We start from the raw sequence: 58,166 nt of genomic DNA, 5'->3' as shown, positions 1-58,166 counted from the left end.
GCAGCAGCTGATGCGGTTTGGGCCCCATTGGCTTTTAGATCCCTGTAATTATGAGGCGCTTGAGACTTGTTACCTCACGTATGATCACCCAAGCCTTCTGTTGGCCAAGCTCACAAGGCCAGTAGTAGATGTGTGACAAAGTAAAATTACACTGCTTAATAATTGATGGGGTTGAAAACGAAATTGTGTGTGTGCTAGAAAGAGAAAGACGCTCTGCTTGGCTCCTCCTTGCAAAGTAATGAGTACTGTCACTCTGTAATTGATCCGCTGTATGAACCACCCTTTTCTGTGTTTGATCTTCTACTACTCAACTCTACAGCTGTATTTTCACAGTGCATGAAGAGACCTATACTCTGTATCACACTGGTTAAACAACAGGATTAACAGTCTCTCCATCAGCGCTCATTCAGGCAAGAGAAACGTAACTGTTTACTTATAAATGACAGCAAAGCTTCTGTAGAAAAACACTAGGCTACACTTAAAGGGATAGTTCACCCAAAAAAATAAAATTCTGTCCTCATTAACTCACCCCCAAGTTGTTCCAAACCTGTATGAGTTTCTTTGTTCTGCTGAACAAAAAAGAAGATATTTTGAAGAATGTTTGTAACCAAGCAGATGTAACCAAGTATTTTTTTCCCTACTATGGTAGTCAATGGTTGCTTGGATCTGTTTGGTTACAAACTTTCTTCAAAATATCTTCTTTTGTGTGGAGCAAAACAAAGAAACTCATACAGGTTTGAAACAACTTGGTGGTGAGTAAATAATGACAGAATTTTCATTTTTGGGGGAACTATCCCTTTAAAATGGTATATTGTGTGAAACATTCAATTTATGTTAGCATTATCATATACTAGAAGGGTTTAAGTCTTATTAAGTCTCCCTTATTCAGAGTGACTTACAAAAACTAGTATGCACAACCTAAGTCAACACCAAGTGTTGCAAGTGTTCTTAAAAGAATTTCATCTTTGCTTAGCTCAAAACTCATATAGAATTTTAATTTTGTCTGATGTGGAAACATACACTATATTTCCAAAAGTTTTAAGACGTCTGCCTTTACATGTACATGACATCCCATTCTTAATCCGTAGGGCTTATTATGGAGTTGGCCCACCCTTTGCAGCTATAACAGCTCTTCTGGGAAGGCTTTCCACAAGGTTTAGGAGTGTGTTTATTGGAATTTTTGACCATTCTTCTAGAAGCGCATTTGTGAGGTCAGGCACTGATGTTGGACGAGAAGGCCTGGCTCACAGTATCCGCTCTAATTCATCCCAAAGGGGTTCTATCGGGTTGAGGTCAGGACTTTGTGCAGGCCAGTCAAGTTCCTCCACACCAAACTTGCTCATCCATGTCTTTATGGACCTGGCTTTGTGCACTGTGCAGTCATATTAAAAGAGGAAGGGGCCATTCCCAAACTGTTCCCACAAAGTTGGGAGCATGAAATTGTCCATAATGTCTTGGTATGCTGAAGCATTAAGAGTTCCTTTTACTGGAACTAAGGGGCCAAGCCCAACCCCTGAAAAACAACCCCACACCATAATCCCCCCTCCACCCACACCATAATACACCCTCCAATTAACTTTACACTTGGCACAATGCAGTCAGGCAAGTACCGTTCTCCTGGCAACCCAGACTCGTCCATCGGATTGCCAGACAGAGAAGCGTGATTCGTCACTCCAGAGAACACGTGCAGAAGTTGCCAACAGAAAGTTGGCAACTTCTGCACACTGTGCGCCTCAGCATGCGCTGATACCACTCTGTGATGTTACGTGGATTTTAGTTGCTGTTGTTCCCAATTGCTTCCACTTTGTTATAATACCACTAACAGTTGACTGTGGATTATTTAGTAGTGAGGAAATTTCACGAATGGACTTATTGCACAGGTGGTAACCTATCATGGTACCACTCTTGAATTCACTGAGCTCCTGAGAGCGACCCAATCTTTCCCAAATGTTTGTAGAAGCTTTGTCTGCATGCCTAGGTGCTTGATTTTATCCACATGTGGCCATGGAAGTGATTGGAACACCTGAATTCAATGATTTGGCAATTTAGTGTAACAAGACTGACTGTATCAAAAATGTAATCAATAAGTAGAATCATAAAAATAGCTATTATCATACTTCTACACTACCTCAAACACCAGTCATTGATATAATTTAATATTATTCTCACTGCCTTATAAAACATACATTGGATCAGTTTAAATGACATAACCTGATGAAAAGTTCAGGGTGTTCTAACGCCTCTAATTAATGTCTTTGTAGATTATTTTCTTTTCATTCTTTTCAGTCTTTACCAAATAGACAGCAGAACTGTCAGATAGACCAGAGTCTTATTCATGCATGGTAGTTTGTTTTTCTGGCTGATCCTGGAGCAACTTTGAGCAGAAATAAAAATAAGCAGAGCTTTAGGACCCTCTTGACTTTCTCTGACACTTTCAGCAACATGAGAGCCAAAAGAAAGATCAAGTATTTGGGAGAAATGTGATTTACCTTAATTATGAAAGCTCCCCATGGCCAGTTGTGTGGTACTGATGCTCCTTCACACTAAATGAACATAAATCTATAATCAGCTGGTCTACACTGCCTGGTGGCCATTTTGTGGTGGGAAACTTGTCACTTCCACACCGTGGACACTTTATTCACCAGAGCAAATTTAGTGACTACAGAAATCCCATGAGAGGAATGGAGGGTTTTCATACATGCCACCTGAGCTGCTCTCTGCTTCTCAAGTTACGCTATTAAATGCTGGAGGGTTGCTCAAATAAGAGCATCGTGTTCAAACCCAAGACATTTGTTTTGTAAAGTTCATAAAAGTGCACAAACTGCCTATAAATTATTACCCAGTGATCCTTGCCCAATTGTCGTTCCAAACAAAAGAAGATATTTTGAAGAACATTGGGATTAAAACAACTTTGACTTAATCTTATGGACATTAAAAAACACAATGCGGTGGCTATGGTGTTCTGGGCAGATACTTACTGGCAAAAGAGCCCACTCCCAAGTCTATATGAGATTTTGGTACCTATATATGGCTTAGAATCTTTTGTTCAATTTAGTCTTTGTGATTTTCACCTGCTTGCCAGACAAAATAAGCCACAAAATGTAAAGTTTCATTAATATCTATAGCACAGTTCATAACAAGCAGCTCTAAAAAAAACAATACTGGTTACTGAAATAATCTCCAATTTGTTTGACATTCAGAATTATTCTCTTTTACAACAAAACTTAAAACTACAAAAGGTAACCAAGAGAATGTGTGCACATATGTAGTGTGCGAGAAATAATCAGAAAGTTGGTAGGTAGGGTCTGCGTCTTTCCATGCCACCCTGCCATCTGTGACCATCTGTGCTGTCGTTACTACGAAATCATAAAGGATCATTGCCTCAATCTTGATGGCACAGTGTGATTATGGGGGCATGTGTCTTGTACAACAGTGCGTATATAGTAGCGCGTCATCCTCACGGCACAGATGGATACCCACTGTGATCTTAAGGCCAAAGTTTTCCCTATGCATGGACACAAGTGTATGCCCTGCACAGCGAGGAGTCCAGTAATTCAGCTTAAAACTAATCCACCTCACTTTGCCCTAACCACGTGTTAACCTTACAGTATCATGAAGTACACTTACTGACATACGAGCTGTCACAGTAACCTCAGGTGTGTCCCTAGCCTTAATATAACTCAAGTCACACAGAGCAATTATACAGTTACACTCATTACACTGTTCACAAACTGCACTATGTAGTCAAATGCGAAGTGGCTCACATTTAAAGATTACGTAACATATTTTCACCAATCCGTTCTCCATGTTTTCCCATGAGCACCCACTGTTTTGTTGCTTAGTTACATGTAAAGCATACGGTGTGCCCTCTTAATGCGTAGCTTTGTTTGTTCATTGTGTTTTACTTATTTATTTAGGAGTTATTTGTTTTGGAGTCAGGGGTGTGATGTTGCCTATTTGAGTGACAGGTTGGGTGTCCGCCCTTGCGAGGTCAGAGGTTGTAACTGTGACCTGTTTCCCGGACAGTACAGATCAGCTGAGAAATACCTCCAATACCCGCCGGCTACATTGTACTGTCCCCTTCCACGCCCTGCCCCATGCCGCCCTACAAATACCATGCAATTCCCAGAAACCCTTTATATTTGTCCCCCTTGCTTCGGAAAGCTTGAGGGAGAATTTAAAAAAGAAGACCTTTTCACCTGCCTTTTTAGCCAACAACTAACCTTCTGCTCCACTGCACATCTATTAACAGCCCTAAAGGAGCAAGCGAGCTGACTTAACCTCCAGAAACAAATAATTTTATTTTTGGCAGCCATTTCATGGCATGGCGAGACACTAACTAACCCTATCCAGCTGTCCCCTCTGCTCTTTACTCTGGGTGCAAGGCTTTCTTTAGGGCAGGATTAGTTTACCTCTGCAGGAGTGATCTCTCTCTCTCTCACACACACACACACACATACACACACTCAAGGAGAGTGACAGGTTGAGAGACTGTACGGGAGCTCCTTACTGGCCTTTATAAAGCTGACTCACAGTAGATGCAGGTGAATCAACAGTGCAGCCATTCTTTGAATACTGCACGCCCTGAAATAGCCCTTCAGGGCAAACACCTTTTGTTGTTGAAGCAACAGCCCTGTGGTCATTTTACGACTCTTTGAATTGCTCAAAGAACTCAATGACCCACAAAGTAAGGCCGTTTTTTAAGTTGCCAAGTGTTTCAGTTGGACTTAAATTAGCATGCATTATCATGATGTTTTCCATCATGAAATGATTTCAAGGTGCTATAAGCAACTTTTTAATGGAAATACACACTTTAATTTTCTCTACTCCGTAACAGATATCCCTGAAATAGGTTTCTTTTTGATGACACTGGTTTTGTAGAAAAGGGGGGGGGGAAACAGGGGGATGGGTCCACACTTTTTATCCAGCTATATAGAAACACTGTCTGCTTGTCTATCATAGTTCAGGGTTCCCATTTATCTCAATGGCGGTTTCTCAGCTGGCGCAGGACGAAAAATGTGCCGTCTTTGCTCATGAATCACACAATTTTTAGCCCAATCACTCTGTGTCTACTCTGCAGTGATGATGACATGAAAACAGTGATTATCTGATGTAACTATCAGGCAGTTAGTTACATCACGTTTCTAATCATGATGTTCACGGAGTGGTGACAAGACCTCCTGTGTCTCCTTTTAAATAGCAGGCTTTACCCAGTAGGAGGCTAATCTGTATTCTACTCTCTTTCCCACTCCTTCTATCGCTGTTCTTTAATGTTTGTTTATCCCGAGACTTGGAGAATAATTGCATTAGCTACGCTGACTCTCAAGGGGCTTTGAGACTGCAGTGCAATGACTTCATACGTGAGCTGATGATTAACTGTCATAGCAAAATCGGTTGCATTCGAATTATGGCAGAAACATTTTCTGCTGATAGATTCAACAGATCTTATAATTTGGTTGGAAATCAGTACTTTGAAACATAATGGAATTTACAGGGGGTAAGACTCCAGACCTCATTTTCGATAATGTCTTTATTAGTCTGTAGCATACTACAGTCAATAGATCTTTTATAGCCAGTGATGTACAGACAATCAAGTCATTTGTTTAAGAGAGGTTGTAAAGGACATCTGCTGTAAATTATTGCTGTTTGTTTTGCCAAGTCCATGTGATTTCTCACCTGCCATTTATTAGACATCCACTGCAGTGAACAACTCAATCTTGTCCAAAATACCCTCCATGGTTATTTAAGCAGAGTATTTTGGATCAGTGCTGAGTTAAACTCATTTGGTGAAAATTAACTACCATTAACAGAGTCCTTAAATAAATGGCTTGGTCAGCTCTCTCTGGCCCACGGTGCATCAGGCCCTTACGGAAGTCATAGAGGGCGCAGCCGTTTAAAGACAAGCGCCTAGCATGTGCTGACAGACATGGGGGGATCTGCTCTGGCAGTCTTGGCAAAGGCTTTTATGAAACTTATTGAATGATGCGGTTCCAAAAACAGGCCCCATGCACAGTGCGATCCAAATGAACCCATTCACCCAGACCTGCACTCTCTAAGACACCAAAGCGATCCTGTGCATGTCAAAACATGAACGGTGAACCAGCCTTATACATTTATGACCTCACTTTATGATGCAAACAAACCTCCAGACAACACTTTTCCCAGTGCCAAGCTTTGATGAGCTCGGACTTTATATGGTTTTACTACAGGTAACATATACAATGTTTGCTAAATAACTACAAATGGATCCACATTACTACCAATAATTCCTCTGCCAATTGCTGTGAATTATAATGATGCCAGAAGTTCTCTGGTTCCATGTATTTGTTCTTTGGCCCATAAAATATTCAAAGCTCCATACATTCATATATATTGACAATATAGTTTAATAAATGATTTTGTAAAAGATGTTGTTTATTGTTACCTGTAGGCCTATGTCTTGATACCTGGTGCATTAACAATGTTAACCAACTGCACCTTATTTTAAACTCAAACTCAAGTAACTATATACAGGCATATAATATCAGTTGGATAGGCTTTAATTCTAATAGTTTTTGTTCACTTCTAGCTCTGTTCCAGTTGAATGCTGAAACTATTTTTCAAGTATAAAACTATAAATCAAGTATTTTTGATGAGCAGTTTATCGTTTCAGTAAATAAATAAACAAATTCAGAAGATAATTGATTGAAAGAAGAACAGCTACTTTTAGAAGCATATGCAACCCCTTACATTGGTTATTGCTGATGATAGGTCTTCTGGTTACAGATTTGACACTGTCGTAATCTTCACGAATTGATACCGACTGCTGAGGTGGTAATTTGTGGCACTGCTGTGCTTGCAGTCAAATATAGAAAGTTACATGGACACATTGGCACAGTGCAAAATCTCACTATGCACAAAAAAAGGGTGCTGGTCCCTCTGAGAGATAAAGATCGCATGATGCAGTATTCTGTGAACAGGTGTTGCTCCAGCACGCGGGTGCATGTCACTTTAGGGTGGAACAGAGGAGGAGCTCAAACTATAGATTACAAACAGCAGAGCAAAAACGGACTAGTGGTGAAAGCTTCACAATGGCCTTAGATAATCTTAGATAGGCCATAATCTAGGAGTAAGTGTATAAAGACATACACAGATGCTTTGGTAAAGATCATATGACATTGCGCATGCGGCTTACATATGCACAGGATTGACACCTCATTGTAAGTGATTTGGAGCGTGTGCCCTAGTGATCATAATGGTGGCCTTCCAGTTTTAAAGGCTGGTCTGATACTGAAGTAGCAACTGCTGCTGTAAGCCTTACATTTCACTAGAAATCTGATAGGCAGATGAATGACCTCCACATAGGAGAGCTGTCTGTAAATGTACTGCAGCTGTTGCCCATACACGTACGTTCTTTCTTACAGTATAACATTGAAACCAGAGGAATTTTACTATTTCATCATATGCTCACATTGTTTGTTTAATAGAGAAATAAGGCACTTGAGGGCCTTCGTTACAGTGATTTTACCATTGGTAAACAGAGTTTAGAGTCTTTGTTGCGCACTGTGCCTAAAAATCATGTTAACACATTACCCCGAGTGGCTTGTTGGTTTTATCAAATGCAATAGCAAAATACACCAAATAATAATCATTTCAAAAAGTCATGTAGAGAGTTTGTGGCTACTAAGAGTAGTTATTATTCTACACCGAATGTCAAAAATAATGATTGAGATGGTGACCCTGTGACCTTTGTCTTTGAAGTTTTTGACCTCTGACCCTGGGCCCCACCCCTAGGTGTCAACCTTTGACCTTGAGTTATGGGTTATGAATGGGTTATTGTTATGAAATGTGTTGTCCATTGTCTTTTGACAATCTGGAATTGATCAGCCCTCCGGCATGGGGAAATACCAACGTTGCCCTTTGTACGTCCAAATTGGATATGATTAATTTAGTGGTGAGGTCATGTTAAATTGAAGGTTAAGGGGTAGCGGATGTGCAGACAATGTGACGGCTTCCGCATTCCAACAGAGTGGTATATAAACAGAGGGTCCACACCAGTGCCACAAGTAAGTGATCGGGGGATGAACCTAAGTAAGTAAAAGAGACAAAAATATGTTTTAACATAGCATATCATAAGGGTGAAACTCAATATGATCTCTCTCTCTCTCTCTCTCTCTCTCTCTCTCTCACGCAGATGCAAATGTGTTTCAAACGATTGAGTGAATTATATTTTAAATTAAATTACTTATATATATATATATATATATATATATATATATATATATATATATATATATATATATTACGCTATGATTGTCCTCATACTAAATCACTGAAACACAGAAAATTACCTGAGCAGTCTGACTTTCTTTCTAACTTTTTCCAAATACATTATAATGTTAAAATGGTTCAAAGTCTAATCTTAAAAGGTTAAATTGGATGTAAACAAATCTTTAAAGTTTGAATAAATTTGTATATTTATCTCCCTATAAGACTGTTGAATAATCCAACACAGCTTAAACCATTACTATAAATATACCATTACTTTAACTGTTCTAGATATAATATATACCCATTAAGATTCAAACAAATAAATCGACATGTTTTTAAATGAACTTTGTATGTTTTTAAAAAGATTTCAAACTGTATGAAACATCACAGAGGCATCTCTCTCAGGACACGTGAGCCAGGGTGTCACACACACACACACACACACACACACACACACACACACACACACACACACACACACACACACACACACACACACACACACACACACACATACACATACACGCACACACACACACAATTTCAAAACAGCTGAACTATAAAATATATTTTTAAACGAAATAATTATATATCATGTTGTATAATATTCCTCTTACTAAAATTACTGAAACTATAAAAAATATATTTTTCTTTCTTTTTTTTTCAGAGAGCAGGAAAACCGGCCCTTGCGCTATGTATATACACACACGACTATTAATTTTTTCCAGAGCAAATGATTAATAGTCAAAACATTTTTTCAAAGCCTAATCTTAAAAGTTTTTTTAATTTAGATTCAAATAAAAGCTTTAAAGTTTAAATAAAATCACATCTTATATTTATCTACCTATAAGACTGTTGCATAAAGCAATTTTGTTTAAACCTAAAGTGTATTGGTTATTAAATAGGGCCTGTTCCATTACTTTAGTCGTTCTAGATTTCATTTATAAATAAAATCAAACAAATAAATCTACATGTTTTAAAATAAACTATAATATTTAATTTGTTTTAAAATATGAAGGCATCTTCTGGGTGTTTGACGCAGCACAGATGCAACTCTCATGTCACCTCAAACAAGGACTCAACAATGCTCTTAGTTTCAGAAAATCACCCCCCACACACACACACACACACACACAAACACTCAAACACCCCCCCCCCCCCCCCCCCACACACACACACACACACACACACACAAACACTCAAACACACACACACACACACACACACACACACACACACACACACACACACACACACACACACACACACACACACACACACACACACACACACACACACACTCAAACACACACACAGTAAAGTTAACTTTTCTCTATTTTAAATTAAATAAATGTAAATTAAATACACAATGAATATTAACAAATATGTTACTAAAAATTATTTGAGCACTTTGTTATAGTTTTAGCTAAATATAATTATAAATATAAATAAATAAATATGAAAACAACTTACATTTTCAGAGTTGAAGTAGTAGTTCTTTATGAAATGATAGATAGCAAATATTTTAACATGTATAAAACAAAACAACCCCAGATCATCCCAGGAAGTCCACTATGAAATGAATGCTTTAGACCCACACAGAGACGGGAGGAGTTACCAGATGAACCTCTGAGCATCATGTCACAGCACATGTGAAGTTAGCCTGCTAACTCATTTCCACAGCCAATGTTGTTTGTATTTATTTTATTTCAAGGCCTAATCTTTAACGTTTCAATTAGATCTAGATATTTCTTTTTCCCCCCTTTTTTCATAAAAATCGTATCTTCATCTTCCCAGAAGACTGATAGCATCTGATGACCCATGGTAGGAATGATTTTGCTTAATTTCTATCTAAGTATAATTTTTACTAAACAGCATCTGTTCAAAAACTTTAGACTGTGCTTAGTCTTCTTAGATCTTATTTTACAAATATTCAAGCTTGATTAATAACCATTAATGTATGAATCCATGATATGAACCATGTTGACAGTGGCTGTTTTTAAAAATAAACAGAAATTGTTAAATTTCATTTGTTTTAAAAAAGATTGCAAATATGAAGGTGTTTGACGCCCCAAAAATGTTTCTATTTAGTCAAGAAAATCACCATACTGGTCCTCAACAAGCATTAATCATAGCTTCAGGCTATGGGGGTGATATGGCGATTTACAGACCAAATGTTCCTCTGCGGGCAATGACATAGCATAAGTAACGCTTGTCTTGAGTTAATTTTTAATTTTACTCGTCTTATGTCTAAGCATGATCTTACTTTAAACTTTAATAATAAATGGTCATATCTTATACTACTATAATATTTGACATTTTGTGGTGGCCGCAATCTAGGATTGCACGTATAAGTTGAATATGATTCTACTTTTCTTGTGTCTTCCAAACTGGCCTTTATCAGTGTGAAACATACCCTTTACTGATAATATACTATCGGTTATCTACTCAAAAATACGTAGGATTTTGAAAATGTAACCCTATGTTAATTGATGAGACAGTTTGTCTCTAGGCCAGCATGAACAGACTTTGGAGAGAGCTGCAAGCAGGGAGAATGCCCTTTGACCCCAATGAATGTGTAGGGTGTTAAAGACCCTACAAGGAAGTCATTCATGTCAATTGTTATTCACAAAACAGCATATTTCAACTGAGTGAATCTTTAACATTTAAAATTGGGGTTTTAAAATCTTACAATTAATTTTTAAGATGGTACATGTCTCATGGATCTATATGATTTTACTTTTCTTACTTCTACAAAGTTTCAATATAATAAATGCCTAGTAAATATAAAGTAAACATATGATAACACACAAGAATAATGTTGGCAATATGTTTGTTGCAATGCTACTCCAAACAGCTCCTCACACCACTGTAAGATACACTATGTATACATATGTAAGATATGTATCTGCAAAATCAAACACAATGGCATTCATTGGTACTTTTTGTTTTATAAAATGTAGCCTACTTATCTTATTTCTGCAACATATCATGCTAGTTTTATCAGCCAGATACATATGTTAATGCATTATGAAACAAGATAATAATGCGACCAAATATATTTGACACATTTTATTTGAAAATGCAACTAAACCAATTTTTTTTTTTTTTTTTTTTGACAAACTAGACACACATTGTTTTCCCTGAGGTGTTGGAATGGAGCTTTTTTTTCCAGGTATGTTAAAATCATGCAGTACAAGAATTCAGATGAAACTACTTACCAAACAAAGTATGTTTCAACATGTGTTAAGCATATTTGTACACTAGTATCACGCTTTCATGCCATTTTTAATATACTTTTTACTAATGCGTTATGCATCAGAATCCAGCTAGTTATCAGTTAAGTTTGTTTTAGCCTTTTTATTATTATTGACTTTTTATTTAGTTTTCCTTTATTACTTTTTGCTCAAATAAATATACTTATATTGAAGCTTATTGTAATAGCTTTTTCCCTTCAGATAAAATCCAAACATGTTCTTTGTAGGAATTATGTGTGCACAAAACTCAAGAGGCTTAGAGTAACAAAGAAGGCAATGACATTGTTTAAGAAAAAGTGTCAACTTTATTGTGATAGGCATTTTTTCCCCATTGCCTATTCTTAGTCGTATTATCAAGATTACTGTGTACATTTTATTTGTCAGTCTGTATATGTTTTTAGGTAAAGATTCCTATCTGGTTGTTGTCAGAGCAAGTTTGTGCAAATCATCACATGTATGATGAATAAGGACCTTTCATTTTAAGCATCTTTTTAAATGTATGACTATACTTTTTGGTTTTCTTATGACAAACCTACGTTTCAAGACACTTTTTGTTGGTTTTGTTGGACTTTTGTTTGTTTTTAGCAAATATTCTTCTTTGAGAGCCATCAACGTATAAGAATAAATTAAAATTAAGAAATTACGTGATAGTCTTTCTATTTGTGAGTGTTTGACTAAACTGATATTTCTTTTAGCGTCAGGTTCCATCCATCCATCTACAGTGTGGAATCAGATGAACCATCAACTTGAAAAGTAAGTCTTGCTGTTTTACAGCCGAAGCATATACGACTGTAGCATTCGTATGAGTTTGAGCTTGTTAAACAAAGTTCCACTCTCTTGTAAAGGTTATAGATACATTTCGAACATTAGTCTTATACGAGTATTATCTATGCACAAATCCCTATATGTAATTCAAGAGGGCAATTTACGAAAGTACCATTTTATAATCATTTCAGGAAAAACATTCACAAGCAATTGTGAAAGTTTGTCAATTTTGGATTTGTAAATTATGTTTTTTACTACTCCACTAGATAGTCATCAGATTTAGATGATTTTAAATGTGTGAAACTCTTCTTTTGACAAACCAGCATTTCAAATTATTTAACTAATCGTTTCTTTCAACACCCCACTTGACATTAAAGATTGTGACATGTTTTCAACTATTATCGACATCTGACCCTGACGTACTACACATCGGTTGTAATAAACATTTTACAATGTGTAAATGGATGTGCTTAAAATTTTGTCAGATTTGTTAGTGGGATTGTACCATATCAACATAACCTGTCCCTTGTTTTAGGTTATAGGTAAATTCAAGCATAATCTTTATAAAACAATTACGCAGGCACAATTTACTACAAATGTGTACTATGGATAAGAAAAGAGACATTTAGCTATAATGAAAACATAATACAGAAATCCTCTCTTCTGATCTATTGTAAAAGTTTGTAATGTTGATTTTTCCCCGCCAGTAGCATTTTGTTTCTTTGTACAGTTTTTAGATGAAGACTTCTCTTTGAGTACAGTCAAACAGAAATATGATGTTCTTTTAGGTCATCCTTCTGGTCTGTCTACGAAGCGATCACAAGACACATAATGCGTCAACATGAAAAGCGAGTCTTGATGTTTTTCTTACATTTACACTTATTGCGTTTAAAACACATCCAACTATTACACTTAGTTACAACATGTTACATTTGAGAATGACCTGGTAACACTTCATTTTATTTTTTACACGTCTCTAAACACGACTCCCATAAAAAAGTAAGCGATTTTAGTAGTTATTTTAAGTGAGAGGTTAGTTGATTCAGGCAGTTTTATTTTGTCCGTGCCAGTACTATGTCTTTTAGACATCTGCCTTATAGTTTTGATCCATGAAACAATGTGTCGTCATGTTTGTCTCAATAAATTGTTCTACTTTTAGGAAGACATGATGTAATTCGTTTTTTTTTTTTTTTTTTTTTGTGTCCTTCATCAGCAAAATACCAAAATTGTCTAACATCACTTAATGTATTTATTTTTAAATATTTGTTCAACTTAAATATTAGTTTTAGTCATTTACAAAGGTGTCAGGGAGGATATCTTTTTTTTGTTTTAAATTAATTATTAAATTACTAAACCTGTAAGCGGTAAAAAAATAACAGTAAATGAGAGACGTGATTAGGTCGTTGTCTGTTAATAAAACATTTCAGCGTCATTAGGACAAACGCAGTAACGGTATTCATAAATATGGTGAAATAGATGTAGCTAACCATGCAAAACTTTATGGGAATAGGTAAATAAAATAAGGCCTAACATAATATACACATAAAAACTCCTTGTTCTAACTCTTTCACACACCTCAAATACCTAAAATCACACAATATACTCATCGTGCACACATAAACCGCAAATTTTTTCATCGTGGTACTGACCAGGACAATTTTGTCCTTCTTTGATTTTGTTCACGTTTTTTTTCTGAAACACAGTGTCACCATGGTTTATTTTTTTTAAACATCACCATTCTTTTTTGTGTGTAATTTTAATGATGTGCATGTTTGTTTGCTTTCCTTTATCGTTTTCCCTTTCCACTTTGTCTGAACTTTGTGTCCTACATTTACCTCTCTGTAATGCTAGTGAGCGCTTGGTGTTCTCCACATCTCTTTGTTCGTATACAGCATTTGGTTGATTTAATAAAATGTTGCATTATACCAGCGTATTCACTTGAATCATTTACATTGTATATTAATCCAGTTCGTACTACCTTAAATATATGTTTGGGGGTATAGAATGTGGCGCAAGTTTCTTTAAAACATTTTATTTTTATTGAGCTCGGACACATCCATAAAATAAAATCAAAGTTAAGTGATTCAGCATTTTATTTCAAAAGTGTATTGATGAATATACAAACATTAATTGAAGTATTGAAGAAAATTATAGAATTGAATTACATAAGTAAAACATTAATAATGACATTACAGATGATCTAGCCAGAAAAGAAAATCTCTGCAGACTATCATGTTTTTCTCTAGTATGTAGATGACCAGCGTTTTAACAATTTCGCTGATGGTGATATCGTCAGCATTTTTTGACACCAGTAATACACATAGATCTGATACATATGTACACATACAGAGTACTTCGGTAACTCCTAACTCGTCGCTACAATCAGCCATCACATCCAGAACTTTTCTGAGGATTACACAGATAGGTTATTTGCTAATAAACAAGCTTGTCACAACAGGCAATGCATTTGTTAGGGCTCTTATGCCGTCCATTTTATTTTTGAGATTTGTTACGCATTTGGTGTCCCCTGAGCAGTCATTATCCGGTTTGCGTGCCGCATTGATAATCTTATGCATCAATCTGCCCATCTGGCCTCTTTAAAGGTCTTTAAACATAGAATCTATGAAGTTCTTGCGGCTGCATAGGCTACAAGGTTTCCAGCGTCTTGGTTACAGTCCAAAAGCTTTTGTGCCGCCATTTCACAAATCCACTGAATTGAAGACGCCTTCTTCAGAACTCAACTTTGTGCACGGTATAAACTTTGTCCCCTATTTGATGCTGAAAGATTTTAATAGTTCCTGGAATATGGGTGAGTGAGTCCTTGTAGCACACTTGTCCCTTGCGCGTCAATGCTCTGTAGTTGGGGTTTTTGGGTCTGTTTCCTCAAAGTGTGAAATCGAAGAAGAGCAGTATGCGTCAGGCTCAGACGAACAGGAATGTTGACTTTGGAGGTCAGTATAACAACTAGACAGTATTCCTTCAACTTTTGACATTGCTGTAGCTCAACCGTTTGCACCAATGCAGTCGTCAAGCCTGATATTGAGAGTCGCTTTAGATCCCTTTGGTCAGGAATCCCGGTTGGTTGCGAGTTTATCGGGAGGATTGTTTGGGGACCGTTTTTTTTTAAATTATACAAACAATATTCTATCATCAGAATAAATGGCAGTAACAATTAGATTCTAGTTTTCAGATTCAGTTCTTATTAAACAAAATCAATTAAACACACTGCAGGGAACATGGATAATGTCTAGTAAGATGAAAACAGAAGGGTTCAAACAATATTAGGCAAATAGTGTTTTTGTTGTAACACATTAATCTTTTCAATACATATTGAGGCATATCACCATGACTTAAAATGAATTCAAATCAACTCAGCTTAAACATCTTGTCTATTGTTAAACAGACGGTGTGTAACATAGGCATGCCACTCCACAAGAGGACAAGACTCTTTGTACAGCATTCGAAAGGGTCGTCCTCTGGAATTGGCCAGTCGCGATCCCACTCATTATCAGAGTCATCGCCGTTGCTTTGAAGCCATTAGTTCATTTCGGCCTCCTCATAGCATTTACGCAACTTGATGCGGTTTCGGTCATGTAGCGCCTTGTTCCTGCAGGTTGATATTGGTACGCAATCATTAGGCTTTGGTTCCTAGTAACATTCTGATCTTTGTCACCCTGTACCGCATATTTAGCATCGTTCCATCCCTCATTGATGTGAAAAGTTCTACTAGGATCCCCATTAAGATCGAAACAACCACGATTGTAGAAAAATGACCAGTCTTTTGCGGGGAAAAGCACACAAGGTGTCTCTGATGTAAATTCTTCTTCAAAAAATTCCATAGCGTAAACAAGTTTGACTGTGTGTGATGCCTTGTCAAAAACACATCCGCCTAAACATCACCTAAATTCCTGTTTCACAAAATCTTCATCTTCATGAAGAACCTTGGTCAAACGGATCATGCATAAAGAAGGTTTTCTTCCGTTTCAAAAGAACTTGTTGTTCTTGTTGGTGTTACACCCATCACAGATGTTTCAGTAGCCATTGTAACGCTAGAGTTGCAGACCGTTTCCTAACTTCTTTAAATACCAAATTCAGTAGGTATGGCCTATAGCTTTGAGGTGACTAAAGAGAATGCATATTCATCAATACACTGTTGAAATAAAATGCTGAATCACTTAACTTTGATTTTATTTTATGGATGTGTCCGAGCTCAATAAAAATAAAATGTTTTAAAGAAACTTGCGCCACATTCTATACCCCCAAACATATATTTAAGGTAGTACGAACTGGATTAATATACAATGTAAATGATTCAAGTGAATACGCTGGTATAATGCAACATTTTATTAAATCAACCAAATGCTGTATACGAACAAAGAGATGTGGAGAACACCAAGCGCTCACTAGCATTACAGAGAGGTAAATGTAGGACACAAAGTTCAGACAAAGTGGAAAGGGAAAACGATAAAGGAAAGCAAACAAACATGCACATCATTAAAATTACACACAAAAAAGAATGGTGATGTTTAAAAAAAATAAACCATGGTGACACTGTGTTTCAGAAAAAAAACGTGAACAAAATCAAAGAAGGACAAAATTGTCCTGGTCAGTACCGCGATGAAAAAATTTGCGGTTTATGTGTGCACGATGAGTATATTGTGTGATTTTAGGTATTTGAGGTGTGTGAAAGAGTTAGAACAAGGATTTTTTATGTGTATATTATGTTAGGCCTTATTTTATTTACCTATTCCCATAAAGTTTTGCATGGTTAGCTACATCTATTTCACCATATTTATGAATACCGTTACTGCGTTTGTCCTAATGACGCTGAAATGTTTTATTAACAGACAACGACCTAATCACGTCTCTCATTTACTGTTATTTTTTACCGCTTACAGGTTTAGTAATTTAATAATTAATTTAAAACAAAAAAAAGATATCCTCCCTGACACCTTTGTAAATGACTAAAACTAATATTTAAGTTGAACAAATATTTAAAAATAAATACATTAAGTGATGTTAGACAATTTTGGTATTTTGCTGATGAAGGACACAAAAAAAAAAAAAAAAAAAAAACGATTTACATCATGTCTTCCTAAAAGTAGAACAATTTATTGAGACAAACATGACGACACATTGTTTCATGGATCAAAACTATAAGGCAGATGTCTAAAAGACATAGTACTGGCACGGACAAAATAAAACTGCCTGAATCAACTAACCTCTCACTTAAAATAACTACTAAAATCGCTTACTTTTTTATGGGAGTCGTGTTTAGAGACGTGTAAAAAATAAAATGAAGTGTTACCAGGTCATTCTCAAATGTAACATGTTGTAACTAAGTGTAATAGTTGGATGTGTTTTAAACGCAATAAGTGTAAATGTAAGAAAAACATCAAGACTCGCTTTTCATGTTGACGCATTATGTGTCTTGTGATCGCTTCGTAGACAGACCAGAAGGATGACCTAAAAGAACATCATATTTCTGTTTGACTGTACTCAAAGAGAAGTCTTCATCTAAAAACTGTACAAAGAAACAAAATGCTACTGGCGGGGAAAAATCAACATTACAAACTTTTACAATAGATCAGAAGAGAGGATTTCTGTATTATGTTTTCATTATAGCTAAATGTCTCTTTTCTTATCCATAGTACACATTTGTAGTAAATTGTGCCTGCGTAATTGTTTTATAAAGATTATGCTTGAATTTACCTATAACCTAAAACAAGGGACAGGTTATGTTGATATGGTACAATCCCACTAACAAATCTGACAAAATTTTAAGCACATCCATTTACACATTGTAAAATGTTTATTACAACCGATGTGTAGTACGTCAGGGTCAGATGTCGATAATAGTTGAAAACATGTCACAATCTTTAATGTCAAGTGGGGTGTTGAAAGAAACGATTAGTTAAATAATTTGAAATGCTGGTTTGTCAAAAGAAGAGTTTCACACATTTAAAATCATCTAAATCTGATGACTATCTAGTGGAGTAGTAAAAAACATAATTTACAAATCCAAAATTGACAAACTTTCACAATTGCTTGTGAATGTTTTTCCTGAAATGATTATAAAATGGTACTTTCGTAAATTGCCCTCTTGAATTACATATAGGGATTTGTGCATAGATAATACTCGTATAAGACTAATGTTCGAAATGTATCTATAACCTTTACAAGAGAGTGGAACTTTGTTTAACAAGCTCAAACTCATACGAATGCTACAGTCGTATATGCTTCGGCTGTAAAACAGCAAGACTTACTTTTCAAGTTGATGGTTCATCTGATTCCACACTGTAGATGGATGGATGGAACCTGACGCTAAAAGAAATATCAGTTTAGTCAAACACTCACAAATAGAAAGACTATCACGTAATTTCTTAATTTTAATTTATTCTTATACGTTGATGGCTCTCAAAGAAGAATATTTGCTAAAAACAAACAAAAGTCCAACAAAACCAACAAAAAGTGTCTTGAAACGTAGGTTTGTCATAAGAAAACCAAAAAGTATAGTCATACATTTAAAAAGATGCTTAAAATGAAAGGTCCTTATTCATCATACATGTGATGATTTGCACAAACTTGCTCTGACAACAACCAGATAGGAATCTTTACCTAAAAACATATACAGACTGACAAATAAAATGTACACAGTAATCTTGATAATACGACTAAGAATAGGCAATGGGGAAAAAATGCCTATCACAATAAAGTTGACACTTTTTCTTAAACAATGTCATTGCCTTCTTTGTTACTCTAAGCCTCTTGAGTTTTGTGCACACATAATTCCTACAAAGAACATGTTTGGATTTTATCTGAAGGGAAAAAGCTATTACAATAAGCTTCAATATAAGTATATTTATTTGAGCAAAAAGTAATAAAGGAAAACTAAATAAAAAGTCAATAATAATAAAAAGGCTAAAACAAACTTAACTGATAACTAGCTGGATTCTGATGCATAACGCATTAGTAAAAAGTATATTAAAAATGGCATGAAAGCGTGATACTAGTGTACAAATATGCTTAACACATGTTGAAACATACTTTGTTTGGTAAGTAGTTTCATCTGAATTCTTGTACTGCATGATTTTAACATACCTGGAAAAAAAAGCTCCATTCCAACACCTCAGGGAAAACAATGTGTGTCTAGTTTGTCAAAAAAAAAAAAAAAAAAAATTGGTTTAGTTGCATTTTCAAATAAAATGTGTCAAATATATTTGGTCGCATTATTATCTTGTTTCATAATGCATTAACATATGTATCTGGCTGATAAAACTAGCATGATATGTTGCAGAAATAAGATAAGTAGGCTACATTTTATAAAACAAAAAGTACCAATGAATGCCATTGTGTTTGATTTTGCAGATACATATCTTACATATGTATACATAGTGTATCTTACAGTGGTGTGAGGAGCTGTTTGGAGTAGCATTGCAACAAACATATTGCCAACATTATTCTTGTGTGTTATCATATGTTTACTTTATATTTACTAGGCATTTATTATATTGAAACTTTGTAGAAGTAAGAAAAGTAAAATCATATAGATCCATGAGACATGTACCATCTTAAAAATTAAAAGATTTTAAAACCCCAATTTTAAATGTTAAAGATTCACTCAGTTGAAATATGCTGTTTTGTGAATAACAATTGACATGAATGACTTCCTTGTAGGGTCTTTAACACCCTACACATTCATTGGGGTCAAAGGGGATTCTCCCTGCTTGCAGCTCTCTCCAAAGTCTGTTCATGCTGGCCTAGAGACAAACTGTCTCATCAATTAACATAGGGTTACATTTTCAAAATCCTACGTATTTTTGAGTAGATAACCGATAGTATATTATCAGTAAAGGGTATGTTTCACACTGATAAAGGCCAGTTTGGAAGACACAAGAAAAGTAGAATCATATTCAACTTATACGTGCAATCCTAGATTGCGGCCACCACAAAATGTCAAATATTATAGTAGTATAAGATATGACCATTTATTATTAAAGTTTAAAGTAAGATCATGCTTAGACATAAGACGAGTAAAATTAAAAATTAACTCAAGACAAGCGTTACTTATGCTATGTCATTGCCCGCAGAGGAACATTTGGTCTGTAAATCGCCATATCACCCCCATAGCCTGAAGCTATGATTAATGCTTGTTGAGGACCAGTATGGTGATTTTCTTGACTAAATAGAAACATTTTTGGGGCGTCAAACACCTTCATATTTGCAATCTTTTTTAAAACAAATGAAATTTAACAATTTCTGTTTATTTTTAAAAACAGCCACTGTCAACATGGTTCATATCATGGATTCATACATTAATGGTTATTAATCAAGCTTGAATATTTGTAAAATAAGATCTAAGAAGACTAAGCACAGTCTAAAGTTTTTGAACAGATGCTGTTTAGTAAAAATTATACTTAGATAGAAATTAAGCAAAATCATTCCTACCATGGGTCATCAGATGCTATCAGTCTTCTGGGAAGATGAAGATACGATTTTTATGAAAAAAGGGGGGAAAAAGAAATATCTAGATCTAATTGAAACGTTAAAGATTAGGCCTTGAAATAAAATAAATACAAACAACATTGGCTGTGGAAATGAGTTAGCAGGCTAACTTCACATGTGCTGTGACATGATGCTCAGAGGTTCATCTGGTAACTCCTCCCGTCTCTGTGTGGGTCTAAAGCATTCATTTCATAGTGGACTTCCTGGGATGATCTGGGGTTGTTTTGTTTTATACATGTTAAAATATTTGCTATCTATCATTTCATAAAGAACTACTACTTCAACTCTGAAAATGTAAGTTGTTTTCATATTTATTTATTTATATTTATAATTATATTTAGCTAAAACTATAACAAAGTGCTCAAATAATTTTTAGTAACATATTTGTTAATATTCATTGTGTATTTAATTTACATTTATTTAATTTAAAATAGAGAAAAGTTAACTTTACTGTGTGTGTGTGTGTGTGTGTGTGTGTGTGTGTGTGTGTGTGTGTGTGTGTGTGTGTGTGTGTGTGTGTGTGTGTTTGAGTGTTTGTGTGTGTGTGTGTGTGTGTGTGTGTGTGTGTGTGTGTGGGGGGGGGGGGGTGTTTGAGTGTTTGTGTGTGTGTGTGGGGGGTGATTTTCTGAAACTAAGAGCATTGTTGAGTCCTTGTTTGAGGTGACATGAGAGTTGCATCTGTGCTGCGTCAAACACCCAGAAGATGCCTTCATATTTTAAAACAAATTAAATATTATAGTTTATTTTAAAACATGTAGATTTATTTGTTTGATTTTATTTATAAATGAAATCTAGAACGACTAAAGTAATGGAACAGGCCCTATTTAATAACCAATACACTTTAGGTTTAAACAAAATTGCTTTATGCAACAGTCTTATAGGTAGATAAATATAAGATGTGATTTTATTTAAACTTTAAAGCTTTTATTTGAATCTAAATTAAAAAAACTTTTAAGATTAGGCTTTGAAAAAATGTTTTGACTATTAATCATTTGCTCTGGAAAAAATTAATAGTCGTGTGTGTATATACATAGCGCAAGGGCCGGTTTTCCTGCTCTCTGAAAAAAAAAGAAAGAAAAATATATTTTTTATAGTTTCAGTAATTTTAGTAAGAGGAATATTATACAACATGATATATAATAATTTCGTTTAAAAATATATTTTATAGTTCAGCTGTTTTGAAATTGTGTGTGTGTGCGTGTATGTGTATGTGTGTGTGTGTGTGTGTGTGTGTGTGTGTGTGTGTGTGTGTGTGTGTGTGTGTGTGTGTGTGTGTGTGTGTGTGTGTGTGTGTGTGTGTGTGTGTGTGTGTGTGTGTGTGTGACACCCTGGCTCACGTGTCCTGAGAGAGATGCCTCTGTGATGTTTCATACAGTTTGAAATCTTTTTAAAAACATACAAAGTTCATTTAAAAACATGTCGATTTATTTGTTTGAATCTTAATGGGTATATATTATATCTAGAACAGTTAAAGTAATGGTATATTTATAGTAATGGTTTAAGCTGTGTTGGATTATTCAACAGTCTTATAGGGAGATAAATATACAAATTTATTCAAACTTTAAAGATTTGTTTACATCCAATTTAACCTTTTAAGATTAGACTTTGAACCATTTTAACATTATAATGTATTTGGAAAAAGTTAGAAAGAAAGTCAGACTGCTCAGGTAATTTTCTGTGTTTCAGTGATTTAGTATGAGGACAATCATAGCGTATATATATATATATATATATATATATATATATATATATATATATATATATATATATATATATATATATATATATATATATATATATATATATATATATAAGTAATTTAATTTAAAATATAATTCACTCAATCGTTTGAAACACATTTGCATCTGCGTGAGAGAGAGAGAGAGAGAGAGAGAGAGAGAGAGAGAGATCATATTGAGTTTCACCCTTATGATATGCTATGTTAAAACATATTTTTGTCTCTTTTACTTACTTAGGTTCATCCCCCGATCACTTACTTGTGGCACTGGTGTGGACCCTCTGTTTATATACCACTCTGTTGGAATGCGGAAGCCGTCACATTGTCTGCACATCCGCTACCCCTTAACCTTCAATTTAACATGACCTCACCACTAAATTAATCATATCCAATTTGGACGTACAAAGGGCAACGTTGGTATTTCCCCATGCCGGAGGGCTGATCAATTCCAGATTGTCAAAAGACAATGGACAACACATTTCATAACAATAACCCATTCATAACCCATAACTCAAGGTCAAAGGTTGACACCTAGGGGTGGGGCCCAGGGTCAGAGGTCAAAAACTTCAAAGACAAAGGTCACGGGGTCACCATCAATCATTATTTTTGACATTCGGTGTAGAATAATAACTACTACTAAGCAATGTAGCAAGTTTAGCAGTCTAAATTTAGAGTTACTTCTGTCGGTTTTTTATAAGATAAGCTACAAAATACGCATCAGACAATTTGTTTTGAGGTTTAACTTCCTCTTAAGTGTTCTTAGGACTGAAAGAAATAGGTTATCTCTTTTTTTTTCTTTTCTTCCCACAGAATTCTTAGAACTCAAACGTCTTTGTGCTTCCTTCATAAGCCTTATCATAAACTTTTAACGTTAACTGAGGACTGTTGTTTGACCTTTCTGTTTGTTTCAAGTGAACTTCCAGGTAGCTTATCAAATTATTGAGGCAAGCTGTCGTTTGCGTCAGAAGTAACAAGCATGGATAATCGTCTCTTGGGTTGTGTCCTAAATAAAGGCTTATCCAGGGTTGTTTAATGCTCATCTAAGGGTGCAAAGGCAGTTTTTCTGACTGTTGAACATGTCTTACAAATATCAGAAGATATTTGGCTAATTCAATTGCTTATGAAAGAATTTTAAGGGAAAAAAATTAAGACCCCAATGTGTTATCAGAATTTTCTTTTCCCTAAAGTTGAATCCTTAAACTTCCCCAAAGTAATTGATAATACGGTAGTTAATGTTAAAGGCACAATATGTAAGATTTCTTGGATAACACTATACAATGTTATATATTTTGTTGACTTGTGTACTTACATTATCTCAAATGTTTCCAAGAATGTTTAAATCCAGAGAAATAAGCTATTTTAACCAGAACACGGACCATGTCGCCTGTCAATGACATTATATCCATGTTACCCTTGTTTTCCGGTTATATTTTGCAGAAACCATGGAAACACCAAAGACGCTTTAATATATTATGTGTTTTATTAGACAGGTGAGCAACTGTTTGGATGCATTCATTGACAGAAAACAAATAATTTTTATATCTCAACACAGTTAGTCTTATTGTTTAAATCTCGTTTTCATGATTTACAGCGAGTACCATTTTTTACCATGCCTAATATTGATCTAGCTTACTGCAGTGAGCAACAAGTGTCTCAGAGTAGCCGCCGAACGAACACACAGAGAAGCATTACAGCATAACTTTCAACATACTCAAATAATGTATCTAATATGATAAAACAGCACTGCGAACGCATGACCGGAAAAAGCAGAAGCGGACATCTGCGGCATAAAAAAAGCTCTGCGAAAACCAGGCGTCATCAAGCTACACCTTTGTTTTGAATAAGCGACCTCTAGCTGCGAAAAATTACATATTGTGGCTTTAATGAACTAATCAATATTGCAGAGCTTAGTTAAAACTACTAAATGTATTTAAGTTATTCTTTAATGTACTTTACAATAAGGTTGTAGATGCAGCTGGTGGTAAATAAACTCCTTCAAATGCATATGCAATAAGGTCAGCCGCAAAAATAACCCTGTCCACACCTTTTCAGCGCTAATTCATCACTGTGTGTCTTTAGTAAATCCTGACAGTAGTTTTTTTAACGCCAAAAAAGGGTTTGTGCAGGCGCAAGCTGTTAGTAAATCTGACCCTAGGTATCATGAACTAAAATGGACAATACTTCACTTATTTCTAGATATACTAATACAAATTGCATAAATGAACAATAGTATATAAATCAACCTAAGAAATGCTGTAAAATGTTTCATTGTTCAAATATTCATGATACCTAATGCATTAAATTCCTTATTGTAATGTGTTACCAATTACCCTAGAAACTAACCTACAATATAGACAATTCAGAAAAAATCTTGAGTAGTTTCTTTGAAGGTTCAGTAACATGAAAATCAGAGACCAGATAACATGTGTAACAAGTGAGACATAAACCCCTCGACTGAAAAATAAGGATTTGTCTCAGGCACAACAGAGAGCCCTCTTTTCATAGTGTAAATCAATCTAGTTCAGTTGTGGCACTGACATGCACTACATTTTTTGTTTATCACAATATAACCCTTGAGGTTTGCCAGGAAAGGGCTTGTTATGCCCTCTAGTGGTAAATTAATTCTAGTACATGTTGTCTAACAGGTTTATTTGGTTACACATATTTCCCCTAGTGAGACTTTCAAACAGGGGTAGACTTACTGTATTTGCTTATAGATTTCCTTAGAAAGATTTATTATTATGCCAATTTACAATAAACAACTTTTGTAATGGCCATTTGGCAGTTCGGACTGTGCGTTCAACATGGGGCCCATCCTGACGTTATTCTCTGTAGGAATGAGAGGAATGCCTGTCAGTTGGAGAGAAAAGGGTCAGGCAGTGCTGGGACAAGGCCGTGGGGGGAATGCAGCCATGGGTAATGCCTGACCAGATAATCGAAGCGTGAAACCAGGGAGCTGTTACACCCATACACAAGCACAGCAGGAGCAACAGGCCCTGAGAAACAGGCCACATGCTCATACACACACACACACACATTGACTCAGCAATGAAGCTAAGCCTGGACTACTGAAGACCCAGGTTGTGACATGTTTGCTTAGTGCTGGAAAAAGAGATTGTTACACTTAAGGCATGTCCCTGCCTTAAGCTCTGTAAAGGAAAGATGTGAAGCACTTCTGTCATCTTCAATATCAAAGTCCCATTCCTCGTGAAACCTCCGAGACACTTTGTTTCATGTGCTATGAATGAAGAATGTGAAAATTCTGCTCTGACCTCATTGGTGAAACAGCAGTGGTGATCACAGGCATGTTTTGCAGTTTTTGAATTGTGTGTATACCTTGAATTGTTTGGTACCTTCCTTAAAGAAAATGCCAAATGCTAAAGTGGTCTAAACTGCTACTTTACATTCAACAGCAATTACATTCATTATTCATAACTGTAACTTGTAGATAACGCTATAATCCCACCCCTGGTGCCCAGTCCTCATTGGAATTTGTAACTCATGTTTGAGCCATGCCTGCTGCAAAAGCAGATAAATCAATGATTAACCAAAATACTGCTACTTACTGTTTTAATTGAGTGTCCTTCAAATGACTTTGAACAGCAATGATTAGTTGGAAATATAGTTATTGAACTTTTTTTTATTGACATGTTATTGACATGAGTTTTGACTGTGTATGCAGTGCAAATATGCAAATATCCACTTTATATAAAAATTATTTAGATGCTATGACGTGATTTATATTTAATTTATCTATTACTTCAAGATTATCATTATTTTCATTGGCATGAACAACAAGGACAATGACAACAATATATATATAAAAAAACACTTTAACTTAAATTTTCTCATTTCTACACTGTGATTTGCACAGTGCTAGGTCAAAAACTGATGCCGGTCATGGGACCATTGTTTTAATTTTAGCAATAACGTGAACAAGTGAAGTTCCCCTTTAATCATGAAACGCACAATTACAATTTATCCTCCAAAATTAGAAGTTGTCACTGAAAGATAATCACTAGCAATAACTTGCATGTTCTCCTCTTCAGCAGTCTGGATAAAAGTACATTTTAGAATCATGATAGCGTTCTGGTTAGAACTGACTTTTAAATGACATGGCAGCTTTATATCGTAAATAATTAAAGGGTTGGGCCGAGGGCAATTGTAACACACAAAATGTCTCTTTATGCCTTAGAAAAAGTGGAAACCGATTCACTGCATGAGAAATGAAAAATAAATATTTCTTTCTCTCTCTTTTATAGTCACTACAATATTTCCTCATGGCAGTGAGGTTGGGGGCAATAATAACACTGCATTGAAAGATCAAATCAAAATTGAACAATGAACATTATTTCATTAGAGTATGAACTTCCTGACTAACAGAATTTAACTTTGTGCTATAATGTATGTACCACTTTTGCTTTAACGTGTTAGTTCACCCAAAAATGAAAATTCTGTCATTAATTACTTGCCCTCATGTCGTTCCAAACCCGTAAGACCTTTGTTTATCATCGGAACACAAATTAAGATATTTTTAATGAAATCCGAGAGTTCTCTGACCCCTCCATAGACACCTATTTAATTACCACTTTCAAGGTCCAGAAAGGTAGTAAAAACATAGTTAAAATCGTCCATGTGACTCCAGTGGTTCAACCTTAATTTTATGATGCGACAAGAATACACTTTGTGCGCAAAAAACAAACAAAAATAATGACTTTATTCAACCATTTCTTCTCGTCTGTGTCAGTCTTGCATACGTCGTGGTGCTCACGTGAACAGTGTCGGCCAATGGTAAGCCGGCGTTCTGCCGTAACACTCTATTTACAACAGCGTAGGAGACTGACACAGAAGTGAAGAAATGGTTGAATAAAGTCGTTATTTTGGTTTGCTTTTTTGTGTACAAAAAGTATTCTCAACACTTCATAAAATTAAGGTTGAACCACTGGTGACTTGTGTTTCAACCGTAATTTTATGAAGTGTCGAAATGGACTGTTTTAATGATATCTTTACTACCTTTCTGGGCCTTGAAAGTGGTAATTAAATTGCTGTCTATTGATGGTTCCGAAACCTCTCGGATTTCATCAAAAATATCTTAATTTGTGTTACGAAGATGAACAAAGGTCTTACGGGTTTAAAACGACATGAGGGTGGGTAATTAATGACAGAATTAAACACTTATTAACCCTTTAAACACATATTCCTGACAGATTACCATAAGAATCGGATACCTGTACTGAAAGATGTTAATTAAGGATGTTAATTAGTCCCAACCAATGCTACAATCGGTGCTGTAATGAGGGCAATGACTTCTAAGTTATATATTACAGCCTAGTCTTTCTCATAGGTCTTTTAAATGGTACAGTTCATTTTAGCAAATACACATGTACACATACACATTCTTATACAAAAAGATGGCAGATACATCTGTAGAAGGCTATGAAGGAAAATGTAAAAATTGCCCCCGGCCCTATATCTCACTGAAGATTCAGCTCAAGTGAGAACATTGTATTGATTTTAAAAAGAAAAGAAAGGCCCTGAAAAGTAGGGAGAGGAAAACTGATTACATTTCTCCTCAGTAAGACAGACTTATGATTCATACCTCCAGAGATCTTAACACCCAGGAAAACATACGGCATGACTTTATATAGCTCCTCTGAGGCACTTCCTGAGCAATAGTGCAGCCCCCAGGGTCCAGTTCTGACATGGTTTAATGATCCTTAGGGCGTCCAGGGAAAAAAATGAAAGATGATTTGTGATACAGCAATAACTTGAGCTTTGCACTGGAGAGGGTTATGATCATAAGTCCAATAATCACTGAGCAATCAGGAAAAGTGCCAAGAGATTGCACAAATGTCTCTGTTTTGGCTTTATTGTCTCTTAAAGTGAACAAAATGAATTTGTGATCTTGGTGAACTTTCTGTGATCCTTTGTGCACAGAGCAGTATTAACTTTTGAGTTCCCTTTAAGCATTTTACACGGCAGCCATCTTGGTTTGTCTTTCAAGCCGCATACCGCATCTCTGTGCAGCACAGGTGTTTTGGAGAAGGTGTCGGGCAGGTCATGGTGATTTTGGGAAGCTTCTGTCCTTGGTAGTTGCAGAGCTCCACGGTGCGTTCCATCAGGGAACTGTATGGCCCCCTACGTGCAGGGAACAGATCTACCTGGTCCCGGTGACAAGGAATGCGTAGCTGTGGCAGAGCTGCACGATAAGGCAGTGGAGAGTGTAGGATCTGACGGCACAGATGCTCCTGGAACTCAGAAAATGGCTCCAGCAGGTGGGCCGCTAGTGGGCAGTCAAACACCCCTCCGTTTGGTGCTTTTTTCAGCACAGACCTCGGGGGCTGGCACGCTCTGTCAGTCTGCCTCATCTGTTGCATGGTGTCAGGACTGATAGGGTACACTGCCTGCACTACAGGACTTTGGAAAGTAAGTCGAGATCTCGGGGACACTCCAGAGGCTTTGGCAGGAAGCAAGCAGGGCCCATTTCCTTGAACAGTGTGCACCTTGAAAGACAGAGATGTCTGCCCGACAGGTACAATTTTTGGATGCATCAATGCATGAGCAGGTTTAGCTGAAATAAATTCCTTTTTGTCCGGCCTTTGTCATAAGAGAATGAGAATAATTAGATGCCGAAATACTACAATCTTTTAAAAACTAGAGTTGTTTGCATAAAACTAACAAGCATGCTCACTTTGATGCACCAGATGCATGCTTAGGCTAGGGTTAGTGGTTTGTAAACTTTGTTGCACAGCTTAAAGTATGTTGCATGTGTTCAATGTATATGAGAACGATACCTCAAAATGAGCTGCCACTGAGTTATGCTATTACTTCTCAAAGAAAACAGACTTAAAGGGATAGTTCACCCAAAAATGTAAATTCTGTCATCATTTAATCACCCTCAAGCTGTTCCATACCTGTATGAATTTCTTTCTTCTGCTAAACACAAAAGAAGATATTTTGAAGTTTGTCAGTAAGCAAACAGCTGATGGTCCCCATTGACTTCCATAGTATGGTTTTCCTACTATGGAAGTCAAAGGGGTCCATCAGCTGTTTGGTTAACCATAATCTTCAAAATATCTTTGTGTTCAGCAGAAGAAAGAAACATGATGACATCATTTTAATTTTGGGGGGAACTATCCCTTTAAGATTTTTGCCTGGTGGACAATAAAACACAGGGGGAAACTTGCATTGAAGGAGGGACCCAATTATATCCAGTGACCAGAATATCTTGATGGGCCAGGCCCAGTAACAAACACAACTACCCAGAATACTTTAGCAACCTTGTAGCAATGCACCAAAAACGATTAGAGATTAACTGATTATACAGAGAAAGGTTTAGCAGCAGCAGAGTTTGCCTTTGAATATAAGAATGAAAGAAACAGGTGCAATTAGATAAAGCCTATAGCTGCGAGGGAAATCAATCAGAATTGTTTATCGCATAGCTATTTATTTAGCTAAAGCGTCTGATTCTATGTCAATATACTGTCACTATACTGTGTATTCCAAAGCCTTGTCTGCTTAGTTGGCTACGGGTACACCGCAAAAAGTTCCACTACTGGAAAGGTTATCAGGTTTTCAATCACATTAAGATTCAGTTACCATTTCTGTTACTAATCGTATTCATCAGTGATGGTCCTGGCAAGAGAAGACATATCTGAAACTCTTTGCAAGCAGAGACAAATCTAAAACTCTTTGCGCTTAATTCACATAAGTGTTTACCAGAGAGAGGCGTTTAAACATACTCGCTGCGCTACAAGCAGAACTGACTGTGTAGTTGTTTGCACTGTGTAATTCCACTTTATTGGGACACTTTAATTTCAGTTTATTCCCCCAGCTGTGGGGGCTGATAGTAAGTGAATAGAAATCTACATGCCCTCTCATTTCTCAGTGCTGATCTCCGCTCTCTCTCCCTCGTACCTCACAGCCTCAAATAAATGAGGGAAGCAGAAAAATACTTGCCCACGTGATGCCGAGACTAACCAGGCTTTAAATCATTAATAAGCTGAAAATGACTCTGCACATATCTGCCGGGCGAGATATCGACTGTGCCTTTTCATTTTTGTTCTGTGAATTTAACAGCGCCCTAAATGCAGAAAGAAGTCAAGCCATGCAAAAAAAGAGTCTCCTGCCTACACTGACAAGTATGAAAGAATTTAAATAAAATAAAGCGAAGAGCATCGAATGAAGGTTTTAGATGGCCAGTCAATAGATGGTTGATTTGATCTATGAGCTGACAAGTTAAAAGTGGCATGAATTTCTAATGAAATAAAATACAATGTACATGAAATGTACTCGCAAAGGCTGGTTGTTTACAGAAAAATGTGAGGCAATACCTGCATCCAGACCTACAAGGTGGTCTCGGGGGGTCCATTTCCTTCCAATTATTTCTGGATTTGGTGATTGGTGGGAGTTTGGAGACAGTTTTGCATCCAGTGCCTTTCACAATTAAACTGCACCTGGAAATCAGATGTTTATATCAGCACTGAACATATTAAGCCACTGGTGAACTATTAGTGGTGTATTAAGTCTGTATTAAAGGAATAGTTCAGATTTGAGGGTGATTAAATGACAACATTTTCATCATTGTGTGAATTATTCCTTTAAAGGCACCATATGTAAGATTTTGGGATTAAAATATCCAAAAACCACTATCACAATGTTATATATTGTGTTGAATTGTGTGTTCTTACATTATCCCAAATGATTCCAAATATGTTTAAATTCAGAGAAATAAGCAATTTTAACCAGGCCACGGAGCGTGTCCATGCGTCACCTATCCATGACATCATACCAGCGTTACCATCGATTTCCGGTTTTATTTCGTAGAAAACATGGAAACACCAAAGACGCTTAAATACATTATGTGTTATATTAGACAGGTGAGCAACTGTTTGGATGCATTCATCGACAGAAAACTAATCATTGTTATATAGCTCAACACAGTTAGTCTTATTGTTTAATCTCATCTGATTCTTTTCCACCAGCTGTAAAGGTGAAGACAATAACTCCCATGATTCCGTGAAATCAAGGCGTCATCAAGCTGCACCTTTGTTTTGAATAAGCGACCTCTAACAGAGAAAATTACATATTGTGCCTTTAAAGCATGTTTCTTACAAAGGGAACCACTTATATAGCTTATGGCTACCAGGGCTGCATTTACCTCCACTTTTAGACATACACTCACAAATTTTCCTAAGCACTTCCCCCGCGGGTGAATCCCTGCCACAATACTGAAGCTTTAACTTCGTCAAGTGGACGAGGAAAGTTTATTTGGACAGACTCTTGACCCTCTTTAACCCATTACAAGGGTTCTGCCAATAGTGGGCACTCTTGCAATCTAAGCAATGAAGTACATCCGAGTGAACAAGACGGAGGGAAGTTAGTGAGGGAAGGGCATAAAAAAGCAGATTTAAATGCAGCCCTGGGATGATCTGTATTCAATACCTGGTGCTTATGAGAGGGGGTAAACCAGATATGATGTGACTCTCAGAATGTCTGTATGACCTCTTGTCTCTGGGTCGGAGGTTTAATTTAGTCATCACCGCTGGCAAGCTCTTATGACTCCTAACATCATCGTCGTCCTCTTCATCTCTGAGTGGCCCCCTTACACCAGGGAGACGGGGAAGGTTGGCAGTTACATCCTAAGTAAAACAAGCAGGGTTGGTGCGTACATACATGGGATGTTCTAGCTGCCATATAATGTGTGATCCTGTACAATTAGCCAGTCATTATTGCAAAATAAACAGGGCAATTAGGACCATGTTGTATTAAGGGGTGTATTTTGCAGCTGAATATAATCCCGCTTAGCTCCTACATTCCAAATTAACAGACAAAAAAAGAGCGAGGAGTGATACAAGGCACTAATGTAGGAGATTGGCTACCAGATACAATTGGTCAGTGGTCTTAATAATTCTGCAGCGTTACCCGATGTTGCAGGAATGAGACCGGCTCAGAGAAATGTGATGGTACAGGTGAAACATCACGAAAAGGAGACTGGCTTCTGTGTTTCCTGGTTTTGTTGGAGGGCCTGTTGACACAGCAAGTGATTTAGATATATCAATGCACAATAAGAGATACAAATAAGATTGATACATTTACACTGGACGTAATGAGTTACTCTTGTAGATTAACCTCAAACATGCTATAAAAGGATATGTTTTTAGTTTGTTTGCTTGTTCTTGTTATTTACAGCCATATACATGTATATAATGAGTATTCCAAAAGTATAAAGTGTATTCCAACAAAAATATGATAATAATATTTGCACATTAACACCATGGAAAATATTACCAGTCTCCATTCCCATCCATGGGAAGGCCTTTGCCAGAAAAGCCCATCCTGATTCTTATTTACCCTTAAAGAGAACAAGTTGTTAGAACAAAGCACATAGATATTCATAAATGCCAAATAAACACCTAATTATCAAACCTCTCCCTCCTATAAATAACTGTTTAATTAGAGATATTCTTGAGCAATGATTCAGCTTTTATCTTTACCAACAGGATTTCAAGAATTTCATTAGTCTTCAAGAATCCATTAACATATAAATAGGTGTTTCATTGCATAAATTCAATGCATGTGCGCTGAAAATATATTTTCAGCCACAGTGGAGATAATTCGCCTACTGATACATCAGGATTGTTTTAAATCAATCTCATGCTTTCAGATATTAATCAAAAACTAAATCTACCATGAAATATAAAGCATGTTGCCTGCCCATTTCCCTCCTCATAAAGCTCATATTTTCATTTTCTCCATTTGAAATTTGTCAGTGCCAGATTAAAAATGATTTAGCATGGAAACTAAAGAAATGTCTATTCTGATATTGCAGACAACAACAGATAAAAAAAGATGATATTGTAATAAAATCGTTCAGTTCTGATAACAACACATTTCATTGACGACAACTTCTTGAAGTGTCATAAGTACTTTAGACTGAGACAAATATCCTGTTTGGAAAAACATATCTGATAAAGATAAAACTTACCATGGGAATGCAGAATATCAACAATACCGCTCAGTGGAAAGGCTGGCCACCGCCTCACAGTGAGGACAATCCAAAGCACTGCAAGTCGGGACATTACCATGACCACCCTAACAGACCAGTCAAAATCCAAGACAACAAAGTTCTCCACTGCTGATTGGGTGGTTGTGTCCCAGAACCCCACACAGAGCTGGGAACAACCACTTTCTCTGAAATGATTTGTAAAGGGTCATTAATATCAGAACAGAAGCGAACAAAGAACCATGACTCAAAATAATACAGATCATTTTATGGTATTTGCACAACATTATATGGCGACACTAACTTATCTTTTGAAGTTGGTTACCTGGCCACAAAATGACCTCACGTCATTTTTATCCACTCTAAACCAACAACTAGTTCATAACAGTGCTCCAGTTCAGAGAAACTAAATACAGACATTTGTCAGTACATAGACTTTACTCTGGCACGTAGCTAGTGTAAGCGCCATTAGTGAGATGATATGAGTTATAGTCCCCTGTAGGGGGTGAGGTCTCCTTGCATTGTTTAAATCCGGCTTAGAGGTGAAACATTAAGCTTCAGGCTTTAAAGCAGCTACAAGCAGCTGCTCAGCGGGCCATGGAGGATCTGTCAGCAGTAGGGAGGCATTAATCTGCAGTGTGCTTTTTACGGCCTCCTGCTGCGTTCTCCCATAGGGCAGCAGACAAACACTTCGTCATCATTATAAAACACATTTCATCTATAATGATGATTAGCCCTTTTTTTTTTGGCTTGCTCACAATGATATGATCACATATATTCAGTTTGGAAGGGAAGTCTGTGCCATAGGCTTTCTGTTGTCTTTTGTAAGTGTCTTTTATTTAAAATGTTGACAACTTATCCATCCATCCATCAATTGTCAGATCATTCTTTCTATCTATCCATCCATCCATGTCTTAAATTAGGAAGACACCTTGCAAGGTGACGTTGTCGGCCTACATCTGTCTTTATGAGTGAACAATCACATCTCTGCATTAGCCCTCACACCTCCGATGCAAATCAGGCCACTGAAAATTGGGCTTTAATAGCATTTACGTGACTCATTAGCGTGCAAATTGGAAGTGGGTTAATTTAAGCGACGACAAACTGCTAATGTACTTTCATGCTTCCAGCAGTCTAGAAGATCAAAACCGGTTATAATTTTTCTGCCCTCATATTTGCCTGTTTATGTCCTCTGTGGCATGTTGACACAATGATATTTTAAAGTTTTTCTTAGCTTATAAAAATGGATTGCCATGGCTTGTTCGCCATGCATGAGTTAAGTCGATGACCTTTGCAGTGCTGCTTTGTTTTTCTAATGATCAACGACTGAGGACAGACGTCAGAGCTGACCAGGTCCTCGCATTATCGTTAATCATAAAATAATTTCCGGTTTGCACTAAGTGAATTCCAGCATGCTTCAAAGTTATACTTTGAATGCCTGGAATGGTGAAAGCAAAGTTAACCTAACCAGAACTGATAATTCCACAATTAAACCAATTTTGATTTCATGTTAACTTTACAGTTACTCGTTCCTGAAAACAAAGTGAAAATTGTAAGCAGTTTGATACAAGATGATGAAATCTTGACAAAAATCTATCGCAGTGTCGCACAGGCAGACTTCTTACTTGCAGTGCAATATCTGCTCCATACTGCAGATTATTCTGTTCAATGGTGCAGCAGCTTCCATGAACAGCCATATATAAAACATGTATGGACCTTATGTAAGTATTATTTCAGACTGATGAAAAAGAAATCAGCTACTAAGAGACTAAAAACAAATGTGGTGCTACTAACCTTTTCAAAATCCAGAGTAGTAATTCCTCAAAAAAAAAAATATATATATCTGTGCCCCCTCATGTCCAGAAGTCGCATTAAGTCAGCCAAGCAGACTCTGGCAGTTTCAGCCAGCTCTTGCCATTTTTGAGCAATATGCATCAATCATTATGAAGGCCATAAAATGACATTTGGATGCAGGCAGCAATGAACCTTTTATTGATTTCTTACGGAGGAACATTGCCATATACTGTCACACTTCAATGAATGTAAACGCTGTGCATACATGACTACACAAATAAACCTAGATTGTGCATTACACACTGTGATTTCCAGGGTATCGGATTCAAACTTCAGTCACCTGTTGGTCAGCTATACGGTGAGATGTATGATGGTGTTCATTCGCCCAGCTTGCAGATATCGTCAAAGAGAGACCTGCACATTAAACACAGTACTCAAGAGTATTGCGCCAAGTTAAACTAGCTCTATTTAAAAAATAATAATATTTTTCCCAACCAATTTTACAGGTGAGCAGTTCAAACAAGGCAGAATCTCAATCGTGGATCTAAATAGCAAGAGCAACACCCTTACGGTTTCAGAATACAGTCGAGCACCTGAGAAAATATTCTCCACTCATTTTATTCACAATATGTGCGTTCCATACAGGGCAATATTTTCTCATAACAATGTTCAATGTCATATTTTACCTCTATATGCTGGAGCCAAACAAAACCTCATCAAATAGAAAAAGAAAAATATGCAAATCGTGTGCAGCTGAATTCTCGTTTCTCTGGATGCGTGACATGCTGATGACTCTCAAATCTGCGGACAGTGGGAATGTAATGAAATGCAATGAAAGAAAAATAAGCAGCCACTCATCCAATGAAATACCCTAACTATGCCACACCTCTTCGGGATAATATTTCTAAGACTTATCTCGCTCTGTACTTAAGCTGTCAACAGTAAAAAGAGGAGAGATGACATTCAAATCGTACAAAAACCTAATAAAACTTGTCTGATAAGAAACATGACAGAAAAAGAACATGGTTCTGAAACGATTCAAATTCACTGAGTGCTATTGTTTACCCCTGTAGGTCCCGATTGAGTCGTCAGCAGCCTAGAATGTAAAGAACGAATCTCCCATGGTAACACAAATACTGTGGTCAAATCATTTTCAGGTGACAGTCTCAGAAACTATGAAAATGAACAGGAGAAAATTAATAAAAAAAAATGGTGGGGGAGGAATGGAGAACAATGTACAATTGAAGCAATTTCCTGTTGTTTATAGAAAAAAAAAAGAATGTGGTAATAAGCTTTGAAGCTTGAGATAACGAATGTCTGTCCTTTCATTAGTTTTTTTTTTTCTTTTCTTTTTTTCCTTAATGTTAGATTTTTGTTTTCCTCCTATTTTTGATTCAGTGCAATGCATGGAACAATACAAGGGTCCCCCAGGGTTGGTTTTCTTTGTGGATTTTGGAGTGGGCACAACGGGCACGTTGTTGTGGTCGTTTAACTGGTGTCCATGGATTCCATATTAGCGCTGGAGGAGTCCCTCTGGATGCTGTCAAAGATGGCGGCCAGCTCAGGGTTGGAGCTGATTTGAGACTGGAACTCGCTCATTAGGGGGCTCTTCTCTGCCTCTGGGATGGTTAGCAAGGCCACTACGGCCCGCATCGCAGATCGTTTGAGCTCATCCTGCTTCTCAAACTCCTGCTTTACAGAGTTGGCTTTTACCTGGGAAAGAAAAGATGTTATGAGTCATTCTATAATTAGAAATCAAAGGGCTCTCACACCATTTGATTAATTGCCATGACTGTATCATGACCTTTCCAGTTGTTTGTGATTACTGAGAAATACGGAGAAAAAGGAATAGGATCTGTAAATATTGCAAAACGTATTCAAGCTTTCGCTCCCCTAAGAAAACCACAGATGTCTCAGATTTCCTCTTTCAATATACACAGAAACTGCTTTATGTCTATTTTGATGTTTGATGAATATTTGGTGTACCTTTGTGGTGCATGTTGCCCTGAGCGGCTCCACAAGTCTGTCCAACCTCTGTAACACTGCACTGGGACACAAACTAGATAATCTGGCCAGCATGAGGAACGTCAGCATCTGTAAGGACATTCATCGAGCAAAAAAAAACATTAGGAATAAACCTTCATTGTGATTCATGATTCTATGTACATATTTTGGTCCCACTGTACCTTTGAAGTCCCTAATAACGGTCAAAATACGCATAGCGAGCTAGGTAATTACATAACAATTTCTGTTTAAAGTGTGTCTGTAAATTTAAACAACGTACTACATTTTCTAGGACAAAGCACTCGCTTCAATTAAAATGGTAGTTCATTATCATGAAAGTAAACCTGGAAATAAGTACATTTAAAACAAAGTTGGATCACGTTTGTTGTCAATGCATTATGCATTTATGCCTTTGATGGCCGCACACTGATTCTTTGTTAATCAATTCACTCTTTCATCTTCTGTGGTCGCTAAATGATCTGCATGGCAAAAAGCCTGTCTCATGAAAGATTCATGGATTAGAGTTTGATGGCTTACCTTGATATCGTAATGGTCCTTAAGTCCATCTTCAACATGGTTTAAGAATTCAAAGATGTCAAGTCTATCAAGGCAGCTGTCTAATAGAGTGTACATGCATTCAAATGCAGCCTTCCGGATATCCAGACCATCGTCCACTGTGTGTTTGAACGGACCCATCTCAACCTAGAAAGAGGCAATTACACTGAGCTTTGAGGGTTTTAAAAAAGACAGTAAAGCAATAGGCGTTGGACAAAGAGCAGATTACCTCTCTGATTAATTCCTTGCGCACTTTGGTCTCATTGTACAAATGAGGGAGAACTGTATCCAACAGGTCTCGAATAAGTGAAGGTTTGTTATGGGCTGCAGAGTTGAAGGTAACTAGAGCCACTCTTCGTACGTTGAGGTCTGGATCTTCCAATGTTTTCAAGAAATCACCTAGAAGTATTTCAATATTAAAATAAAAACCAGTTCTAAAAAGCATCAGACAAAATTCAAAATGCAAATTTGCACTTACCTATGCAGTTTTTAAGAAGGGGGTCAATTGTCTGTGGGTGATCAGAAATCGTGAATTTAACAGCTGTAACTACTGAGCTCCTAGCATAAGATGAGCCTGGGGAGAGAAAGAGAACATACATTTAAAAAAAGAGTTTAAGATATAACATTTAAAGTGTTTTGATACAGATTTAACAGGCAGAGTTTGACAATCACCTGATAAGAGATAGCCTTTTAGCCTGGGCAGAAGAGTCTCTGGGTCGATAAGTGTTAACTTTCCCAGACATTCGGCTACCACGTTCCTTGTGCCTTCTTCTGTACACTCGCAGTGTTTGAGCAACAGTGCCCACACATTTTCTACATAGGGTTTGAGCCCTGCAACCGAGGCTGAGCTGATTATTTCCTTGAGAGAGTGCAACAGCAGGTACTGTCTCTTGGGCTGGCCAGAGATCTCTTGCAGGACGAAGGGCAGGTACTCCGGGAGGTTCCCCACGCTTATGCTGCCTAACGCATATGAAGCTGCTGACTTGACCTCTTCGCTGGCTGAAGAGAAGGCATCCAGGATGACCGTTTTCAGCTCAGGCTGGCCACTCAGATCAACGTGATGGCCGACCTCTCCCAGGGAAAGCAGAGCTAACAATCTGATGGAGTCGGTGGAGCGCGAGTTCTTCACATCTTGAATGAACTGTCCCACCACTGCAGGGCCCTCTTTAGGACAAGCACGGGTGAGAGCGGCCACACACTTTGCAATGGAGTAGTAGGATTGCTTATGGGTGAGTGCTGCACTCTGGGCATACACAGGACCTGTTAGCATACGTAGCAGGTCCATGTAGCCCAAGCTGGCAGTTCCCGTAGCTACAAGAGCCTGGAAGAATTCCAGCATAGCACTAAGAGCGCCACCTTGCAGCAACGGCGAACGAACCAAAGCTATGAGTTCAGCCAAAATAGAGCCACTTATTTTAGACAGTGAGTCAGGGTGGACTCGTGCAAGCGTGGTGAGGAAGCTGATAGCCATCTGGGAGACATGCATATCGCTTTCATTGATAAGAGGCGGCAGCTCGGCCAGTACAGCGTCGATCATGGCCGGTGTTACACTATCACTGTAGTTCTTGACCAGAATGTCCAGTGCAGCCAGTGTGCTTAGTTTCAATGCTCGTTGGTTCTTACGCAGGAAGGAGGCAAGAATGGGAACAGCCTCACCCAAGATGGGCCTCAGGTTGATCTTCAGCGGCGAACCTGCGATGAGTGTGAGAGCTTTGACAGTGGTCAGCCTTGTTATCTCGTTCTTCAGTCGCTCTAGGAAGATGAGGAGAGTGCCTGGTAGGTCCGTACCAAGGCTATCACCAAGGTTGCAGATAATTTGCCCCATACAAGAAATAGCTCGCTCCTTGACTTCCTGATCGATATCGGCTGCCTTCAGCCTTTTAATGGTGCAAGCAAAAAGGTCAGCGATGTAGGGCGAGGCATCAAAAGCATCTGTTTGATCCAGGGGCCTGATGACTTTGACCAACTGCTGGGTGACCAGCAGTGCTTCAGAGGTGATCTTATAAAAGGGATCCCCCACACATGCAACTACAGGAGGCACTATAGCCTGAACATGGGGGTGGAAGACTTGAGGTTGATGGTTGCACAGGATCACATACAAGCAAGACAGGGCATCTATCTTCAGGTTTGAGGAGCTTGACTTATCGTTGAGAGAGAATATGATTCCTAGAAAAATAAAATTCACAAATGTCACTCCAAATGCTAAAAAAGCAAATATTGAGAAACTTAACATAATGGCTACGCAAGATTTCCAACCTAAAAAGACCTAACATTTCATGGTTTAACATGTAGTAGCTTGCCTGCGGCACATACCTGGGATGAGAACAGGAATGTGCTGTGTCAGGGCCCCTGGTAGCACGTTTACTAATTCTGTCAGCATGTTGAAGCAGCACTGCCGGGTCTTAACACTTTTCTCCTTCATCTGTTTGTGCAATGCTTTCACTATCATGGACACCTGCAAAGGCACACAATACATCACTCTCATGAATAAACCTAAATAATTAGGAATCCCAAGTGTTTGGAGTAGTGTTGTTATTGTCTCCAAATAGTCTTGACAGTACAATTTGAGCATCAGTTGAGTATCATATAATTTATGTGCAAATGTACATCAAATCACCAGCAGGAATGTGTACGTGTATATGTATGAACTAGAAGTCCTAGGTAAAAAATTAAAATAAAAAAACAGTACATCTTTCTCTACCTGGATTTGAAGCATTGTCAGAGGAGTCTCTCCCTGTTCCATGGCATCTGGGTCACAGAGCCAGCTCTGGGCAGGGCGCGTCTGCTTGAGTAGGGACAAGTAGGCATGGAACACATCCGCCTTAACGTTTTCTTCTCGCTCTTTAAAGCGGGCAATGAGTGCCGGTGAAACAGTTCGGTAGAACTCGGGTAACATCTCGTGTCGTGTGCTCACCACAGCATCCAAGCACTTTGCCGCTGCTCTCCTCACTTTCCAGCTCATGTCGTCGTCATCACTGTACTCATCATCACTTCCTGTTTGGAGTTAGATGGTATCATAATCACAGCCACTACTTTGAATAACTCAATCTGTTGCAACTGCTACAATCTGTATTGTTCAGCCTTTATTCCCTATAGGCCAAAACAGTTGGCATATTATGTAGTGTTCAAGCAAGAAGCCCCAAAAAGGATTTCTTTGTAAACACTCAGACAGTGTGGAAAAATACAGTGCTACAAGTTCAAGTCCCCTGAACCACAAAACACAAAAGGCGTAGACTTCTGAACCGTTGAGAAAAACAAACATACCCTCAAATCTGCTGCCAAACTGGATGTGCCTCCTAAGGCAGCTTACAAGCTAGTGCACAATCAGCACAATAAATTATTTAAAAGAAAACAACAAATAGGTACGAATATGATTCAGGGATGAAAACAACACTCCAATAGGGGCAGAAAATAAAAATCTTTGACGCCAGAAAAGATCAAGCAGATCAAGCTTTCACTATAGTGTGCTCCTGTCAAATTCTGGGGTGCAACAACCCATATTTCTTCAACCATGCTTCCACTTCATTCCAACATGCAACACTGAGCACATCCACACTCGGTTGTGCTTCAGAGCACTAATGGTTAAATAAAGCATTTTCACTCAGAGAAAGCACAACCTCTGTCAGAGAAAGTGGCACGACATGCTCAGCACATGCATTAAGGAGGGTGAAAAGGTGCCTGCTCGGCAATCTCTAAGGTGCCAGAGAAATGGTGGCAAATGTTTAAGCCGGTCTGGACATTACAGGACAATCAGTACCCCCCAAACCAATCTCTGAGCCAATTTTATCGGCTGTGAAAGCATAGGCATTATTTAAAGCTGCTAGACCGCACCAGTAGCCACCGTCCATTCATTCCAATAATAAGGCGATTTCTGATGGTCTTTGCAGAGGTCCAACTTTTTTTGTCTTCAAACGCAGACAGACTGCCTCTCCGACTGCTATATACCAATAGTGCTTTTACAGAAGCTATAATGACCAAAACGTTGATCAATAAACCTACGGGTTGTTATTACTGTTATGCATCAAGCAGAGGCTATCACACACCATAACTAACAAACTAAGCTGGTAACTTACAGCTAAATAGACTCTTTTGGTTTAGGAGAGAGAATAAATCCTTCTTCCCTCAGACAGAGAGGAGAAATGAGCCCCGCCTCGTACCTTGATAATCTTCGTCTACACCATCGGCATCCATTGCATTCTCATCTTCATCCTCGTCGTCATAGTTGTAGTTGGGGTCATAGGTCAGATACTTAAGACAGATGCTAATGACTGTTGGGACATGTGGGTAGACTTCCTTCGGACACCTGGAAATCAAAAGCAATAAGGTTTTTTTTTAATCAAGTCATGCAACAGGGAAACTTCAAGATTATGATTAAGATGGTAATATTCTTATCTATACTATTACTTCTCACAGCAGAAAAACAGTCTTACATCTTAAGAAGATATAACCCATTTAGCTTTTTTTCACTCTCTGGTCCAACACATCTACAATATCATGAGAAACAATTGCAAATGTCATCTTTAAGATGATGTAGACTAACCTCCTTACGAAAGACTCAAAAGCTTGTATGCAGTATTCCCTCAGTTCATCATCATCAACATTGCAGAACTTCACCACCAATGGGATGATCTTCTCCAAGTACTCACCTGTAGGATAAAACCAGCATGTTTTCATTAACCATCATTACACACTTCAGACAGTAAAACTTAACATCAAACTGTGATAGTTCATTAAGAAATAAAAATGAGTTTGGAGAGCTGCAAGATAAAGGCCTTGCTGTTTTCAGCACAATCAAAGAAACGATCTTAAGATGACAAAAAGACTTAATTAAAACAGTAGCGCCAAGAGATAGCTACAAAACAACTTTGAGTGCATTCCACTGAAGTAATCTTGTGCATCTTAATCGCAGCTGTCTTTGTCTCATCAAACGTAGGCGGTAATTGGCTGATGGGGAACGGCGCACCACAGAAGCAAACCTAAATGACTTTTCACTTCATTTCATTTGTGCCAAATGGCCTGCCTTAGCAGCGCAGCGATGGAACATCGTTGATGACAAGGTGACGGGTAATAACGACCGTACTGGAGATTGTTCTATCTCCTGTCACACAATAACACTCTGGCAATTTGTTCGGTCAAATTCCAAAGAGAGTTGAAGCTTATACCCCCTTAAATATAATCGTGCTTTGGAGGTGAAAATTTAGAAAAAAGTAAATGTTGTGAAAAGTTAAGGACAATTTCAAGGTGTTTTATTATTTGATCAATTATTAAAAATTGTGGAAAAGAGTGATAAACAAAATATCTTTGAATGACGTCAATTATTCTTCAACTGATAGGGGAAAAAGATGGCACAGCTTGACCTGAATAACTTCTACTGCTCATCAACCGGAGTAATCATAAAGTGAAATGTAATCAAAATTCAATGTCAATGCTGGTGACCTCAATCTTGAGTGAAACATTTTCTATCATAAGAAAGGACTCTGACTTCAAGATCAAGCCATGGAGAACTGCGGTAAAAAGGCAATCCATAGGAGGGGAGGATACCGTTACACAAATGTATTTACACTACACTTTCAGCTAAAAACAGCTATTGTAATAATTGGATCATTTTCATTAAAGACCTTTGAGGATGGCGTTGGTTAGCTTTAGCTCATTCCAACAAAGGCTAAATTACAGCATCAGTGGTGAAACTAATAGCTGTATGAGAAGATCACAGTTGATGGCTTCAATAAGAGCACACTAAAATTGCTTTCAGCACTTAAAGAGTAACTGAGATGAGGTCTTGAACCCCAAAGACATTAAGTTAACTGAGGTCTTTAACAATGGGGGAGCCTCACCGATTCTGTGGCCAGCTTGTCTGCTGATGGCTGCAATACACTGGATGTAAGTGCGTGTGGTTGACATGGACTCGTTGCGCGAGAGCTCGGATAGTAAGTGCTCGATGAGGTCCACAAAGACCAAGTTTCCGCAGCTCATGACCAGGTGTCCCAGGGCAATGATGGTCCTCTTCCTTACTGCCAGGCGAGGGCTTGTAAGTTGAGGCAGCAGACAGCTCAGAATGGAAGGGTGGAAATTCACTAAGAGGCCTCCTTGTCTGGATGAATGAACACATACAATGTTAGACATTTAAAAGAAGAGTTTGTTGCAAAGACCACATAATGACCACAAATTTTGTGGTTTATCCTTAGATAGGATATAAACATAATACTCTTATTTCTGCAGTGTACATCATGTATAGCAAATTTACTTCATTTATTTTCACACTGTAAAGTTTGAATAAACATATCGTTATCATCCGTTGGCGTGGATGCTAATATAGTAATTTTAGTTTTTTATTCTTAGTGTGAACTGGCTTTAAATCCTAATTGTTGGAAAATACATGCGCATTTTTACAAGATGTAAAATGTCTGTGATGTGAGTGTGTATGTGAAGTTTTAGCTCAAAATACCCCGTTGATCATTTTTATAGCATGTAAAAAATTTAAAAACGTGCCGTTTTTGTGTGTGTTCCTTTAAATGCAAATGAGCTGGTGCTCCCAGCCCCCTTTCTAGAAGAAGGGCGGAGCTTCAAGAGCTTGTGTTAGCAGCTCCGATTACCTCACGCAGGCACACACTAAGAATGTCCGAAACTGTTCAGCCTTTTATGTTCAAACCAGAGTCGAACAATGATGGAGAGACTCTATCCTGCAACAGGACGTTTCTGAATGGTTAGTTGACAAATGTATGTAGCTGGTGTTGTTAACTAACTTCAAGTAATTGCTTAGCATATTCAGTCATGATAATCTATAAATCGCTCATGTGGGAACTGTTGTAAGATGCCTTCAGAGCCAGAGAATATATGCTGCATGAAGATAGAACAGGCATAGTTTAGTTTAATGACATGCTATTGCATTTGTGATAAGTACTGTATAGCAAGCAATGTGAAAAGACGGATGCAACAGTGTGAGCAGACTCCTAAATGTGCTCTACTACAACAACTCTTCCTCTTCTTAACATGGCTTTTGTTGCGTGTACCCTGGGGAAGGGTTTATGTAAATTTTAGGGTTAGTGATGTCACTAACCCCCGAAGAAGCTTGTTGTAGTCCCTACCAGCCGTTTGTTGTAGTCCTTAAAAAGGGATTTCTTTATAAGAAAATATCTCCCTTTGCTTTGAGCGTCGTAAATTTGCAGATGTTGTTTATGCTACAACAGCAATATTACACACTAACTTAACTTTGTGAAAATGATTTTGTGTAGCTCAACTGGTAGAGTATGACCTTAGTAATGGCACGGTTGTGGATAAAATTCTCAAGGCACACAGATGCCGGCAAAACATATCTCAAAGTTGCCTAAGTGTATAATCTACGTTAAGTGTATAGTGTACGTATAAATGCTAAATGCATTCACCAAGCGGGCCATTAGTTACCACACATCAGAGCTGTGCGTCAGCATCTAAACTGAAAGACCTACAAGTATATTCAGCTCAGTGAACTGAGGAAAAAGACAACTGAGAACTGTCACAGAGGGGAGATTGTGTGCACAAACACATCAAGAAATTACCTGGCAGGAGCCCATGTACACTCAAAAGCACAATTGGTCTAAACAAAAGCAGCAGTCATCACATGGCTTGTCTGACATACCTGCACAGCATGTCTGCCATGATGTCCAATGCTTCCAGCTGAACTGAGACATCCTCCTGCTTGGCAATGGCACTTGTGAGGCGGCCCGTAATCTTTTTGCAAACGCTAGCAGCAAGAGCAGAGCCTAAAGCAAAGAGAAATGGACTTAGCGGGCAAAATGGCACACGAAAACAACTAAATATAGCCATAGACGTGAATTAATTCTCTATCCTTTTAGCACAATAGAGAAAAAAAAAAGTGGTTGAACACATCTATTATGCAGGAAAAACTTGTTTTACCACTGGATGCTGGAGGGAGCTCTCCAATCACTGTTTTGAGGCCGATGCTAGAAATATCTCGAAGCTGCTCCTTATCTGATAACATGTTTGTACACAATGTATCAACAATGGTTTCGACCTGGTACTCCTTCACTTTGCTGACAAGTGGGCCCAAACTGCAAGAAATAACAAGGGCTTTTAGGGCAACCTGTGAAATGCTTCCTGTTTGTCTATTACTATGTAATGTATGCATTTGGATTGCTTGCAAAAATGTCTGTACTGCAAAATGGTACATTACAAATTATTTCAGTTCAGCATTCAGGTCGGTGTTAATCCATTCGCAAGAAACTGCCGTAAGGTTTATAAAAAGTCACTGTATACTTGCATTTCAGCAAAAAGAACGAATTAAATGAACAGAGATTACTGTGACTTATTCATGCAATCCCTTCTAAACTATCTTGGGGAAAAATAGAGGTTAATAACCTAGATAAATCAAAGTAAAAAACAGCAATACCTCTCACTAAATCACTGTGGCATGAATCAATTTCACATTAAAACATTTTTTTTTTAGAGGACAAACCAAAACCAGTTCATGAAGGACACACTGAAAACACCCAAGTAAGAGAAGCTTTCAAGTTCATGTAAACGCAGAACGGCTGAAAGAAATGAGCCATGGCAAAAATCTTACCATTTTACAGCCAGATTCTGAACTTCTCCGTTCTTGTCCTCCAGGAGCTTTAAGATCATTTTGACCACCTTCCGTTCACTATCATCATCCAGCTTTATGGAGTCCTTCTGCAACTCGGACATCAAATCATTGGTGGCCATGAATCTGTGGGAATAAACAAAGGACTTACTTTACTTTTTTTCTGAAGAAAGTGTTTCTTCCACCAAAATGTAATAACTTGTGCCACCCCCTGAAATGACTTTGACTAATGTTAGCAATCCCTACCCACCATTCACTTGATAAAAATCAAGCATCAGCATTTTCTTCCACTGTATATCCTGCTTCACTCATAAAAACCATAATTTTGCAAAAGCAATGTCAAGCAGTTGCAAGGCGTTTTCCCCCATTGGTGTTCCCAATGGTCCAGACACACTGACACACTTAAAGAGGGTTTCATGTGACTTCAGCACTAACATAACGGGCTACTGTAAAGACACCCACATGGCCCTACGGTGAGAACCACCTGAATAGCGGGGGCTGCTGGCATCATGTCAAAGCAAATGGACTGACTGAAGCATTTTCACCTTTTCATCTCACTTGTCATGGTTTGCTAAATTCATAATCCACTTCTGAGCTGAAACTGGAGTGGATTAAAATGAAATCTTGTCTTTGGGTGCCAACATCAAAGCCTCAGCACAAAACCTCATATGTGATGCAAGCGAAAAACCTTCTGCATACCCGATTACGTGCCATCTCTCTCACACATACACACTCCTAAAAGCAACTGCTTTGGCATATATTTGAAGGCATGGAATCTCTTATTCCAGCGAGAGCCTAAGTAAGAATGAATAATGCATGAGACGCACACGCTCCTACACAGGGCGAGAGAGGGAACGCCAGCACACACCAACAGAGGAGACCTAGAATGGTGTGTAAGCAAAATGTTCCCAGGGGTAAAATCTTGTGAAATTCAGAAAGAGATGGAATGAGAACAGCAAGTGGTTCGACGTGGATGACAGACAGGGAAGAATCTGGATATATGATCCGAAGACAGCATTAGTATTCATTTGACAACTCCTGTCAGATATGTATAACACTCGGAAACCATTAACCTCCTGGTGGCTGCTGCTGAATACTGACATCATTAAAGGGAATCCCCCAACAGAAAGATAAGCATGGCAGCACAAAATACAAATTGTAACTGTATTGACCATTTCGATTATGAACTACAATTTCATGATGCTTTTAATCTGTTATCAACATGTTTACATGTGCTTCTGGCCTTGACAGCATTGCAAACCAGACAAGTATTCTCAGAAGTTTGCATATAGGTATAATATTGAGGGAAATATCTATCATTATTATTTAAAAAAAGAACTTATCCGTGTTCAAATGTTGTAATCATTTGTATTAAACCATTTTACACACTCTGTGTGTGACAAGAGTCAACCTCTGCCTGTATAAAATAGTGCCAATCTGCTCAAGATAAGAAATACAATTTATTAACAACTGAATAAAATAAGGAAATGATGAATGGCCTGTCAAACCTGTTAACACTTAAATGTATAAATGACGCAAGGTTTTCTTAAACACTGAATGCAGAGATCCTAATAAAAGAAAAACCTTTAATTCAATACCCATTCTACACACTTCAAACTTCTCCAAAAAGTAGCTGATGTAGTTTAAATCTATGCACATTCCATGGACGTGCACACTTATGCTAAAACTAGCCAACTTATATGAACACGAGGAAAGTAAATTACATCAAATACTGCACTGACTCAACAACTCTGCTAATTTAGCAAATTGTTTGTCATGACTGATCGTCCTCGTTACAAATAATATGACAGTTCGAGTGCAGTGCCACCAAAACGAAATGCTAAGGCTAATCGGCTAACACTAGCTACCAGCTGGCTAACATCCACACTAAAACACACACTTTTGACAGCTTATATTCCAACATGAGAGGGGGAATTAACAAGTTATAGCCGTGAATACATAGCACATGAACAATTTTAAACAGCAAAATATCCAAATGAAGACCCGTACAGTATGAGTTAGCTTGTTAGCTTAGCATGTCAGTCTAAACAACAACAGGGGCGCGATTCAGGGCCTAAAACTTTCTGCGATCGCTTCTTTATTTATTAAAACATTTAAACGCCATCACAAGCCCTGAAAATACACGAGCATGCTCTTTAACACTCGATCTAGACGTGTGCATCACGACTGACCTGAAATCCTTGTCGCTGGATGTCATTTTCTCCAAAAGATTAGAGATGTGGTACGAGGCACTCGCCATGTTTGCAGTCAGGAAAACCACTTGTGTGTGTGTTTTGGGCCAGAATGATTTAGTTCGCCTCTTTTTTTGGTCTGAAGGGGTGTGAAGTTCAAGACGAATATCCAGAGTTTGTTGTGCAGGTAGGTGATCAGCAGCAGCTGTGCGGGGAAGAGCAGACGCTCATGCCTTGAGTTTGGATGGGTTTGAATGGAGGTGCTGCTCGCTTCTGCAGGAGGGAGGAGCTCAGACTAGACAGACACTGCTGTCTATGAGAAGGCAGAGTGAGAGTTGGGGCCGCGTTGCAAAACCTAGTGAGCTGCCTACTTGGATAGCATAATACCATCTTTTGGACATCCTTTTTTTTGGTTATGACCGGATAACTTGATCCTTTATTGTTTTGAATGGATTTTATTATTCACTCATGTGCTGTTATCTGTCCCAGAACTGTGTAAAATGGTGGGTAAATGCATAGATTAAGTCAATAATCTCTATTTATTAGTATAACTTTTTGAAGGGTTGTTTTATATGTAAACCTGGTATATCTTTTTTGATTTTAATATTTCACATTTGTACATTTGTTTGCTCTTTGTTTTTGAATAGGATAGTTTATAAAGCCTATATTTATATCTCTTTCCTCGCAGTATTTTACAGTATCATATTAAGGCCAATTCACACCGCACCGGCAAACACCAACAAACAAGTTGGCCGTTGGATTTAGAATTTTATGAAAAATTGGTCTTGTTCTCACTGTCCCGACAGACAAACAAACGCAGATTGAACGTTCAGTCTGGGCAAGACAAGGGGTAACACACTGACACTGAGTCCGAAATCGAATACTCTCTTGAGTTGGTACTTATTTTGAATAAGTAATTACTTCACAAGCATTAACTTCTTGAGCAATTTGAGCTACAGTAGCTCGTCTGTTTGATCGGACCACACGGGCCGGCCTTCGCTCCCCACGTGCATCAATGAGCCTTGGCTGCCCATGACCCTGCTGCTGGTTCACCACTGATCCTTCCTTTTGACACTGACCACTGCAGACCAGGAACACCCCAAAAGAGCTGCAGTTTCGGAGATGCTCTAAACCCAGTCATGTAGCCATCACAATTTGGCCCTTGTCAAACTCGATCAAATCCTTACGCTTGCCCATTTTTCCTGCTTCTAACACATCAACTTGTTCACTTGCAAAATGTTCACTTGCTGCCTAATATATCCCACCCACTAACAGGTGCCGTGAAGAGATAATCAGTGTTATTCACTTCACCTGTCAGTGATCATAATGTTATGCTTGATCGGTGTATTATGAGTGTGTGTAGTATGAATGTAGTCCAGACGTACTATATTTGCCATGTTGTGTTACGCTTCACTGCCATTCACAAGTCTTCTCTCGTGACCTCATGGGATAGTAAATTGTCCATCGTATGCACACTTCAGAATCTGGTCTGAAGAAGTATGTCATCCGGTTACTGTTTGCCTACTCTTTTATGAGTATTGTGAATTCTGACATACTTCTTTTGCCACTTACTGTTTTACGCCTACCATATAGTAGGGAAGTATGCGTTTTCGGATTCAGCCACAGATCCGCCAAAACCCAATAAATGTGTTTGTTGGCGTTTGTCAGTGCGTTGTGAATTGGAATTTTAAAACAATTAAGCAACACTTTTCTATTAAAATTATTAATATTTTGTTCTTAACAACGGAGATCAGATCCATCCTGACTATTTGGATCATTAATGAGAGGTCGCTTGATGACTAGGCACTCCAAAAAGCTTGCAAATTATATACTATCTGGAACTCTATTATGAAACGGATGTCTATTATTTCATTTAAATCACTGAAATTACCTGGCCTGGTGCATGAAAGTGAGAAAAAAAGAAAAAAGAACTAGCAATTACCCTTTACAGAGCACACCCCGAGACAGCTTTGACTTCTGGACCAACTGTTAGGTGGTGAGCCCTCATACATTCATCCTGTCCTTTAGCTTGTCTTCATTCAAAGTCACTGTTCAATGCATGCCCTGTTCCCAGAGAATAATGCAACACATCTCCCTCATCTTCTCCTCTGAAACGCTCGTAGTAAGACTGGAAAATAGGGAGGAATAGATTGAATAGATGTAGGTATTTGTCATTCCACTTTATTATGTTTGTATGTCTTTCTATAACATATAAAATCACATTTTATTATACACTGAGTGAGAGTCCATTTGTAATTATAACAACAGAGGGACACACAACATACTGTAAAGCATTCTGAAATTAATGTAAATGGTTTCAGTTCAACCTTTTAACTACATTCTTACATTCATACATTTTTGTTGAGTGTCTTAGACTTTGTCTTAGCCTTTTGGGCCCTAATGTATATTTAACCTCTTAAGCCCTGGGACCATTTTTGGGATTTCCGCCTGGATTTGGCCTACCCAAATTGAAAAGCTTCCCATACCCACATACAGTGGTCTAAATACACAATGTTGGTGTCATTTTAAAGGAAACCCTTTGAAGTTTCATAAACCACTGCTAAAATAAACATTTTAAAAAAGAGACGCTTTTAGATTTTTTGGTTTTAATTCAGTTTTAAATGCTCTAGCACCCTGCTTACAGTTTGGGCTGTTTCAACTAGATTCCAGAAAATAGTGGAAAAAATAATTTTGTCTGTATCATGTTGTATGCAAGATTTATACAAATGGATCCGGACCAATATATAGGGGTGTAAATGCAATATCCTAGCTCAGACAACAATCACTTTTAGCAGTGTTTTATGTAACTTCAAAGGGTTTCCTGTAAAATGGCACCAACATTTTGTATTAGACCACTGTATGTGTGTATGGGAAGCTTTTCAATTTGGGTAGGCCAGATCTAGGCGGAAATGGTACCAGAGTAATTTAGTGTAAATAAGTTACTTTGTGTAAAACAAATGCCAAAGTGATGCATATCTGTACAGGGTCCGCAGAGTTTAAGTGGTTAACACTTACCAGACATTCTCTAATTTCTTAGTTTGGTGGATAAGGGGCTGAATGTCATACAAAGATGCGTGTTTTTCTGTAATGCATTTTGTCTATTAGCATGACTTTTTTTGTAGAAGACTGCCTTCCAGCATTGTCTGACCCACTCTCACAGTCCCAAAATCTGCATGCAGTATTGCAATGTCTTTTCTAATTTGTCTTTGAGATCGAATAGATGCACTAAACATTGTTTTTGACTCAGCAGGAGACAGGAGGTCAAATATAATTAGGATTACAATCATCGCACTGTTGGCAGTGCAGAGCGCGGTCATGCAGTGAAATACATCCTTGCGCATCCACGCACACAAACATATGAATCACAGAATAGCTAACTGAAGATAAAACGCAGTAGAAATAGTCATTGTGTGTAATGTAATTGTAATTATTTAAATAAAACTTAAAATAGGTGTCCATTTTCACTTAATAAAGGTAGTTTAGGCTATATATCAATATTTGCCTTTGATTTCACGCTTGTCAATCTGTTGTTTTATTTTGAAGCACAACTGCAAATCAATTTACCATGATATCAGTTATGATTTCTCAACAGCTGTGTGGAAAATGGCTCCTGGATGGACACCAGGTGGCAAAGGCATGGAAAGGAAATAAAAAAGAAGATAGCAAGTGTTTGTCTGCATGCAAATGCAAAGATGAGAGGCGAAATAAAGGTATTTCATTCGAGACTCATTAAGTGAGTGAATTTCTTTTTCATCTCTTTTAAATAGCACAATAGATTGAGATTTTAAACATGCCAGTGATACATAATTACTATGCAGAAAACTGAATTTGATGAGAAACCTATCCAGATGTCGAATTTGATGTTAGTTTTCTTTATGAGTGATACGTTTTTAGGAACGTAGTTTTTTCAAACTGACATTTGATTGATCTCTGTTGCAGTGGGGCAAGGCTCCAGTAGGTGTCATGAGAGTGGGAGTATGAGCATGCCTGTGTGTTTGTGTGTGTGTGTGTGTGTGTGTGTGTGTGTGTGTGTGTGTGTGTGTGTGTGTGTGTGTGTGTGTGTGTGTGTGTGTTTTGGAAAGACATTAAACTGAAATGATAGAGAGAGAGACCTCCTGTCATTGCAGAGAAACATCTCCTCCCACTGAAATAAATCTTGATGCTATTGCCTAAGATTATCCCAGGCTTTTTCAGGAAATGATGTTCCAATTATGTTACCTCATGGAGGCACTGATGTGTGATGGAAGCGGAAAAGCATGTCCGTAGCTGTCCCACAATGGCATGCCTCCTTCTGTAGGCATTAACACTCAGATGCTTCAGCAAAACAGGGGCAAGGGGAAGAAAAGAGTGTTGTGGCCTCATTTCCAAGCCTTTGTAAGTTTCTACTGTGGCATAAAATGGATTACATAAAGCAAATAGGTTGATGAAAATGTGACTTTTTCATCTGCTAAAGACCACATAAAATCCTTTGACAAGCCCAGAGCCCTGTGTTGATGTATTTTCTATTGAAACAGAAAGTTGGGGGACGGGGAATATTTACTCTGTTGGTGCTGTGTGTAAAGGGAGCTGCCTGTGTAGCAAGACAGCTCACTAGATTAAAGGGCACATATTATGCCCCTTTTTACAAGATTTATAATAAGTCTCTGATGTCCCCAGACTGTGAAGTTTTAGCTCAAAATACCCCACAGATAATTTTTTATATAGCATGTTAAAATATCAAATAGCAAAACACATAGTTTTTTTGTCTGTATCCCTTTAAATGCAAATGAGCTGATACCTTATTTGCGCAGACATAAACAAATTTAGGTATATTTTGGGGCACATTACCTTCAAAAATAAAACTAATCCACTGCGTCCTCAGTGGTTTAGATGTTGGGAGAAAATGAAGACTCTTATGTTCACGCTTACATCCCAAAACAGAACACCGGGATTGCTTTCGAGACATGTTGTTGCTACAGCTGCTCGAGTGCGGAGAAAATGGCGGATAGCATTAATAATTTTAACCTGATTTCTCCGAAAATTCTAAACTGTACATTTCAAATGGATGTATTTGCTAGTAATGTATTTTTAAATATGCATCATCAAAGCTGTTGGGGTAACAGCTTAGGACCCAGGACCAGTAGTGAAAAATGAAGACCAAGGCCTAGTCCACACGTACACGGGTATTTTTATAACCAGATTTTTTCCTCCTCCGTTTAAAAAAACAATCGCGTCCACACAAGCACGGTTTAAAAAAAATCTCTGTCCACATGAAAACGCAAAACCGTGCTATGATTGGCTGCCTGATTTCCACATGTGTCCCATCCACAGAGGGATGCTATGGGCTCAGTGAAACCCTTCTACAAGTTTACTTTGGACTCAGTGACAGGTAACTGTACACATGGGCAGGCCCAAGTGGACTGAAGCGCCACACACTTGCCTTACTATGTTGTATTATTGCATTCTGGCGCCTCTGTATGTATCTGCATAGGCTACATGTGATAAGCGCTATTAGCAGAGTTATTAAAGGCTACGTCCGCCATTGCATAGACTCGACTCATGTAACGTTAAACAAAAGCGATAACGGCACACAAACTGACGTCAAACAAAGGAGAGAACGGCGCACATTTTGACTTAACAAGCCTAAATCTCCGGTTTCACCATCTACACGACAACGCTGTAACCGGAGTTTCTAAAAAACTTCACCCTGGCCGGAGTTTTAAAAAAAGTCCTGTTTCAGTAACCGGATACTGCGTTTGCGTGTGGACGAACAGCCAAACCGCATAGAAAAAGCTGCGGTTTTGAAAATACCCGTGTTCGTGTGGACAGGGCCCAAAAGTCAGGGGTGCAATTAATTAAAGAAACATTTACTGAGGAATAGTTTGCAGTTTCATCAGCAGAAGCCAGCTTCAAGTCTCACAAGGAGTTCGTAGGCCGCACTCCCTCTACCCGTCCATCGTACATACAATTTCTGAACAGTTATTCTGTTTTCAAGGTCTAGCCACGACATTACTGCAAGGTGGATGATTCTGATTGGCTCAGTAAAAATGAACAAAATTTCCACACATGGTCAGTTAATCAGATTCACGTGTACATAAATCACTTTTGACATCTTCACCCCGGAATTAGGCACGTAGTGACCTGATCACTTGCCCAGAACAACAAGTCCACCCATCTCTTAGGATGCCCGTAATCCACTTCCAATACTGATCTGTAACACAGAACACTGCACACACACACACACACACACACACACACACACACACACACACACACACACACACACACACACACACACACACACACACACACACACACACACACACACACACACACACACACACACACACACACACACACACACAGACAGTCTCTCCAAGGTTGAAGTTGGTTGAGCTCTGGTCCTAACCAGAAAAAGTTTCCCAAAACATACTGATAACATGTGCTTTCTCTCAATGAGAGGTACAGACAATAGTACAGGCAGTATTCATACCATTCTTTAAGGTTCCAGTAAAAGAAAATATAAAATGAATGAAATATAATATAAAAATGAAAGACTGATCCATATTTCATCTCTGGAAGCCGGGCAAAGTGAGCAAGCACTGTTAATGCACTCCTGTCAGGTTAGTGTGTGTGTGTGTGTGTGATGCCTCTAAGATCCAAACACATGACTGAAATCAAGTGTTTAGCGACACATCACACATCCCTAGGACAGACCCTCAGTCACCACTCATACAAGCTTTAGAAAATATAAAGGAAGAAACAAACAATCAGTGGTTCTCTTGATTTAAGCAAAATCATAACCGGAAAGAATCATTAAAAATCATTATAATAATATAGGAGGATGAATATTGATTAAGGCTTTGACTATAAATTTAATTCGTATATAATCATATTGAAGCAGCAGTGGATTTCAGAATCCACCTTTCAAAGCTAACACATAAGGACTGAAAGCTACAAAAATGATGGTTTTTAATAAAAATGGAGCTTATATAAATTATGCCCTTAAAATTGGGTTAATTGCAATTCGAGGCTCAAAAATCATTTAATTACACAGACAGCAATAGCCCTATGGAACTGAACGACAGCAAGGGTGAATAGGCATAAATGGTGAAACCCAGGTGAGCCGTAATCGATTATCAAGTTGTAATTGTCCTTTCCTGTGATTTTCAGCATCAAAAAAAGTCAGCCAGTATATTGTTCTACAAAATGCACTCTCTTCCCTTTTCTCAAATTTTTGCCCCAATTTTCTGCTACATGCAATTTGGAAATGACAAAAGACCTCTTGTTTTGGAACTGCTGCAATCTACGGACCATTGATGACTTATTGAATTGAGGTAATTGCGTTCTACTCATGCAAGGGCCACCCCTTGTTGCACTTAACATTAAAATTACATTTAATTTCCTGGTCCAACACTCAACATAAATTGCAAGTCAAGTAACAGATGCATTAACCTGAGAAAAATTCATGGGCCACATTGGATGTCAGTCGTGAATACAAGGCAACAGCAAAGATATTATTTTAAAGAGCCTCAATTAAGGAAAAGTCACTTTATACAGACTCCTATGCATGCATTATCTTCTATTTCATCTTCACTATTTAAAACAAGCACATGACTGTGTGGAATAGCAACATGGCTCATTTCATCATCCCCTACTATATTTTATAAATGTGCAGTGTGTAATTTCACACGGAGGTTAGAACCTGAAATTTAAGTTGTTATTTTCATCATTTTTGTTGAATTGCTCCTTTAAGCTAGGATAAAGAGATAATGTAACATCCAAAATATAGCCTTTCTCAGACTGTTTACTGAGGCTGGCTTCAGACATAAAGAGAGACAAAAGGAGAAAGAGCGAGAGAGAGATGAGTCACGCGTTTCTATATGGACTCATCAGAAGTCTTTGTCTTCACGATTTCCTCCACAGTTTCAAGTAAAATTACACCCAGCCTCAAACTCTGCTTTTTAATATGTACACCATGTTGCTTCCGACAGCTGCTTAGTCAAAGTATTTTATATCCGCATCTGAATTACTACCATTATTAGAGTCAATGTTTCAGCAACATTAATCAAACTGATATACGGCGGCACTAACCTAAAATGCTCATTCCGACGGCATGTACAAGGCCAATACAAATGTTGGCATTAACTCATGTCCTCAGTGTTTGACCCATCACCACGTACTTGTCAAGCCTCTCAATTTCTGATTGGTCAACAGCAGCTAAATGAAATGCAAAGGGCATGTATACAAGGTCATGTATTCTTAGACACAGTGTCTCTTCACTCCCCATCATCCTCCTTGAGTCTATCACAATATCTGATCTTACTCTTTATCGCCAGTGGTCTCTCTCTCTCTGCCTCCTGATTCACAGTGAGAAATAGCTCAGAGCCCTCAAGGGAGGTTGCCCGCAGGAGCGAGTGCAAGTGTATAGGTGTATGAGTGTGTGGCCTCATTGCTGGTGTGCTCTCTGATTAATCAATGCCGTAAACACAGATCACAGCGGAATAGCCCAAGGGCTCCCAAAGGGGATGTAACGCAAGGTATAAAGCACCCTCCAGCGCAACCTATTTGACCTCGACACCTACTCAGACACCTCAGGTTGATGGAGAACATATGCATGTCACTGATTAATAGATTCCAACAAGCAAAGGCCCAACGAAAATAGGTTAGTTACCTAAATATACACTCATCCTCCATTTACCATATGATATATCAGTTACATGACAAGTGAAACCACCGTTGAAATGGAGACATGTTCTTCCCAGTATTTGGATTAGCTGTTTTTTTTTTTTAAGGGTTCACTCTTAAATAATTACATTTGGTTCCCAACATGCAAAATCTTCTGGTGTGGGTTTTGTGTGCAGCAAACAGGTACTATACCCTATCCAATGCGCTAACCTCTCCCCAAAACGTACTTTTATTTAACTGTTGCTATATAAATAAGGCTAAAAATAATAATGGCAAAGATTTCTTGGCCTTCCTGAATTTGTTATGTTGGATAAATCGGACTGGAAAACGCAAACTTTTTAAAATGAGAATCAAAGCGCAAGTTTTTGAAAATTAACATGCGTATTATGTGTTCAGTCTGTAGGCGCATTTATTTCTTTACAAAGTGACATTGCCAACTACTGGCCTGGCAGCAGAATACAGCGTTTTTAACCATTTTCGGGGATCCGAATGGGGGTCATTTTGTATGTGAATAATGCACAAAAAAAATACAAGTACCATACAAGACTTTAGATATATAAAGACAGTGCACTGCACTCATATTAGCTACTATGAATGAGAGAAAGTGCAATATGGCAGAAATAGTCCCGCCTTGTAAATAAAAGCCAATTGCCATTCGGTAAAGTCATTGCATCAGTGCAGCTGCCTTTAGAAGCTCCAGTTGCTACAGAAAAGTCAGTGTTGAGACATTGCATATGCACAGTGGTTGGTCCAGCCTGAAAAATTCAGGGTTTTTTTTATCATGATTTTAGCGTTTAGAAACAAAATTTATGAGCTTGGTGAACATCTTTGGAAAATGATAGGAAATATCATTATA

At 37.9% G+C, this 58,166-nt stretch overlaps 2 protein-coding genes across 2 annotated transcripts; both read right to left on the bottom strand.

Annotated features, from left to right (window-relative positions):
• Window positions 1–28,514: 28,514 nt before the first annotated feature.
• Window positions 28,515–32,852, bottom strand: LOC307126694 (uncharacterized protein; the record flags this gene model as incomplete). Its single annotated transcript, XM_079817338.1, has 5 exons — window positions 28,515–29,112; window positions 30,849–30,971; window positions 31,960–32,156; window positions 32,440–32,542; window positions 32,806–32,852. The coding sequence occupies 5 exons, from the start codon at window positions 32,850–32,852 to the stop codon at window positions 28,515–28,517; spliced, it is 1,068 nt and encodes a 355-aa protein (XP_079673464.1).
• Window positions 32,853–35,486: 2,634 nt separating this feature from the next.
• cand1 (cullin-associated and neddylation-dissociated 1) lies at window positions 35,487–48,935 on the bottom strand. Its single transcript, XM_079817497.1, has 15 exons — window positions 48,644–48,935; window positions 46,434–46,577; window positions 45,767–45,921; window positions 45,489–45,612; window positions 43,708–43,964; window positions 42,414–42,519; window positions 42,031–42,176; window positions 40,575–40,867; window positions 40,187–40,328; window positions 38,546–40,039; window positions 38,352–38,447; window positions 38,103–38,272; window positions 37,856–38,020; window positions 37,301–37,408; window positions 35,487–37,027 (listed from the first exon to the last, which is right to left on the bottom strand). The coding sequence occupies exons 1-15, from the start codon at window positions 48,709–48,711 to the stop codon at window positions 36,803–36,805; spliced, it is 3,693 nt and encodes a 1,230-aa protein (XP_079673623.1). The 5' UTR covers window positions 48,712–48,935; the 3' UTR covers window positions 35,487–36,802.
• Window positions 48,936–58,166: the final 9,231 nt, after the last annotated feature.

The sequence above is a fragment of the Gobio gobio genome, assembly GCF_949357685.1.
Source record: "Gobio gobio genome assembly, chromosome: 5".
NCBI lineage: Eukaryota > Metazoa > Chordata > Actinopteri > Cypriniformes > Gobionidae > Gobio > Gobio gobio.
The sequence above is the reverse complement of the archived record's forward strand: the minus strand, read 5'-3'. Positions and strand labels throughout refer to the sequence as shown.

Coding starts and splice junctions, on each gene's coding strand:
- cand1 (XM_079817497.1), bottom strand. CDS start 48,711: ATGGCGAGTGCCTCGTACCACATCTCTAATCTTTTGGAGAAAATGACA. Junction 45,922..46,433: donor CAGAATCTGGCTGTAAAATG/GTAAGATTTTTG, acceptor TATTTCTTGCAG/TTTGGGCCCACTTGTCAGCA. Junction 38,021..38,102: donor GCAAGGAATTAATCAGAGAG/GTAATCTGCTCT, acceptor GCCTCTTTCTAG/GTTGAGATGGGTCCGTTCAA.